Genomic DNA, 72,089 nt, shown 5'->3' with positions numbered 1-72,089 from the left:
GTCAAGATCAGTGAATCTTTCTTCACCAATGGATGCCCCACAGCTGCTGGACCCCATGACCCTCCCCAATGCCCAGGCCATACAAGCATTGAACAGAGTAAGAGCAATAACACACCCCTGATGAATCCTAAAATCAACTGGGAAAAATGCAGAGGTTCTGCCTCAACTCTGCATTGCACTCACAGTACTAGTGTAAGGGCTGGCCATGTGGCCCAGCAACTTCAGTAGGATCTCAGGATGTCCCACAGGGCCGCTCGATCGACTGAGTTGAATAAGCAGTTGCTCAACTAGTCCCCAATGAGGCACATTACCTGTATTGTGAGAGAGCATCAGTTAAGACAGTATGGCCATATGTCACAATTCCCTGAGGGTGATCCGGCTTGCAGGATCCTCACTGTTGATGAGCTGAGCAGCAGGACCAGGCCACTCATGTAACACCTGGCGGCGGCAGATAGGTGGTCATTTCCGGAGGGTGACCTCACTGTAAGGCAGTGTACTTACAAAAATATAAAATAAACATATCAAGACACAATTTAAAATATGTTTTCTCAAAATATACTACAGTAAAATGTATTTTATATACAGTACATGCATGCAGTATATTTTCAATAACATTAGGCTGATTGACAACTCTAAATTGGCCGGGGAACACTTGATTGTGGATTTACGTGTCTAAACCAGCAATGAATTGGCATCCTGTCCAGAGCTGGTTTGTGCCTTATTGTGACTAGGACAGGATAGCATTAAGTGTGTCTGTGAGTGTGCCCTGAGATGAACTGGCATCCTTTTCAGAGTCGCTTTTGTTGCCAGAAAGGGTCCTGAGCTACTTTGCCTCTAGACTGGTTTAAGCAGGCTTTGAAAATGTATAGATAAATATTTTCAGTATACATTTCCTCTCCAAATACCCAAAACACTGGTTGCTACTCTAAACTGGCCCAGTGTGAGTAAGAGAATGTGTGCGAATGTAACCTGCTATTAACTGACATCCAGAGCAAGTTTGTGCCCAGCGCTGCCTTGATAGATTTCCGTCTGCAGTCATGCATTGAATTAACAGAGTTCTAAAAATGGATGATTGGAGTTTGTATTTGCAACAGATTTCCACGCACCTCTTCCATTCACTGTTAGGTTAACTGGTAAGATTAAATGACGTGCCTGTGACTACGACATCTCACTAGGATTGGTTCCTACTTTTTGTTCAGTGCTTCTGGGACAGACTCCAGTCACCTGTGGCTGCCAAATGTCACTTCCGGTTGAGTGAACGCTGGCGAGACTGGTCGCCGCTGCTCGCCGGTAACTAGAATATTGATTTTGTTAAGACTAGTGATTTTGATGGTATTTCTTTTTCCATATTGCTGACATCTCTGCGTGGCTATATATGCTATATGCTATATACTATATGCTGTGTCTGCATTTAGCTTCAGCCTAACCTCCGTTTCGTTTGAAACTTACCGGCTTATTCTCTGCATGTCTGAGCTGCTTGCAGCCTCCTCGCCTACAATGTGGACTGGTAGGATTTTTGCTTGGTTGTTTGTTTGGAGTCTTCTGTCGCATGTTATTCAACCTGCGACTGGCCTCCTCCAGTACCCAGCTGCTGAGCTGCTTCGACTGCGTTTTCTCCAGTCTGTGCCTTTGCTGTCAGTGCTATATTTCGACCCGGACGTCATACTTCTCCCTCGTCGGAGATACATCCATCGTGGGTCCCGCCGAGATTCCGAACGGACGCCTCGAAAGGAATTAACTCTTTTGGTCTGATTTTCGGCACCCTCCACATAACACAGATAGGAACGCTGACCATAGCGTGTTGGCCAGCTTAGCTCGGTCGACTAACACCACTGTCAAATGCGACAGCAACATTGTCAGCTTTGGTCTATTGAACATCCGCTCACTTACGAGCAAGGGACATCTCATTCAGGATCTCCTCATTGACCGTAAGTTTGACTTTCTCTGTTTAACTGAGACTTGGCAGCAACCTCAAGACTTTTCACAACTTAATGAATGCACCCCCCCGGGGTTTGTTTACACTTGTCAACCCCGTGCATCTGGCTGTGGAGGAGGTGTCGCGATAATTTATCGCGAGAAGTGGAAAGTCCTGCCGTTGCCTGCTCCTGCTGTTAGCTCTTTTGAATCGACTGTGTGTCAACTGTCTGGGCCAGTTCCAACCATCATTGCAATTGTCTACCGTCCTCCTAAGTCTAACAACAATTTTTTGAACGATCTTGCTACCTTCCTTACCAATCTATCTGTAATTACTCCAAATATAATTCTGCTGGGGGATTTTAATATACATCTGGACAATATCAATATCCCTCTCACTAGAGACTTTTTATCTTGCCTGGAGAGTTTTGGATACCAGCAGCACACTGATGTTCCTACCCATTGTAAAGGACATATCTTGGACCTGATTTGCTGCTCTGGTGTTGTTCCTTTTGATCTTACAGCAGATGAACTCACTATAACCGACCACTTTCTCCTCTCATTCAACGCTAAACTTACCTTTTCTGTTCCTAAGCTTCCACGCCTCATAGCCTTTCGTAACATTAAGAATATCAACTTGAATTTGCTGTCTTCTAGAATTGATTCGCAAATGGACTTTTATAATTTATCCTCTCCCATAGAACTGGTCTCATATTATGACACTTGTCTTAATGGTATTCTTAATTCTCTGGCTCCGCTAAAACCAGATCTGTTTCTTTTCCTTTTCTGCCCCTGGTTTACGCCTGAACTTCGCTTCTGAAAGCTAAAGGCAGGCAACTTGAAAGGTTGTTTAAAAAAAACAGACTCTTTGTCCACAAAGAGATGTATAAAAATCATCTACTCTACTACAAGGATTGTATAGCTCAAACCAAATCTAATTATTACACTCAGTTAATTACTAGTAATACAGGTAACACCAAGTCTTTGTTTTCTTTACTTAATAATGTTACACAACCTCCAGACTCTTTACCATCTCACCTTCACTCAACTGCCTTCTGTAATTCTCTTATGTCTTTTTTCAATGAGAAAATCCAAAAGATACATCAGCACCTTGGTCCAGATCCTTTCTGTATTTCTTCTGAACTACACTCACCTATTCACTCTTTTTCTTCTTTCCAGCTTCCCACTTCCTCTGAAATCTCAGATCTCATCTGCAAATCCAAGTCATCTACTTGTCAGCTGGACCCCCTGCCTACAGTTTTGGTTAAAGCCTGCCTCCCTCTTTAGTCCCTCTTATTTCTGCCATCATTCACTCTTCTCTTACTACTGGTATTATTCCTCATCTTTCAAAACTGCTGCTATAACCCCAATACTTAAAAAACCTGGTTGTGATCCTACTAATTTCAATAATTTTCCCCCATTTCTAACTTGCCCTTTATCTCCAAAATTCTTGAAAAATAGTAGCTATCCAACTTCACACCCACTTGTCTCACAATAATCTATATGAGAAGTTCCAGTCTGGTTTTCGCCCCCTTCATAGTACAGAAACAGCACTTGTTAAAATTACTAATGACCTCCTTATGGCTGCTGATTCTGGTCTAATCACTATTCTCATCCTTCTTGATCTGAGTGCGGCCTTTGATACTATTTGTCATACCACTCTCCTTAATAGATTATCTTTGATTGGCATTACTCACACTCCACTTGATTGGTTTAGATCTTACCTTTCAGGCCGCACTCAGTTCATACAGCTTAAAACTTTCACATCCCAACCCACCGCTGTTACTTCTGGTGTGCCCCAAGGCTCTGTCCTGGGGCCTCTTCTTTTTATTATTTACCTTCTTCCCCTTGGCAATATTTTTCGCAAATATAACATTAATTTTCACTGTTATGCTGATGACACCCAGCTCTACCTTGCTGGTAAACCCACCTCCTCTTTTCCACCACCCTCACTTATTGATTGCATTTCTGAAATTAAATCCTGGTTCTCTTCAAATTTTCTTAAATTAAACAGTGACAAAACTGAGGTTCTCCTCATTGGTTCAAAATCATCATTATCCAAAACCAATAATCTTTCTTTTATTATTGATAACTCTGTTGTTTCCCCATCATCTCAGGTCAAGAGTCTGGGTGTCATCCTCGACAGTACTCTATCTTTCCAATGTCACATTAATAACATCACCCGGTCTGCTTACTTCCACTTACGTAATATTAATCGCATTCGTCCCTCCCTCACTCATCATACTACTTCTTGTTCATAGTCTTGTCACTTCTCGGCTGGACTACTGCAATTCACTCCTCTTTGGTCTCCCTAATAAATCTCTTCACAAGCTTCAGTTAGTCCAGAATTCTGCAGCACGTATCATCACTGGAATCCCATCTTTTCACCATATTACTCCGGTCTTGCAGCAGCTTCATTGGCTCCCGATCAAGTTTCGTATTGATTTTAAGATTCTGCTACTAACTTTTAAGGCCATCCATAACCTCGCACCTCCATATCTGTCTGACCTTCTACATGTTGCCATTCCATCCCGTAACCTTAGATCCTCTTCCTCCACCCATCTGACCGTTCCTCCCTCCCGTCTAACCACCATGGGGAGTAGAGCTTTCAGCCGTTCTGCTCCCAAGCACTGGAACTCATTACCTGTGGATCTCCGAAATATCAAATCATATTCATCTTTCAAACGTAAACTTAAAACACATTTGTTTAAAATGGCTTTTTCTTCTTCCTCCTAATTATAGTGGTTTTGTTTGGTTTTAATTTTTAGATTTTCTGATGTTTTAAGTTGTTTATAATTGTGTTTTGTATTTATTTATTTATTTATTTGTTTGTTCGGTGTCCTTGAGTTCTCTGAAAGGCGCCTTGTATAAATAAAATGTATTATTATTATTATTACTCCAGTCTTTATGACAGATTTTAAAAAATCATATTGTTCTACATATTAACTATTTTATATGCTTATGAATTTTGTAGTTCACATTCCTTCTTAATGGATTATTGTGTGAGTAAATAAACTAAAAGGTTAAATTTCAAAAGATAAACTTCTGCGGCTCTGAACCAAACTGCGCTGGTTTGATAACGGATGGAATTGTGGAATCTTCCCGGAGTTGCTTTCATTCGAAAAATGCACGTTCCGTCTGAGTATCGTAAATCAACCCGACTTTAGTTAGGTGTGATGCGTAAAGACGCAAGCGGCTACTGGTACTCTGTTAAGCGCAGTAATTACAAGGTAACGAGCCAATTAAACGACTGACAATCGTTCTTTATAAATGAGCCGACAAAAGTGGCACCGAAGAGAGACTTTCAGCACTCTCCATGTTTTGGTGCACTTTAAATCTACACTGAATTTAATAATCACGTTCACGGTGTGTGAGTAATTTGCATTTCGGGGTTAGGACAGTTTTCTGCAAGGTTAATCTTGAACAAAAATGTAAAAAGTTCACCTTTACTTTTCTTAGGCGTTTTCACGGATGTGATACATTTATTAAATACTCAACGCCACTTTTGTATTGCGTTTTACCCAAATTTCAAAACATTATCCTTTGGCTTAATTTCACACCAAGTACCTGTTTGGCGTCGGTACGATTTTGAAGGCAACATCCCCTGACTCCTTGTGGAAAGAAACGGCGCAATTTATCAGAAAGTGGTGCAGATGCACATGCTACTGAAAAGAAGTTCTAAATTTACTAATTTAAGTTGATATGATTATGTAGGTGGTCTTCTGGATATGGAGACTTGTTCTGGTCATGTAACAATATACTTGTAAATGAACTGTATGGCTCCTTCTACACTAAGGGTTTATTTTATTATTTTTTTTGGATTTCAGAATTTCATTGTTTATAGCATCCTGTGCTGTGTGTCTGTCTTGTCTGGAATCTTAAAAGAAGTCGGCATGGAAGGTAGGTGCACTTTTAATGGCTTATTCACCTGCGTTTTTGAAAGCTTTTACTACAGGCACCCATCAGGAGTTCCCAAGTTCAGTCACTGTGGCTGTGGGTTTTCCTTCCAATCAGTTACACACATCTTGCAGTCATCTAAAAGATTTTTAATTGTGCATTCTTAATTATGTGCAACATGTACCCAATTCATAAGCTTGTAATTTTTGCCGTATCTTTAAAAGTTCGCGTTGTCATATGCTATACCTTTTTATCCTGTGGCGTTTCCTCCTTTTTAATTGCATCCAAATGCGAACAATCCGCGATGAACAATAGCGGCAAAGGTGCAAATGACACTGAATACTCCTGGGCGGATCTACCAGCAGGGCGTTCTGGGGGACCGTGACAACAAGGGGCGTTTTCATCAATCACACCCCTAATCCCCCCGCTCAATCGAATGACTTGATTTCGGCAAGCGGAGACTCAGAGATGGAAGTAACGCTTAGCATTTAACGACGTGGTGTCCATGCACTGCATTGTTTAAAGTAGTGTTTCCCCAAACTGCTGGGAACCTCTTGTGGCTGCAGGTTTTTGTTCCAACCAGCATCTGTTAATTGAACTGCTGGGATAATTAAGTGAACTGATATTTCCCAAGTTCTGTATTTAGGGAACAATATAGAAATTAGAAAACTAAGTTTGCTTAAAAATGAAAATGTGCCAAGCAGTTATATAGGAATGTGTTTTTTTTTTCCTTAACAGTATTTTCATCTGGATTTTCATTCTACTTTTTGAGGTGTTCTAATTTAATCCATTATTTACTAATTAGTGGATCTGACTTGCAGCCTTTGATTATTAAGTGTCTGATCTGCTTGTTTTAATTTGTCATTAAGATACAACAAAGGGGGGAAAATGCACAGAGGGCAAAATATAATGAAATCAACAAAAGAGTTAAGCATTTAAATCTATAGCAAAAGCAGATATATTTATAAATGTCGTATAAATGTAAAAATCCTGCTGCTATGCTTTTTTGAATGTCGAATAAAAGAAAAATACCAGCTAATTGAGATCATTGTTGTCACTGATTAGGAATCTGGTTGGAACAAAAACCTGCAGCCACAGGAGGTCCCCAGGACCGAGTTTGGGAAACACTGGTTTAAAGTAAGATCTCTGGGGTCTTAATTGCCCCATTTTAATGCTAAAGGGAGTCTTATACATAATTGTGAGCAACTTAAGAAAACGTTTAAATTCCCAGAATACCAAAATCTCAAATCACTTGCTACACGCCCCTAAAAATTAGCAAACCCACTTGGTAATTTCTGGGCTGACTCAAGTCAGAAACTAGGCCTTTATTTTTTAATAAAGGCACAAGGTGATTATAATGAATACCTGTAGTGGAGGTGGTCAACAGGGATGAGCTTCAGGACTGCGTAGTTAAGTATTTGATTACTAATCTTCCCACAAATTTGATGCTACACTGGCGTAGCGGCTCTATTTTGACACATCCGTGTCTGCCCTGCTCTTCCCTTAATGTCAGTATTTGCATACAATTCAAGGAGCAGACACCACAGAAATAAGATTTTTTTTTTCCCCAAATAAATCGTTTAAGAAAGTTAAGTGTTTAAAACTGACAAAACTGATTTTTGATTTTCTAAATCAAATACTAGATCACTTTTCACAATACAGAAAAGGGGGGTGGCAGAGCCAGCTAAACAAATTGACCCACTGAACTTTTTAGGATGAAAGCCTGTTGCCACAGTGGCACTCCAGGACTGAACAGGGAGTCAGTCTGGGGATCCGGCAGCTTGTCGGGCAAGGCAGAGAAGTCTAGTTAAACTGGGGAATTTTATTTTTAATATATGGCCACTAGGGGCCCCCGTTGCACCGTCTATAGCTCTTAATGTGTGGAAACGACTTGGTGGTCATTGATTTACACGACTTAATACTACTGATTGAATGGTTTCTAAAATGTTCAAAGGAGTTAACTTTAAGATACCTAACCTTATACAAGATTATACCATACATTTAAATGCTGAAGAGCATGGCTCTTCAGTGTAGGGCAGCTGCCTTATTTAATGCAAAAGTATTCGAACCTGGCTATTTACAGAAACGTGTGGTTTTTTTTTTATAAAAACACCCCATATTTAAATGTCAGTTTCACCCAGCTGTCAGGTTTATTTGCACAGAAGTAGTCCCTCCAGAAATTCATATGGAGCTGTCATTTGAGTAGCAGGTGGAGGGGAGAGTAAATGGTTGTGGAAAAACCTATGGCTTGATCTACAGATCTCCAGTTTTTGTATTTTGATCTCAACTTTAATTGACATGTGATTACTTACTGGCGTGCTACTTTAGAATTTTTTTTTTTTTATTAGCTGAAATGCATTTGGAACATGTATATTGGTCAATTTGGAGGTTTTTGTGGTGGCTATGCACTAGAAGTGTTCCAAACTGCTTGTGGTAAACACAGCTTCCATTTTGCTGTAATTCTGGTGACTCCAAAAATGCCACGGCAGTCTCAAGTTTTTATGTATAATGAACTTTAAGGTGGTGACTCATTTCTGTGCAAATCCATTACTATTTTTGGGGCTTTGTTTTCTGGTTACTGTTGACCAGTGATCACTTGTATGCTCTGTTTTATGTGTATGTAGGCATGAAACATTTATTTTGAAAGAATGTTTCACATTTAACCTGTGCAATGTTTTGAGATTCAGTTAGCATCTCCAAATAAAACAATCTAACAAAGATTCTTCTTGCCAAATATCTCAACCGGAGTCACAAGCTCAATTTACTTTGGTTACAGTTCCCTTTTTTGTTTGTTTTCCCTTCTCCAGAAGTGAACAATTCTCAGCATTCAATGGGAAGTGGACAGCAGCATCAGCATCCAGTAAACCACACAAGGCCCTTTTTCTATGTACAACCACCTTCTCAACCTTATTACTTGTATCAATGGCACATGAACAACCCTTTTGGTCACTATGGCTTCCATGGATCAGGTAGAACTCTAATACATGAATTAAACTGAATGATTTGAAGATTATTTGTAGTTAATGTGTCCTCTTATCTTTAGGTTTGCCCTTTGGACGTCCTTACTTGCCCCCTTATTCATACATGCATTATCCAGGATACATACTTCCGCAGGCACCTGTGCAACCAATGGATTACAGAAGAATGTTCCCTCATTTCCCTTCTGCTGGGGGTTATGATTTAAGATTTAGATATCATCAGACTCGCATACGAAGGGAAACTACTACTTCAGAGGTTCAAACAGAGCCCAATGAAGCTGTAGAGAAGCTGAGTGAATGCCTTGGAAAAATGGAGGCTTGTGATATAAGTGTAGAAAAAGAGATGGATTCTGGAGTAGCTTCTCAAGCCCCTGGAGAATTGGGGACACAGTATGAACAACCTAGTCCACAGCCTCAGAGGATTTCAAAATCTGGTAACACTATTTTTAGTGACTTGGCAGGTACAGCTTATGCAGATGCCAATCTCTGCAACCGTAATGCATCACAACGTGATGAGTGGTCTGTTAGTTCTTGTGATGGAGTGTCGCCACTTGATACTTCCTCAGTTCATGAAGATGTCTGTCATAAAGATACCTGTTTAGAAGAGCAAGAGGAGCAATGTGTGCCATCCTCTTCACCCATAATGTGCCAGCCATGTGTGAAAGTGGACTTGTCCAGTAAACCTGAGAAAACTTTGCTGGCTAAGGACACTCCTACAGGGGTTTTCTTTCAAGATCTTGGCCAAGGTAAGGATGGTGTTGAATCTGAGTCATCTCATGACCCTTCTGATAACTGGTTGGTTAATGATGGTATTGCACAAGAGTGCAAAAATGAATACAAACTACCTGCTTTACAGGCCAATGTAGAGAAGACCTCCCAGGATTCAAAATCTCATGAAGACCTTGTACATGATGAAGAGCTGCACTTTAGAATTCTGAAACTTCCTTTTCACACCATCCTAGCAGGTGGGGAGATGGATAAAGAAAATCCTTTATGGTCTGTGGACTCTCTTTCCAATCTTATTACCCCTTCAACTTTGTTATCAACATTTGGGAATGCATACTATGGCTACTATCCACAAGTGGCACAAGAACGCCAAAGTGTCCTCAGTGCATCTCTGGATGAGCTTTCCTCGAGAGATGAGATGTTTTCAACTGATGTAGAAGACATGGATTTAGTGCCTGGCCATATATACACAGGGAAATCACTTGGTCAAGACAATGTAGAGGAGCAAGATCATGTTGACAAGGGCTTTTTGGAAGAGGAATGTCCACTTTGTCCCCGACAAAGAACTTGTGCAACTTGTGGCTGTTGCCTGTCACAGGATGCACATGGTGGGTTAGAAGCGGAGAATGATACAAGTGAGGAGATAACTGATATTGTTGAAGACTGTGAGTCTGACTCTATAAAGAAAGTCAGAGATTCCAGGAAAGTGACCAATCTAAAGAGAACATCCCATTTAAAGCGTTCCATTTCTTCCTGTAGTGCAATTAAGCACTCTTCAAAGCTAAAGCCAAAGAAAAATTTAGATGAAGTTGAAGGCTCAGTATCTCCAGATGAGCAGCATCAAAACTTTCCTGGTCTGGGTAAGGAGTCCTGTGAGGAGCATAAGATCTCATCCAAATCAGAAAAGCATAGAGGCCAAGACCATCATGTTCATCAAAAATGTCAGATGGGTAAGGTGTTCCTATTACTTTTTTTTTAAGCTCTGCTCTGTTATACAACTGCTTTCTGCTCAAAATAACTGGGGGTGACCTTAACAACCCATTTGCAATGATCATGTTCAATTTACTGTGAAACACCAACTACAACGGGCAAGTGAATGTCTACAGAACCCTGGTTGGGGAAGGGGAACAGTAGTCTTGCCTAAAGAGTGAGTGGTTAGATGCATTCAGTGTTGGCTATGCTTTTCTTGTTTAGAAAGACCATGTAAAAATACAGTGATGTCTGACCAGGAAAGTTGGGAAAGCTATGGGGCAAAGCCAAGGAGTAAACCATGGAAAACTTATCCAAAGGCCAGAGACCAAGGTTTGTGCACACTTATCTTGGTGTTCTTGGGTAAATCTACTTTTGGAGACTTTGTTTACCTTTTTCACAACCTTTACAGAACGGCCCCCTAGGAGAAAAATGTCTTGCAAAACAGTTGTGTACCAAAGGCCAAGGAGAAATGAATATGATGAGAATGAGGAGGGTGAGATTCCAAGAATTCAAAGAGGCAGAGGTTAGTATAGCAGGTTTTTTCCTCCCCTGCAAGGAATCTTTGTACACAATTCTATTAAACATTAATTAGGATATTTCTCAAACCAATTACAATTTTTCATTTTGGTCATGTCACTTGTATACTTTGACTATGGTGGTGAACGTATATAAAGTGTCCCCTGCATACCCGATTTACTTTTACTGAACCATTGTTACTACTAAAGGAAATTGTTAACAAGACTCCCCCTTCTCTCCCCTGTAATCGGTTTAGGTTTCTCAAGTGGTTTTGGGTGCTCTGAAGCGGTTGGGGGTGTTTTGTGTTGGTACTAAAAGTTTGACCCGAGTATCAATACCAGCTTTTGGGCATTGGTACTGGTGCCAGAACGGTTCCAAAGCAATAATGGATACCTACAAAATTACACCTTCTGGGCTTCCTCTAGCCTGCCTGGTGTTGTGCACTATGCACCACTTCCCTCTTTAACTTGGTGTGTGCCAAAGTGGTAGGTGGCAATTCCTGTGAAATCTCCATTGCATTGAAGCTTTGGGAATGGAGAGCTGTAACCTGTGAGGTCAAGACTGTTTAAGGATGTGGTTTTTTTTTTTTTACATGGCCACCCACATGAGGATTGGGGAATGGGTTTAAGTGGAAAGCTGACACTTGCTTCCAGTACTGAAAAATCCAATGCTTTTAATATACCATTTTTAACTTTTAGTTTTACCAGGGTATACTGTACAACCCTACTAGCTATGTGCAAATACAGGCCTTTTGCAATGTGGAGCTTAAAGCACTAAATTTTGGATATGGACTCTTAACAAGCAAGTGCACTAAATGTTTGAATTTAATTTGGGATATCCTTTTATTGCTTCCCTTAAGGGACACTCTTGCACCAGAACTGCTGATGTATAGATAAATTGGAGAACTCAAAACTGTAACATGGTCTGAATAATCTTGACAATTGAATCATATAGGATTTAGGTGAAGGAATTTATTATTTTATTTTTTTTAATTGAGCAGTGCATTTTAACTGAAGAGAACATGGGGTGTGCAACAGGCTTATAGTTTGCATTGCCATAGAGCCTAAAACATTGAATGTGATATGTGCTGTAAGGTAAGATGGGAATAAGCAGAGGTTAAACACCCAAACTGGAATATGTGGTGTTTTTTTGTCCCATCATAGACCTGTCCCCCAAAACAAATTGGTGAATTGCTAGGAAGTCCATGCTTTGAGATCATAGGCAAGTCAGTTACCCCTACTGCTAATGTTTTGCACACTAGTGTACAACTAATATACAATGAACAATGTGTGTATCCTAGAACAGATTCATTAATGAAGAATTTGATTAATTGAAGTCTACAGTCAGGTTACAGATCCCAAGTGGCCTGTAGCATTACTATACTGTATATACAGTACTTTATTGCAAATTAAGTTAGTCACATGCTTTTCATTCTGATACAGTAAGAGGGTTCCCCCAAGCACAACTAATTTTAAACCTGGGTTGTATCTTAAGCTTTGACTAAATGTTTCTGCAGAATCAATATTAGAATTTGCAACTGAGCTTTAATGTATGTATATGCAATGTATTTTATATTCTATATTTGACTCAGTAAATCTTACTGTACCTTCTTTGTAGGATCCAGCAAGAGAAGAGGCACAAGATATTGACTTTTGCCACAGCTGCACTTTACCACAAGCACAATTCTGCACATGGAGCACTTGTAACTGGACACATTTTTTGTAAATTTTTATTTTTTAAATGACTGAAGCATCAACTCTGAAGAGCAGTCTAACGCTATTCCACACTGGCAATTCCAGAATCTCTTTTGAGAATGCAGTTTTCTGTAAGCTCGAGGGGTTTCTTGTTTCTGGCCAGCATGATCAGAGTTGCAAACCAGTAAGTTAAACCTGGTTATTTGTGGCTAGTGTATAATCTTTAGTCAACGGTATGCTTCTGGGATACTTGCAGCAAGTGAAGCAGATCAAGTTTTAAGCATATCAAATCAAATAATGGGAAGTAAGAGCTCTTCTGTAGCATGCAATATCTTAAATTACTGCTTTTGATGCTCTTGTAAGTATGGCCACTGGTTTACTGTAAAGTGTTCATAAAGTCTACTCCCAAGATACTGTTTCAACGAACTACTACAGCGGTTGCTTTCTACAAAATACAATGGGTTTGTTATCCTTTGAACTTGGAATATAACTAAGCAATGTCTTATTTCCACTGCTCATTTTTGGTTTTCGTTGTAACCACTTTAATCTGACCCATTTTAGATGTCTTGTTTAATGCAAAAAGTCTGCAGCATTTTCTTGACTCAAATACTGCATCCTGTATAGTGCAAAGAAGCAATGTGTACAATAAACAAACACTGCAATAATGTGTCTGTTAAATTTAAACCGCTTAACATCGGAACTTGGCAAATTTTTGCAAATTGTGCGCACACACACTGTCAAAGTACACTTCTCAAGACCAAGTGCAAAAATGTTAAATGCATTGAATCAGCTGTATGTCTTAACTATAAAGTGGGTTATGATCTACTTATTCTAACAGTTTGCAAGTGATGGGCATTAATGTATTCTAGACATGACCATGTAGTTCAAGCTGAATGACTAGGATGGAATCTGTTGGTACTCTTGTCTAGATTAGACTGTTTTTGGAGTCTTAAGTGTAATAGTGATGAAAGCATTGACTGAGCCTTGGTTTTTCAAATCTGAGCCCTGTTTAATGGCAACCTCTGAACTCTTCTTTGAACAAAACTTGCCTCTGCTACAAAATTTCTGTTCTGTTTCTACACTTGGGTTTTTTTTTTGGGGGCGGGGACCTTGGTCGATTTCAGATTTTATATACTTAGCCTTTTCTATGTTTTAATGCTTCATTGAGGTGTGAAAAGCTGTTGGATCATGAGAAGGATTTTAGTATGGCTTCAGCAGTGTAGCTGACGTGTCAGCCTCCATACAGGAGTGTTCCAAACATTGGATCAGATTACATGACTACAATGTGAAGTGACCTTTTTGTTTAAATCTCATTTGATATCCAATAAATTTATACGCAACCTTGAGTACAACCAATTCTCCAAATGTCTATGAACTTTCCATTTGTGATATAAGCAAGCACCAATTGGAAAAATGTACAATCTTCTTCCTACTCAAAGACTGAATCCTCTAAGCTGGTGTGTGGCAGTTGTTCTCTGCAGTTTATGCATGGTGAGAAGGGAGCTGGTTGCTCTAAACAGACAAATTCCTGCTATGTTCCTCTGCATCCATGGCAAAGACCACTCAAGAAGGTACTTCCCACAGCCTAATATTAGTTTGTAGTGTCTGCTCCTGAACTTTGTTTCTTAATAGTGACTGGCAACTTCCATACACTTGGAGCCATTCTCTTGTCAAGGGCTAATATGCCAGAGCCAGTCCTTTTTACTTTGATTCACTCAACAAGCTTTGCATTAGATTCTAAAGTTCTTTTTCAGTCCTAACAGTTTATTTTGCAAATAACTGCACTACAGGTACAGCAATGTGGCTGAGAACATTTTTGTGTAATCTTCAAATTTTTAAAAGGTTGGCAATATTGATCAATACTAGAACTACCAGTCAAGCATGAACCTTTTTGGCATTTCGTTCTCTGATTAAAATGGTGTCATTCCCCTTTGTGTAGTATGGTAAACTTCAAAAAGTAGTTCTGCATACTTTCATATTTAAACACAGAGTACACTTCATTGTGGCCTAACATAGACCATCCTACTACAGTATATTACAAAAGTGATAATGTGCATTGTGTGTGTAGGTCTCTTCCACCTCAGATATACAGTAGGCAAACTTTTTAACTTGCCTCTATATAAATGATAAATACATCTTCACTTAGCAGTAGGCCTTATCCTAAGCTGTTGTCACAATTCCTATATTTTTCTAGCCTATTGAAGGCACATTGAGTATTAACCAAATCTACGCTTCCTTTGCTTTTTTTCAAGCTTGGTGTGTGTTTTAAGGTGGTCATTGGCTTTCGTAGAATGTGTTTGCTGTACTCCATGTTTTAAATCCTTTATGCTAAAATGGCAGCCTGAAAAATTCATGGCTGGTCTCGGTGCCTCATTTCTTGGGACAAATGCAGCTATTGAGTGAGTAGAGTGTAAGCTCAAAAAGATTATATATAAAAAAAACAAAACATCTCCCTTATCTGTTTCATGCTGTTTTTGTTGTGGGTGGAGGGAGTCTTTTATGATTTTAAAAGTTAATATCTGATTTCTAAGAAAGGTCACATTATTTAGATCCGCTCTTTAAAAATCAAATAAATCTTGGCCTACTAGGGAGATCAGATGCTACTGTAAAGCAGACTATTTAATTCCATTAAAAGAACACTTAATTTTCCTTTTGAATATTTAATTACTCAGTAATGGCATTTTTCAATGTGGTGTTTTTTTTTGTGTTATCTTTCCAGAAATGATTGCTATGCTGCTTACATCACGGGTATCAGACGTGAATATGGTTATGATTTATGGGTTTCTAACATTCCTGTGTAGTTTATTTTCTTGCATTATACACTAAAAATGTATGTCACATGCTCAACTAAATATTTTTGGGTTGGTACAGTAGGTTCTCCAAGATTTATTGGGTTAAAACATGCTGCATCCATGATTTTTGTTTAAAAAGCACATTGGGTTAATGGTTTGTGTGTTCCTCCATCTCCACCATGTTCTATCGCAGCCCAGTCTAGATGGTTTAGTACAAAGTTTTATTGTCCATTTATTTTATTTCGCTTTGGACTTTAATGACCGCTTTAAGACTGATTGGCAACTTAATGCCTGTGAGCTTGTGTGTCTCCTATGATGGACTGGTAACCAATTTAACGATTTCGATCATACACCTGGGGCCTCATGTATACGCACAGAAATGTTGTGTAAGAACGTTTCCATGTTCAAATCACGATGTATAAAACCTAAACTTGGCTTAAAGCCACGCACATTTTCACGGTAGCTCATACCCTGTCGTGCACAAGTTCTCCGCTCGGTTTTGTAGACTGGTGGCACCCAGCGTCAAAGCAGTACGACTGTTCCTGTGTGGTTTATCTTTCTTTTTCAGATCCACATCCCTGCCACGGCTTTATAAATACACTGAAATTAACCGCTTGTTGTTTTAGGTTAATGCATCTGATTGTAATTAACCTGTAACAATATAATGGTTCACAGAATGTTCAAACTATTCTAAATACCATAGCTGCTTTAGCGTTGTTACTCTCACTGCACCTTCTTTCAGCTGCTTCCGTTAGGGGTTTCCACAGCGGATCATCTTTTTCCAAATTACTCTCGCTGCACCACTCGAAGAAGCTGAGCAGAAAGAGAATTATCAGTATACAGCATCAAGCACATGCTGCTTCAGCCATGCTTCCTATTTGAACTGCTTCTCACACAGCAAATGCTTCAAAACTTTGCTTCTGAACCGCGAGATCCATAGAGGAAGTTTCATCCCAAGAGCTCTAAACGCACTCTCAGTCCATCAACTGCTCCTTGTTGTACTGTTTGTACTTATTAGTACAATCCCCTCACTGTACTGTAGACTTGCAATACAGTTATAATATTGCACAACCTGAGCCACTTTATAAAGTGCATATTTACATATGATGACTATCATTTTTAAAATGCAGCAAAATGTTATACAGATAATACTAACTTTATTTAAATCTATATTAATAATTAAAGGACATGGTTTCGCTACGCTAGCAAGGATCTGGCGCTTCGTTCACAAATTGTTCTGCCTCGCACTATATGCTTCACTGGGACTGGCGTGAAGGATAGAATAATTAAACATATACTACAAAGATCTTTGAATGTTCTTTAAAAGTTTTGAAGAATCGGCATTAGCTAACAGATGGCTTAACGTCCATTACAGAGCTGATTGTGTGGCGATTAGGTATTTAAAGAAAGAAAAGAGAACAGGAATTGGGGGGTTAGTACATTTGAAAGAGACAGTACTGCTGCAATAAATTATTTAATCAAAGGTCGCGCACCATGTTCCCGTATTTAATAACATGCTTTAACTCCTATCATCATGAAAATGATATCACGTATACATCTCAGTATTTTAGTTATTCAGAGAGCTGTAATATCACGAATGTAATGAATTGTGTGTCCTGTCGGAGGAAGAGAAAGCCGGTTTAAGAAGCATGTAGTGATTCACACACACAAATGCTTTGTTTTTTGTTTGATCTATGTGCTTTAACGTGCTACTTTAGTTACGATGAGATTTGAGAAACTAGTAAATTAAACAATTTTAAGATGAAATTTATGATCTACTTTAATGACAAAATATATTATGTGATTAAAGTGGAAATTTCGAGATGAAAGTTGACATTTCATGCTTTTTCCACACTGTGTGCTTTTTTTTTTTTTCTCTTTGTACCCTAATAAGCTTTCATATGACACTCGGATGGTGGGCTACCGTCACGGCAACTTTGATATGTGACTACTTTTTTATTTCGGGCACTGTGTGACTTTGTGAACTTGAGCTTTTGAGTTTCTTTGATATGCTATATCACTCGATCAGCTTCCTTGTTTATATCACTGTTTAAACCAACAAATAGAACAATTTCAGCGAATACCAAGTGAAGGCAAGGAAAAACGTACTATTTTTCCTCATGGTTTTGCCATTGTCTTTTCACAGAACGCTGAGCTTAAGGGCTATTAATTTTGATTTACATATTCAAAGAGGCGTAATTCTGGGAGGAGCTGGGGCGGGACAGCAGGCGCGTGCACGTCCGTTTCTTTTCACGCTGATCGGGATTGATGTAGCGGAAGAACGTGGAAGTTTGCGTATGCACAGATTCCGGCATTTGGATTTTTCTGTGCATACGCACATTCCCGCTTTTGTGCTTACGCTATGTTATAGTGTGAGTTCTATGCATGCCGTTATTCATGAGGCCCCTGGTGTTCGAGCTGGTGCTGTGTTTATACTTCTCCATTCCACTGTTTTTACTTAGTTTGAAAAATACTGAATTATTGAAATTGCACAGTCCATTGTAGGCATACAAAAACATACACTGAATGTGGTTGCATCATGCATTATTTCTCATGAAAATTTAAACCACTGTCTTTCAAAACTACAACCATGATAGAGGTCTTCTGAATTTAACCTTTGCTAAGAGCAGCAACATTTCTGATCAGTATTGGCAAGTATGGTTTGGAAAATAATTTTTGAGTGGCACAAGACAGAAGAACCACTTTTTCTCAATGCGTTTTTAAGAGGTGTTTTGATCTTGGAGTTTTAGTAGCCCTATTAAATTTGTTTTATAAATTCTATACTGCATGATACTGCCTTCGTCTGCTAGCTGCTATTTATCCTTTTGTAACTGTGGATATGCTTGATTTGCAAAGCTCCTATTGATACTTACTATTTAAAGTCTGTCAGTTACAGCATATTTCCCAACACATTCTTGTACCTTTTCATATATACATTTTATTTTCTTAGTTTGTATTTGGACTGCTGTGTATATAGTTAACTGGTTTGCAGTCTGTCTTGCTCTGTTAAGAGCTGTGTGAGAGGGTATGGTGTAAACCGTGCTGTAAGAAATTAAGAATGAAAGATTGAGTAATGTGAAGAAGACCCCTCCACCAGGATCAATGAACAGTGACAAAATGCTACTCCGATGGGTGTCGAAATCCAAACTCTTGCCTGTGTTTTATGGCAGAACAAACATAGAAGATTCTGTCTCTAAATGTTTAAATATTGCAGTACAGCAATAAATGTTGCTGTCTTGCCTAGAATGACTTCTCAGCTGTGATGGGATTGAGAACTGGAGCAAAAATTTACAAAAGTTTTGTCTTTGTTCTTCAGCGGTTTAGCAGAGTCATTGGGTCACCTTACCTGAGCTTTTAATTTGTTTTGCAGACATGCTCTTTTTGACATATTTGCTGAATAGTGTGTGTGTGTATGTATGTATGTATGTATGTATGTGTATGTGTATATATATATTGTAAGATATGGCCGGCCTTGTACCCCGGCTAATACCCCCAAGCCCAGGTGGAGCCCTCCTTGCAGCATGGAGGTCCCCAGAAGACCAGCAGGGCATTATGGACCATATAGTTTTTATGCACCGCCCTGCTGGATGCCATGGGGCCACGAGAGGGAGCTGCAGGGAGGACCGAAGAGTTCTTCATGCCCTATGACCCGGAAGTTTGTCATAGGAAGAGCGACGGCTTCGGGTGAGAAAAACATTATTTACCCTGACCCGGAAGGAATAAGGACTTGTGGACTGTTGGGAAGGAACACCTCCGGGTCAGGGAATATAAAAGGACTGTGGGAGCTCCCAGACGAGGAGCTGAGTTGGGAGGCAGGGTGGCTAAGCGTCTGGGAGTGGAGGATTGTGATTGAGTATTGTTTATTATTGGTTATTGAAGAATAGTGGAGTGGTGGTGCTTTGTGCACAATTATTATTATAATAAATAATTATTGGATTTTTATCTGGTGTCTGACGTGTGGTCTGAGGGTACAAGGGTGCGAGAAAACCCTAATCTGTCACAATATATATATATATATATATATATATATATATAATATAAAAGGAAGCATGATTTTTTTCTTTTTTTCAAAGTTTTAGTCAATCATGAGCAGATTTTAGGAAAACCTAACTAAAGGTTAGCACGAAAATCCCTTTACATGACCAAAAACTTTTAGTTAAAGAAACAAGAAGGAATAAAATGGTATATAGATGATTTAATTCACTTGACTGATTTTTTTTTTTTTTCCATGATATGATAAAAATAGAAACTACCACTTTCAGCTGCTGTCGCCTCTCTAGAACTTTGTTTTATTATGGGCCTTTATCCAGAAATTCATCCACCCAATAGACTGCTTCCCTTAAACAAGTCACCAAGTCCCAAACTCGGCAGATAAGAAATTTACCCCTGCTTCCTGATTTTATTGTTTAACCTTAGAGTCTTGTCAGGGTGATTTATATTTTGGAGCTTGATTCTACAAGCCATTATATGTGCAGAGTTAAACAAGCACAAATGATATTTTTTTCCTGCAAAGCTCCAGTCTTTAATGTTTTTCATTGTGCTTTTGAGGTGTTTATTTATTTTGGTGGGTAGATAGGTTATTGATATAAAAAAGAGCCATTTTTCAGATAGTATGTGCCGACAGTAAATTATATTATGCAGCTACGCCCAATAGCGCTGTGCAAAAGTAGTTCTCAGAAATCCATCTTTCATTTTTTCTGTCCTTGTCTATATACATACTTGAATTATAAAGGGAAAGTAATGTAATTTTCCCTTATACTTTTTGTAGAAATTTAGACTTACAAAATATTCACAATTCTGGCCTTTTCTTAGCCTATGCCTTTCTGTTACAAGTCATCCATAAGGTCGTGCGTAGAATTCGCACTATAACATGACGTAAGCACAAAAGCCGAAATATGCTTACACACAAGATTCCAGATGCAGGAGTCTGTGGGTTCACAACTTCCACGTTCTTCCGCTACATAAATCCCGGTCAGCGTGAAAAGTAACGCTCGTGCACACGCCTGCTGTCCCACCCCAATTCCCTCCCAGAATTATGTCTCTTTGAATATGCAAATCAATATAAATAGCCCTTAAGTTCAGCGTTCTGTGAAAAGACAATGGGAAAGCATGGGGGAAAATATAAGAATTTCAGCGAATACCAAGTGGAAGCAAGGAAAAACATACTATATGTTATAAACAACACAAGGAAGTCGATCAAGTGACAAGAGTGTCAGAGAAACTCGAACGCTCAAGTTCACAAAGTCTTACAGTGCCCGAAATAAAGTTGTCCGATATCAAAGTCGCCGTGAAAAGGCGAGTCGTAGGCCACCGTCTGAGTGTCATATGAAAGCTTATTAGGGTACAGGGGAAAAAAAGGCACACGGGGGAAGCACGAAATGTAAACTTTAATTTTGAAATTTCCATTTTAATCACATGGTCTATTTTATCATTAAAGTAGATCATCAAACTTCATCTTAAAATTGTTTAATTTATTAGTTTCTCAAATCCCATTGTAATTAAAGTAGCACGCTAAATGCTTTGTTATATATTTGATCTATGTGTGTGATCATACGTACTTTTTAAACCAGCTTTCTCTTCCTCCGACAGGACACAGAATCTATTACATTCGTGATATTACAGCTCTCTGAATAATTAAAATACTAAGATGTACTGTAGACGTGATATAATTTTCATGATGATAGTTAAAACATGTTATTAAACATGGGAACATAGTGGCATAGTGATTGTCCCTGTCTTAAGCAAGATACTTGTGGCACCTTGCGCAACCTTCGATGAAATACTTTATTTCAGCGGTACTGTCTCTTTCAAATGTACTAACCTCCAATCCCTGTCCTTACTTTTCTTTCTCCAAATACCCAATTGCCACACAATCAGCTCTGTAATAGACATTAAGCCATCTGTAAGCTTAGTACGCCGATTCTTCAAAACTTTTAAGGAACGTTGAAATATCTTCGTAGTACGTGTTTAATTATTCTATCCATCCAGTGTCACGCCAGCCCCAGCAAGAATACAGCGCGAGGCAGGAACAATCTGCGAACACAGTGACACTGTGTCCTCACATGTTTGTTTATTAACAATATAGATTATTTAAATGAAGTTAGTTTTATCTGTATAATACACATTTTGCTGCATTTCATCTTAAAAATGATATCGTCATCATGTAAATACGCGCTTTATAAAATGGCTCAGGTTGTGCATTGTTATAACTGTAGTGCAAGTTTACAGTGAAGTGATTTTACTTATAAGTACAAACAGTTCTACAAGGAGCACTTGATTGAGTGCGTTTATAGTTCTTGGGATGAAACTGTTTCTGAACCGCAACGTCCGTACAGGAAAGGCTTTGCCATGTGCAAGCAGTTCAATAGAGAGCATGGCTGAGGCAGCGTGTGCTTGATGCTGTATCCTGATAATTCTCTTTCTCAGCTTCTTTAGGTCTTTGATTCCCCACCCAGATACAGTGCTATAAATACTCTGAGTGGTGCAGTGAGAGTAATATGGAAAAAGATGATCCGCTGTGGCAACCCCTAACGGGAGCAGCTGTAAGAAGAAAAAGAAGGTGCAGTGCGAGTAACAATGCTAAAGCAGCTATGGTATTTGGAATAGTTTGACCATGGTGTGGACCATTATATTGTTGCAGGTTTATTACACTCAGATGCCTTAAATTAATAAACAATGTGCGGTTAATTTCAGTGTATTTATAAAGCCACGTCCGGGATATGGATCTGAAAAAGAAAGATAAACCACACAGGAACAGTAGCACTGCCTTGATGCTGGGTGCTACCAGTCTGCAAAACCAAGCAGAAAACTTGTGTACAACAGGGTATGAGCTACCGTGGGACTGTGCTTAGCTTTACACCAAGTTTAGGTTTTATACATCGCGATTTGAACGTGGAAACGTTCATATGCAACATTCCTGTGTGTACGCACCGTTTATACATGAGGCCCCTGGAGTCTCGTTGGCACTCTTAAAAATATTGATTTCTTAATTTCACTTTATGGGGTTGGGTGGTTTCTTGTAGAATCTTTTCTTGGCAAAGAACCCATTTCATTCTGAAAAGGGATCTTTATATGACCTTGACTCTTTGGGCTTTAAAAAGGTTCCTAATATGTGAACAAAGCAGAAACCTTTAAATGTCTAGAAGGCTACTTAGCAGGATACCAACCAATTTCAGAAAACATAAACTTACCCTGTGTAACTGAATGTATTACTTTATGCACCAAGAGTCCTTTTACAATATGAACCTATTGATCCTTCCATCCATTTACTTATCCCATTTATTCAGTGCAGGGCAGCAACAGCCTATCCCACCACCAATTGAGTGCAAGGCATGAACAACACTTGGACAAGGCACCAATTCATAGTTGGGTGTAGACACACACACAAACCAACTGGGGCTAACATAACAATGCCATAACCTAACCTTCAGGTCTTTAGACTCTGTGAGGAAACCAGAACTGCAGACGTAAATGGAGAAAATGTCAAAATTAACGCAGGAATCACACTGGATGCAGATCCCAGCCTCCTTTTTTCACATACTCTGAACTGAAGATGTTGGCTGGAGGTGGAAGAACACTTTGAGGAGCCCCTGAACCAACTGGACCTGTCATTTGTAGAGGAGGCAGAGCCAGAAGCTGATGGGAGATCAATGTCTATTTCCCTGAGGGGTCTCTAAGAGAATTAAGCAACTCCACAGTGATAAAGCCCTGGGGGAGGATAAGATCTAACCTGGAATGCTGAAGGATCTCACCATTGGTGGGCTGACATACCTTTTTAGTGTTGTGTGTGGCTTTGGAGTGGCAGATGGGGGTAGTGGTCCCCTTTTTTTATAAAAAGGAGGGATAAGAGAGTGTGCTTTAACTGTCGACTGGGGGATCATTTTCCTCTGCCTCTCTGGAAAAGCTTATGCCAGAGTACTAGAAAGGCGACTCCACCCAATCATGGAACCTCAAATCTAGCAGGTGCACTGTGGATTCCGTCCTGGCCATGGAATAGTGGATTAGCTCTTTATCCTCATGAGGATTCTGGTGGTGGCATGGGAGTACCATCAATTGGTCTATATGTGTTTTGTTGACTTAGAGGTGGTGTGTGACTGTGTTCCTCAATGGATTCTGTGAGGAGTGCTGGGAGAGTAGGGGTTCCAGGACCACTAATAAAGGCTTTTTGGTGTCTGTATAATCACAGTGAGAGCTGTGTGCGCATACTTGGAAAAACATCAGCACAATTTACAGTGGGTGTGGCACTCCAACCGTGCAGTGTTTTGTCTCCAATCCTGTTTGTGATTTTCATGAACCGGATGTCAAGGCGCAGCTGGGGAAGGGGCCTTAGACTCGCATCGCTGCTTTTTGCAGATGACGTGGTCCTGTTGAATTCATCAAGCTGTAAATTCCAACACACATTGGCATTATTTGAATAAGGTGCACTGTCCTTCTCAAGTGGGAAGTGTGTTGCTGCCTCAAGTGGAGGAGTTTAAATATCTCCAGGTGTTGTTCCTGAGTGAGGGGAAAAGGGAAGGTGAGATCAACAGATGGATTTGGGCAGCAAGAGCAGTTATGGTCATGAGCATTGGGTAATTCTGGGTGTGAGCAGCCGAAATGAGCTTCTCTGCAGGGTGGCTGGGCTCTCCCTTAGAGAGAGGGTGAGAAATGAAGACATCCAGGAGAGCCTTGGAACAGAGCTAGTGACCCTTCACATTGAGAGGAGCCAATTGCGGTGGTTTAGGCATCTGATATGGATGTCTCCTAGACGCCTTCTTGTGGAGGTTCAACGGACACAACCAGCTGAAAGGAGACCCTGAGAAAGACCCAGGGCAAACTGGGCAGATTATATCTCCCAGAGGGCCTGGGAATGCCTTCGGATCCCACAGTATGAGTTGACCAATATGGCTGGTGAAAAGGAGTTAAGGGCTTCACTGTTAAGACTGTTGTCCCTATGACCCAGATTTGGAAAAGCAGTGGAAAATGAATGAATGGATGGGTGTTACTATTTATTCATGGTTATTTAAGGAGCCTTTTACAGATAAAGAATATTTCAGAAACCTTCATGTGGGTTGTAATTTGTAGCCAAAAATTGTTTCCCTATGGAATTGCTCTGAAGAACTGCTTTGGCACCTATATTTTTCAGGGTGTGGTGTGTAAATCTTGGATCAGCCCTGGATGAGATGCTACGGTCTTGCAGACAACAATAACACTACTGTAGCTTTAGCAGTTTGTTGAAAAATAAATTCAGGAACGCTCTATATGTTTATATACATAATTATTTTATATCCATTTCTGCTCCTGCTCAATCCAGCAGAAAGAGCTGTGGGGGTGCAAGGGCTTACCCCAACAACATATGTAGGATCCATACCAGGATAGGAAGTCAGTCTGTGTTCTTTTACATTCACTCATATCAAGTCATCTTAGAAGTGACAACTAATCTAACACCTATATGGGCAGTGGAAGATGATAATGACGAGAACATCCATACTTCACAAAGATGGTAGATCTATTCAAAAAAAGGTTAGAGGAACCACGAAGTACATGCAGTAGTCACTGTGCTGCCTTGCTTTCTAATCTCTTTGCTTTAGTTTGAATGTGGGAGTTTGTTCAAGGGAGGGCATGCAAGCCGACTGGAGGAATACTTTTTTTATCGGCATGTCTATGGACTCTGTGAGAAATATAAAGTCTGTGGGGCAGCACACATACTTTTTTCTTATATATCTTATATATGAAAAAATCACAAATATGTAGTGTAATAGAAGAGACAATAAATGTATTGGTAATAGCTGCTGATTCAGTGTACTCTAGCTAGCTCATATGGGTTTATGAGTGGATAGATAATAGGACTGAAAATCACTCTGAGTGCACATTCTTTTCTACACAACTGACCACTCATATGTGTACAACAGTAATTTTTAAGAAGTACTGCCATTTTTTCTTTTAATCCACCACTTTGGCCTAGTGAAAAGGAATAAACTAACTTTTAAACCTACAGCCAAACCATCATGATGAATACTTAATTGAAATATTTAAATTGTCTAATTAGGGTTACAGATCAATCTACTCAATTAGCCATTTAAAGTCAGCTGTGGAGGGTCAGCCTCTGTTTGCCAGAATTCCATTTTACAAGTAAGTGGAGGAGTTTATCTGAAAGTCTGTAAAGAAGTATTCTATAAACTAAGAACATTTGTTGAAGTGTAAAAGTCAATTGTCTTGACTAGTCTCCTTATCTATATAAGAGATGTTTGTCATTTATACTGCTTGTGCTGTTTTTATGTAGTACTTTCCTAAAATACATGTTGAATACAAAATGCTATTTTTAAAGTTGAATGTAGTTGTTGGGCTATTTTAATATAAGTTTGTAAATTGTAGGGATTTCCCTTTCAGAAGAAAACTACAATATAGCTTACTATATGCTTATGTTTTGAAGGACCATGGTCAAAATAATCCTTAAAACAGGTTTGATATCTTTCTAACTGCATGATAATTCATAGGATTAATTAGTATTGTAAAGTAAAAAAATATAACACAGTTTTAAGAGTGGACACTGGTTATGTAAAATGGTGGCTGAACAGGTGAAAGTTAAGGATTTGTTTAGGAGTAAGAATCCATAGGAGGATGTGCTCAAAATGATTAACTACTGGAATGCCAGTAATGACGGTTGCAATTGGAGCTGATTATTTCAAAAGCATACATTATTTTATCTAAGAGAGCTTTTTCTTTCCTTATCACCTGCCTTTTTCAGATAACTTCATTTGCTGAAATTTCCTAATTGCTACAACTTTTTCTTTCATTCCTCTGCATCATCAGACTCTTATGCTTGCTCACTGGGTGCCTTCACACCATTGTATGTGTATCATCCTGTTGTCAGTCTTCATGGCTTCTACAGCTGAGTTCTTTAAAGTTCATTCTGCAAGTGTGAAAACCGTGGCAATTAATGATTATATAAAGTGTAATGTATTTCTTAAGTGAAATTTGGCAGCAACAGAGAGTTTATTTTGCTTAAAGAGAATTTAATTTCAAAGTAGGTTATATTAGAAAAGTTTGCCAGAGTTGTAATGGTAGTGTCCTAGTCGTCCTAACATTGTGTGGGTTTTAGTCTATGACATACATACCCATGTGTATATTTCTTAGGAGCATTTGTTAGACTGTATCCAGGTTATTGAATTTAGCTGAGCCACATTTCATCCTATAGTTTCATGTATTTGACTTAACTGAACATTTTACAACTAAGCGTGCTGATTCTTTGGGTTTTAATAGTGAACCATTGTAATGCTTACATGGATATCTCTGGTGGAAAGTTTTCTCGTGTTATTTTAAACATTTTTTCAATCATTCATTCTCTCATTTAGTTTTATTCCATTGCTGAACTGCAGGAAGGCACAGCCTGCTTAAAAATCATCCATCAGAGCAGCATTTGCCTGCACATCTTTTTGATTTTGTTTAGACTTCCAATTATTCTTCCCATCTTGATTCAGCATTTGTTTCAGGTCTTATTGTAAATCCCGAGGGCAATACTTTCACTATCATTTGATTGTCTTGTACGGTGAACCGTTTAAAAAAATAATAAAAAAAAACACCTCTGGATATAATTGTGGGCCAATTATCTATAGTGAATATTTGAAGTTTTATTTTATACTTTTTGCCTTTGTATGCTGTGTTGTTTTTGCAGCAGTGAAATCTGCTAAATAGAGTTGGCAGGAAAACTGGTCTGAAGTGTATGAATATTTCAGTGAAGAATATCTTCAAATATATGGAGCAGGGTGGTCCAGATCCAATTATGCAGATCCAGATCATCTGGATGACTTTGATTTATGCAGGGACGATTCCAGTTCGGCACGAAGATGATTCTTCATGTCGTCAGTTCGCACACTTCTCGATGGTCCGTGATTTTTCGGGTGATTTTCTATGTAATATACTTAAGTTATAGTGTAATGAAAATTGCATAATTAGATCTGGACCACCCTATAGGTCATCTTGCATATCTGATAAGATGAGTAATGACAATGTACATCCTCCTTTTTTTATTATTGTGTTAAACTAGGGAACATTAGTTTTATTTCCAAACTTTGTCTAGAGTGGTTAGGTTTTTGATATTAGTTTTCGTTTGAATCCACTATTGGAACAGTTCCTTTTCGTGGACCTAAACAAAGGAGCACATATGACATGTAATCTGCTTAAATTTATTATTACTGCATGCATCCTTCATACATTAAATTTGTAGACAGACAAAATACAATTCAAAGTGTACATACACTTTTGGCTTGATACTTTCTATTCCAAACTTGGATTTCAGTTATTTCGGATTATTTCCTTCATTTTACCAATGTTGCTGTAACGTTGTGTCATTTGAGTCTCTTGACTAATTCAAATTATTTTTTTGGTTAGAACTAGTGTTGATCAGTGCAATTTGCCAAAGCATTTTTCACAGTGAATATGCGGTGTTCACAGGAGACCTTGGTCACCAAATACTTTCCTGGAAATTCTAAGGGCAAATATTTTTCCAAGTGCTGCATGATGCTTTGTGCATACGGCTTCTACAGCTCTGTAATGTCATGCTGGCCTTCCAGTCTTTCACACATGCCTACTGTAAGAACATTGTGATATGATCATTGATTGTTGCAACTACAAGGAAAAAAACAAAATGTTATTTTAGCTACTAAGATGTGCTCAAACCATCCAACAAAATTATTTGACAATACTATGTGGTATTTTATCCCATATCTAACTGCACTTCTTCTTTTAGTTGCTCCCATTAGGGGTCTCCACAGCAAATCATTTTGTTGCATATCTTTCTGTCCTCTGCATCTTGCTCTGTTATATTCGTAACCTGCATATCCTCTCTCACCACATCCATAAACCTTCTCTTAGGTTTTCCTCTTGCCTGGCAGCTTTATCCTTAACATCTTTTTCCCAATATACCCAGAATCTCTCCAAACCAATGCAATCTTGCCTCTCTGACTTTGTCTCCTAATCGTCCAACTTGTGCTGACCCTGTAATGTACTCATTTCTAATCCTGTACATCCTCGTCACACCCAGTGCAAATCTTAGCATCTTTAACTCGGCCACCTCCAGCTCTATCTCCTGTTTTTTTGGTCAGTGCCACCGTCTCCAACCCATATAACAAAGCTGGTCTCACTACTGTCCTGAAATTTCTTGAATTCGCTGTTGTTCCAGCCTCTTTGTTTGCTGTATTTGGGTCATCACAGGGGTCGATCTACTATGAAACTAACGAAGCTTAAAATTCAGGGCCCCCTAATGCTGGAGGGACCACAGAAGTTACTTTAGTCCACGTTGCTAAAACATTTTGGGCGTCTACTGTATGGGGGTGAGGGGGTGGGCTGAGGATTAAAACCCCTACCTGTAGTGGATATTTTTTATTTAATTTTTTTTAAAAATGTGGTGGTCTGGCTTGCAATAAAAATTGAAGAAAATAACAGTGGTTACTCCGACCTTGTTGCTAGTTATGAACGGGCTCCCTGAAGTTTTACCTTCAAGGTTCCAAAAATGTAGGTCTGCCACTGGTCATCCGTGAACTTACAAAGGTCCTGAAGAGACAGAGTTTTAGGAACAAATTTCTATCCCACATGCAGTAAAAAAAGCAGTGTTATGAGTAATGCCACCAGTTATATGATACTAATCCATGTGTACTAGCAGCACAGCACTGCATAGTTAATTATGCATGCAAATAAGCCATATACCCAGCAACGCTCTCAAAACAACCTTTAAAGGAACAAACTCCCTCCCCTCATCAGAGAACACAGCACAGGCTGTGAAATAATAAAAAGACTTAACAATATACTATTTACAGTGCATTTCTTCTTGACGGAAAAAAGTGCGAAGCTTCTACACAGATACGCACCCTCTGTGCCTGGAGCCATGACTTTAAACAATGGAATGAGCCAGTCCCATGGTGCCACTTCATTGTGCAATCAATGTATGCCCTAAGATGGGAGCTCTGTAAGTGAAATGATCCATATTTTGTTTACTTATTGCTAATTTGTGGCCATTTTTAGTATTTCTGACATACTCTGACACAGAATTTCAGGGCCTGTATTTCTACCTGATCTTTCTAAACGTTTTCAGCCAATTTTTCATGCCAAGTATAATATGAAGAATACCATGTGTGAGATACTAAATGTTTTTACTAACCATGTTAAGACTTTTGGGGATGTGAAGTTTACTCGTTCTATTTGCTCACAGAGCTATAATTGTATTTTTTTTTTATCTGATACCATTCCCTTTTTAGAATTGGAAACTACAGTATATCATACAGTATATTCAGTTTGCATGCTATTTCCCTGTCCTAACATCAGCATATTGGACTGGATTCGCAAAACATTGTCATTACTGTTCCTTTATAATCTCCTTTAACAGGATTTCATATCTTACCTCTAAAATCCTTAGAGTCCATTTAGTTTTATTCTCCTCATGGCATTCTATCATGTCCACATTGTTGTTCCCATAGTTTCTATCTATTGTACGTTTCATTTTTTCCTTATTTGACTGACTTACACCTCCACAAACTTAATATCACTGTCTTCCGCAGTGTCACCTTTTCTCTATCTTTTACCAAATATAACAGCATGTACTGTACACTTCTTGATATTTTCACCCCCTTTGTTTTATTATGAATTAACTGTGTTCCTGCCACTTTAAACTTGACTGGTGACAGGTCTATGTGGCTTAAAATATGCATCTTAATGTATTTTATGCCTCATGATCTTCTCTTTCATACTTTATACCTGGGGATTTCTGCAGGGGTGCATAACTTTTTCCTATTCATGTTGTTTTGTCTTTAAATGAATTTAATTACAGCATGTTTTAATTTAATTACCATCAAGTGGTGAAACTCTGAAGTATATATATTTTTTTAACCAGCAATTTATCATTGTTAATCAGCAGCAGACTGGATTCTGACAAACAGCTTTCAATAATATTTTAAAATCCTACTAAAGTTTCAGTATATTCTTTGGAATTCAGTGCTTCACTTGATACACTTATAACCTTCATTACCTGAGGTCTATCATAGTATTCAGTAGTGACACTTCTGCTTCTAATCTTCACCTTTCCTATTGAAGATGTCATTTTTAGGCCTGGAGTCTGCTTTCATTTTATGCGCTATTAAAATCTAAATGTCCTATTCTGTCTTTTGTTTGTACCTAAAATTTTAACATTGTTTTAGCTTTTTGTCCTGAAAATGTTTAGATCCTTTTTAATGATATGCACTGAATTAGCTCCCAGTTTAAGCTTTAGTTTTCTAAAAGTTTGGTTGCATGTGAGTTGTTTTAAAGTTAGAAAACTTTGTGAGCAACCTTTCTGTGCCATTTATTTTGTCTCTCTAAGTCATCTTTGATTTGAACTTGGAGTTTAATTACAAAGCCCTGAATCCTGCAGAGGAACATTGTATTCACTGTTACTGTTATCAGAACCTTAAGTGAGATTTAAAATACATTCAAGAACAATAATGACAAAATGAGATTGAGAATGGTGCTAATAATTAATTTGATATGGTTTAAAGCAACAACAGTCTACTGTAACATTAATGCATAATTCTGACAAATTTAAAACTTCTGATAGTCTAATTATTATCATTGTGGATCATGCTACTGCCTCGAGAATCATAGCTTTGATGCTTACATGCCATTGACTGTGAGGAGTTTGCTTGTTGTCTCCACCCGAATTCGTCTTCGTCAGGTTGATTTTGGTGCTTCTAAATGTGCCTGTTGTGACTGTAGGTGTGTGCCTCAGTGAGCTCTGTGATGGAATGGGAACTTGTATGGAATGGTTTGATGCTTTATGATGCTATGATTTTGAATTGGGTTAAGTGAGTTTTAGTTGAATTCAGCACAGGAGAAAGAAAACTACTATAAATTAGAGTAGCACTTGAGTTGAATTAAAAATATTACTCTGACTAAATAATTGGTGCAATGAAACCTACAGCTACCGTGGCCTAAAGTGACCAGGCTTAATGTGTGTCATGTGAAGCCTGCTTGTCCAGGCAACATCATAAACCCCACCTTAGATGTCGATACTAGCTGAAAATAAAAGCCCTCATAAAATGTCATTTTATAATTCACTTTCAAAGAATTTTCCATCTTGACACCAGCAATATACAGTACACAAATATTTTAACTGAATACTTCCTCCTCTGTGGTGTTTACTCAGGTGCTCTTCTACCTGTATTATAATCTAGATGGCAAATCATGGGTAAGCAAATATTTTAAGTTGGTTGGGTCATAGAAGAATCTACGTTTGTGATGAAAAGTCATTTTGCTTTTTATTTTTATTACCCATCCCCTAAAACACAATGGTTTGATTCCTTTTAGTTTATGATTATTCTGTGACTCCGCATGCCCACCATGTATATTTGTTTAATCCCCAAGATGTGATGTTTTTGTTTGGAGCTTTTAAATTCTGTTAATCTGCTTTGGCAGCAAAGTATGGGGTTTTAAAATCTGAGGCTACATAATTCCCTGACTAAAATTTTTATTCCAGTCAGTTTCTGTTTTATGTGGACACCTACTGTAATTAATGACATTCTTATTTACCAGTTTCTACTTTACCCAGAAATTACACTCTGTTAATTTTATAAGAATGTGCTAGGTACTTGTCTTTTTGTTATACAGGGCCAAATTCTTTTTTTTTTTTTTTAACATTTCAAAGATTTAGCTTTTGTTTGGTTAATTTTCTGATTAATGATGCTGTTACTGTAGATACAGGTAGCACATCATTGATCCTCATTGTGCACTTGCTCCAGCAGTAACACTTATCATCCAAATAAGGCTTAAATTATTCTACAACAGCAATACCCTAAACTGTACATACATCATTCCCAGTCTACCATTAGCTCATAGCATCCCTAAAGAAATTCTTTGTCATTTCATATCTGTATCAGCATTGCATCTGTTGTAACCGGCAAAAGGATGAAGGTGAGCATGTTGGGAATAAGCCAGCAGCTAATATGGCTGTAATTACTACAGTCCTTTGAGTACAGGCTCAGTCTTTTATATGATCTTCCTATCCAGTTTAATCAGGTTTTTGAAATCTCCTACATTGGTGTTTACCCATCTTGCAGATTATATCATAGGGCAGTACAGTAAACTGTCCTCTGTGAGTTGATGGAAGATAGTCAGGATCTTGTTATAAAAGACTAGAGCTTTCTGTGGCCATATTGTAAAATACATCCCTCTTTCTTGTCTGCCCAATTTTACACAAAGTTTAAGCCTCCAACAACTCAGCCTCTTTTACCATTATGGTGGTTTTAAGCCATGCAGAAATTCTATCACCATCTCTAATGTTAACATTATAATTTTCAGTTGCTGTTGATTGTTTCTTTACCACATGACAAAGTTTGAAATAAAAGTAAGAAAATTATAGTGACTGAAATATTTTTAAAAATTTCCAAAAATGCAACTTTTAAATATACAGTATGTAAATCGTATGCTGTCATGTATTTTTTTTTTTTTTTGGTCAATGCAGAAAATGTCCCCAGATAAAATTAAGAGTGACTTACTAATTCTGAAACTGGATGGAGAAAACCTATCTCCAGGGTTTGTCCCCATATTAAACAAAACATACTCTTTGGTTTAATCAAATTATAAATATGAATGAATAATAGCTGTGAACAGTATTATTTATAATATTTCCTTTTTTATGCTATGAGATACCATTTTTTTGCATAGTACAGTTGCATGTGTGTGTCTTTGTTTTTTTAAAGCAGGTTAAATGATTTGGTATTTGTGTACTAAATGAACGGTGGCACCAAATTGAAGAGGGGAGGTTGCATAAAGTTTCCCCCTACCCATTCTAGTGTTGGGCTCCATGGCGGAGATCTCACTGCCGTCCGTTTAGTACTCAAGTACCAATGATTTTTTTTTGGGCGGGGGTGATGCAGGGTCTGGCGGCCTAAATTGTACTGGCAGTGTTATGGTTTACATTTTATTAGACAATATTATGTTCTGTGTTTAAATACCAGTAAGCATGGTTTACAATTTATTGGAGTGGATGTGAAACTCATGGAAAAGGTGTGGTTCTCATTTTACATCAAAAACACAATTTAGAAGCATTTGGATTTAGGATTAAGTAGTTGTGTGCATAACTTCATACATTGTGCTTCTTCAAGAAACATGAGTCTGTAGTGCTTAATTGCTTTCTGGAAATTCAATTATCAACTCCAGTGTATGGATTTAAGATCTCGGGTTGTCCTTTGTGGTTTTATAACCGTCTTTTAAAGAAGAGTTGGGCAAGAGTAGCTTATTTCTAGACTGATTTTTACCAAATACCTCACGTTTTTTCTCTGAGTGATGGATTTATTAATCCAAGCCTTTTATACTTTTTCAGGTTGCAGTTGTTATTAATTAAATTTGTGCTTGTTTTCTGGTATATTTGTGCTTTAACACTCTTCTATTGTTAGTTTTGTGGTTGTAATTCAGTGCTGTGTCCACTTCCTGGTGAGGGAAAAAAAGCCATTCTAAGAGAGCATGCTTCGTGTTTGTGTGTGTGTCATTTATTATTTACAGTTTATGCTTTGAATAAAGGTTGCCTCTTATTATTCATTTACTTCAAATATTTTGAGGCTGTTACTTGTATAATACTCAATCCCTGGCTTGAGCTGATAACGCACCTCAGAGTAGAGGAGGTTAGTGATTTGTGTGTTTTCTCCTTACCTCCCTTCCTCCCTCCCCCTGGGTGAATGGGCAGAGACAGTGATGCAGCATATCCCTGTAAAGAACCTTTTGTATGTTTCTTTTCTTTGATGCAGACATGAATACGACTCAGTCAGTGGGGAATGGGCAACATCCTCCAGAGCACCCCAGGCCTTTCTTTTATGTGCAGCCGCCACCGCCGCCGCCTCCTCCTCCCACTCACTTCCCTTATCAGTGGCATATCCAGAATATGTATAATCCTTATGGATTCTTTCCCAGTTCAGGTAAGGAAGTAAACACAAAATGCTTTGCTAAAGAATAAAAAAAAAAAGAATTTTACATTTTTCACCCACAAACTATGAATGTTTAATATATGGTGCATTCTTTATTCCAATATTATAATTTATAAAATGTGTCTTAATTCTGTTTAAAATCATATATTTTACAAATTGTTTATATAAACATATATTTTTAAGACCAGATTCATGTTGAATCATTGTCCCCACATGTTCACTGTTTTGTGCTTTCAGATTCTTGGTTTGGCCAAAATGTTCCAGTTGCTAATGTATTTAGTCAATCTTTATATTTTTTTAAAATGCTAAAGATCTATCCTGTTCCACTTGCATTGTCTCTCTTTAATGTTACTGAAAACTTCCATATTTAAATAAATCATTGGTTAAAGATTCTTTTTGAGCTCATAGAGTCCAGTGTAGTACTACTGCAGTACGTCTTTGTCTTTGGTTTCATTTTTTAATCAATTATTTACTCAGAGGCGTAGCTAGGGTTTTCAGCTCCCAGGGAAAACTGAATTTCGCGTCCCCTCCTGTTTGCCAAAATGCAATGGGGAAGGGAAAGAAAATTTTTAAAAATGTATTTAAAATAATAGTGTTTTAAGAAAAATATTTCATATAAGTCTCCGAATATGATAACGCCGCCTTGTGTTCTTTAAAATCTAAATCCGTCATTTAGTTTTTGTAAGAAAAAATTGTTTTCTGCATTTAAAAATGATTTTAAAGGAAGTATATAGCAAATTATAAAGCAAAATAATTATATATTTATAAAAACTGCATTACTTACAATTTATTCGTACGAAAATATGATGGGGAAACGTCTAGACTTTTGTAGCCATCTACTAGAATACTTCACCACAGCCCAATCAATTTTCTATCAAACCACGTAAACACAAATCACTTGGCACGCAGAAATGTCGTTTGCAACAACTTAGACAATGATACACTAGTGCTTCATGTCAGTCGCGTGACCTGTTTAATAACGTCAAAAATGTTTCTGGGTGGGAGTCAAGCATGTTATAGTAGTGGGGGGGATAAATTATTGTCTGTTGGGTATATAGAACTAATACGTTCTTCGAAATCAGAAAGAGACAAAATACATAGGAAAAAGATATCCTCATACTGATGGAGTGATAGACTGAGTATGCAAATCTTTTTTTATTTACTTTTTAGTGCATTAAAGAATGGAAAACATTTAATTCTAAAATTTCGTAACATCAATTTGGCGCCCCTTGGATGCTGTGCCCGGGAACAGATATCCCCCCTTGCGCCTCCCCCCCATCTACGCCACCGAGCACACTGAAATGTGATGCTTAGTAGCTGCAGTCTTGCAGCATTCAGTGTAATTTGCCTGGATATCTTCTTGTTATTAACTGTCATTATTAGGTTGCAGCTAAAAAAAAAAAAAAATGGAGCAAACTACCCTGAAAAAATACATAGTAGTAATCAAACAACAACATACAATTAGTCATTTATAACTACTGCAGAAACACAAATTTCTGAAAGTTACATAAGTGTAAAAATCACACTACTAATTTTGCACCCAGAAAAGCACAGATTTATTAAAGGGGAAATAGTTCACTGATTGTGAATCTGTTTGGAACAAAAACCTGCAACCATCTGGGGTTACCAGGACTGAGTTTGAGAACCACTGCATTAAGTTAACAAAGCTAGTTTACCCAAGCAAATATAAAGCAAAATGTCTGCCACCTCCCCGTAAACTCAGTTAAAAGAAAATATAAAATGTTACCACACTTCATGTAGTGAAAAAGACAAGGCAAATGCACTCTGAATGTGAGGCTTCATAGTAGTAGTAGGAGGATTCTTAATGTTTTAAAACCTCCTGAAAAAAGGTTCTCTAAAATGATCAACATACATTTTAGTTAATGGGTAGGCTTTACTCTGTATGCTTTCCTTAATTAACTTCTTTCAATTTCTAATCCCTTCCTAATACAGGTTATGGCTATGGATACCCATTCTTACCTCCTAATCCATACATGGAAATTCCAGGATACATCGTTCCTCAAGCTCAGTTGTATCCAGCTGATTACAGACGACTTCTTACTCCACATATTCCTCCTACCATGGCTTACCATGCCCGTAGATTTCGCTATCAACAAAACACACTACATAGGGAAATGATGAGCTCAGAGGTTCAAACAGAGCCTTGCTCTGTAATGAGAGATTCCGAAAATTCAAGAAGTACTGATACAGAACAGGGTGCAGGATCTGATTCAGGATTAGGAGGAAGAGCAGCTCAAGCTTGTAATTCTGGGACAAATTCACAATGTCCAAGTGCAAGACAAGAGGGACGGGAGGATGAATTAGGCACTTCAAAGACCAGGATGACAACACCCAGAAGCTACCTCTTCCAAAAGGAGGAAGTGCGCATAGAATGTCAAGATATGCCTTCTGCTCTCAAAATCATCCGGTCACGTGAAACCACAGCTGAACCACGTCCAAGCAGACCTGATGACTTAGTTCATTGTGATGTTTGGTCTGTAAGTTCAGCTGAAGGTGTTATACCCTTATATAGTTCCTCAGTTCATGAAGTTGGAGTATTGCATAATTCAATTTGTCCAGAACAAAATGAAGTACAATGCACTCCTACTTTCCCAGACATTTTGCTCCTTGGTACATCACAGTCGGACAGTTTGCCTGGTGTATGTGACCAGCCACGAAGAGCACTGTGTGACAACCCTGAAAAAGACAGCAAAATGATAATGAAGGAGAACACCACCTATGGGAAAGGAATTCAAAGGAATTCTGGAGTAAAAGAAATTTGCTTAGTCAAAAATCTGAAAAATGTTCGATTCAAAATTCTCAGGCTGCCTTTTGAAAGTATTCACACTAGGGAGGGACAGAAGCAAAGTGAATCTGTATGGTCTGTTGAAACTCTAATGCCTTACTATCCAACAGCAGATTGGCTGACTGAAAAAGGGACTGGGTCAGATTCTGAACACTTTTCTAAAAGACTCTCTCTTGAGAAGGTCCCAGAAAACAGAATGAGCTCAACAGTTCCAGATTCTCCCATGCAGTGTAGTAGAAGGAAGTGCTGCAAAATCTTAAAACTGCCCTTTGTGACGCATTTGGAATCGCAAAGAGATGAGTCTCAGTGGTCTGTTGAATCTATTGCTCCCTATGTTCCCTCATCCTGCTGGTTAGCAGATTTCGGAAATATCTATTACTATAGTAAATTACCACTGACAAAAGAAGCATGTTCTATGCCTTTGAGAACTGATCCAAAAGGTGAGCTTCCGGTAGACCAAGATGGTTCAGGATGTCCTATTGCTTCTCATGCTTCAGTAGCTAGTTGTACAAGTAAGAAAAAAAGATGTCTGCACGTAGGAGAGACTGATATAAAAACATGTATGGAAGACAAAGCTTCCTCTCACATTTTACATGAAACTGGGAAAATCTCAACTGAGAAAAATATGAAAAGAAACTGTGCCCAATGTCTGTCAAAGTTATATTTACATAGTTGCCAAAGGGTTAAAGCCATTAAAGATGTAAATATGGGCAAAAAGGTACTCCATAGTGCTCATGCTCTATCGAAGTTGACATGCACTGCCTGCAAAAATGTAGCTGCAAAGGAAGCAAGAAAAAGCATAAGTCCTGTTATGAGCACTGAAGAAGAAGAAGAAATGGATGAAAACAGTGTAGATGAAGAGGACTCAAACAATGAAAAGAGGTCTTGTAGATCTTGTAAGATGAATGGAAGAAAAAGGGAAGCCCAACTAAAAGGACAGTCCGAGCTTTGTACTAAGCTTCCTGCCCAGAAAAAAATGGAGAAAAACTCTTGCAGGGAAACAGGATGCACTGTTTGTCACAAGGTACAAGGTCAAAGCCACCCTGATTTAGTAATGGAATGTTATGAGGAACATGCCAGCAGGCCGGATGCAGGCTCTTATAAAGAGCTATACCAGAAGACTTATCAACAGAAATCTCAGATGCACAAACCACAAGGTAAGGGAAAGCAAACAGAGAAACTTTAAACTATATGATCTATGCACTCCTATTAAAACTTGTTTTCACATAGGCTTTGGTATAATGACACTACCTGATTACATGGTTCATATTCTGGTGATAAAATATAATACATTTTATTTATACAGTGCCTTTCCCATGCTCAAGGCACTTACAGAATATAAGAAAGAACAGCAGGGTATATAGCATTGTACAAACCAAATTAATAAATAAAGAAGATTAAGACAGTAAATTCAGAGAAAGCCTATCAGACAACATAATTGAAGTCTAGCACACACATACAGGTTACATTAGCATCTTGACAGAGAGGTAAACTGAGAGAAGGATAATAAAGTCAAGTAGAGCTAAAGCCTTCCTGAACAGATGAGTTTTGAGTTTTTATATATATTAGTAGGACTCTTGTATATGTATTTTAAACAAGATAGCTGTAAACATTTTTGAGAAAAACTATCCCGCCCTGCTGATATTCTATTTTTGTATATTTGTCACAACGAATGGCTTCAGGTAAAAAGGTCAAAGATAAAGGGAACTAATATAAACATAACACTATTTATAAATTGCTGCTTAATATATTTAAGTAATAGTTATCCAATACCTGTATTGCCCATGTGAAAAGGTAGTTACTCAAATAGCTGACCAAGTTTATTGATAAATGAAATGAGCGGACAGAACACAACAAAACTGCAGCTAGGCCTCTTGAATCTAAATCTTATTATACATTGACTTTCATCATGAGAGTTAAGTTGCCACCACAAGGTTTGTAGAAGAACAATGTCTCTTGATCAAATGAAATTACAGAGGATATAAGGGGAAAAAAACTTGCTAATCAGGAAAGACTTAGAAAACCCTTTCTTATCCTCAGGGATACCCATCAGTACAGTGGAAGCCATGAAAACCATGTAAGGGAATAGTGGGGAAAGTTTGGCCTGCCAAAATTACCGCAAGAACACAGTAACAACTCATTTAGAAAGTCTGAGTGGGTCCTAGAAAGAACTGCAGACCTCTCCAGCCCTGGCAAACACCAAGATAGAAAAAGCAAACTTAGTACAAATAGGATTCATGGGAGTATAAGAAGATAGAAACCTCTGCTATCTAAGAGAAACGTTTGCGCTCGTCTTGTATTTGCAAATAACACCTGGATGGTTCTTTAGCTTTTTGAAATGTTCCATGGACAAGAGGAGTAAAAAGCAGAGCTACTTAGGTGGCACAGCTCCCATGATTTCTGGTGTAACGGTAATACAACATTTGAACATCATACTTGCAATCAAACTTTGGGGTGGTGAGTTGCAAGTATGAGAATGCTATGCTGCCTTGGGACCTGAAAGACTTGCCATTATTAAAGGAGCAATGAAAGCTGCACTTCTCAGAATATTCATATGAGAAATGTACAATCTGTCCGTTACCTAAGGCTGAATCATAATTGGGTTATGAAGCAAGGTTATGGCCCAAAATACAAAAGCAGGTCTGCTGAATGGCTCAGAAGAAACAAAATTGAAGCCACTCCTTTGATATATTGGCTGTGTGCTTAGGGTCGTTGTCCTACTGAAAGATGAACCGTCACCCCAGTCTGAGGTCAAGAGCGCTCTGGAGCAGGTTTTCATCCAGGATGTCTCTGTACATTGCTGCAGTCATCTTTCCCTTTATCCTCACTAGTCTCCCAGTTCCTGCAGCTGAAAAACATCCCCACAGCATGATGCTGCCACCACCATGCTTCACTATAGGGATGGTATTGGCCTGGTGATAAGCGGTGCCTGGTTTCCTCAAAATGTGATGCCTGGCATTCACACCAAAGAGTTCAATCTTTGTCTCATCAGACCAGAGAATTTTGTTTCTCATGGTCTGAGAGTCCTTCTGGTGCCTTTTGGCAAACACCAGGCGGGCTGCCATCTGCCTTTTACTAAGGAGTGGCTTCCGTCTGGCCACTCTACCATACATGCCTGATTGGTGGATTGCTGCAGAGTTGGTTGTCCCTCTGGAAGGTTCTCCTCTCTCCACCAAGGACCTCTGGAGCTCTGACAGAGTGACCATCGGGTTCTTGGTCACCTCCCTGACTAAGGCCCTTCTCCCCTGATCGCTCAGTTTAGATGGCCGGCCAGCTCTAGGAAGAGTCCTGGTGATTTCGAACTTCTTCCACTTACGGATGATGGAGGCCACTGTGCTCATTGGGTCCTTCAAAGCAGCAGAAATTTTTCTGTAACCTTCCCCAGATTTCTGTCTCGAGACAATCCTGTCTCGGAGGTCTACAGACAATTCCTTTGACTTCATGCTTGGTTTGTGCTCTGACATGAACTGTCAACTGTGGGACCTTATATAGACAGGTGTGTGCCTTTTCAAATCATGTCCGATCAACTGAATTTACCACAGGTGGACTTAAATTAAGCTACAGAAACATCTCAAGGATGATCAGGGGAAACGGGGATGCACCTAAGCTCAATTTTGAGCTTCATGGCAAAGGCTGTGAATACTCATGTACATGTGCTTTCTCAATTTTTTTATTTTTAATAAATTTGCAAAAACCTCAAGTAAACTGTTTTCACGTTGTCATTATGGGGTGTTGTGTGTAGAATTCTGAGGAAAAAAATGAATTTAATCCATTTTGGAATAAGGCTGTAACATAACAAAATGTGGAAAAAGTGATGCGCTGTGAATACTTTCTCAATGCACTGTATATAGTAGTAGAAATAAATAATATAAAATGAGTAATACAGCAAAAAGGAAATCATAGAGAATGTAGTCTTTGAAAATGAATGAGGAATGCCAAATTATTGTGAAGTGTATAGCCTGCACCGCACTGCTACTGATCATTTTAGAAATTTTCAGCAGTTTGACTTCACTAGCTTGAAAAACCCCCAGGTAGATAAGTGAAAGGTTGAAATGGCATGTTACTAGTAAATACTTGTGTTCAAACCCCAGTCAAGGCTTAGAACAGAATTTAAGTTGAACACTATTTAGACCTTAATTGTTTTGAAACGGTCCAATAAGGGCTTTTATTGAGCTAGTTTTCTGTATTAACTTTGCTTGTTCTCTGTGTGGAAACTAGGCTTTTCTGTCACTTCCACAAAGACATACATATGCACTAAAGAGTTGTTGGTGCTTGCCTTCTGCACTTATTATTGTGAGTGCTTCTTTTTTTCTCTTAATGACCTTTTATGTTGCCCCAATGAAAGCTGATGTGAGGCTGAACAAGACTTGTAGCATGCTGAGCTAAGTATAGAATGAAACATGCCTTCTGTTAGATACCAAGTAGATAGGCTTTTGTCCCCTTTTCCCTTTTGCTGGACTTATATGGCTCCAATAGATGATTTGATTAAAAAATGTGTATAATTGTTACAACAGCATCAGGACTAAATTGCTAAAGGCTGGTTTAATTCAATATAAAAGCATCTCTCACCTGGGCTTACATTAAAAATGGTGTTAAAACTCTACAAATATCTTCTGTTTGCCACCACCTTCTTCACATTTTCTCCTGGCACACTATAAAAGTTCTTCATAGTCAGTCTCTCACTAGAAAAGCTGTATCGTGCATTGATTGGATGGTGATATTGCATTCTTTTCATCCTTTTGCTAGGAAATGGTAAACCAGAATGATGGGTAAATATTTAAAGCTAATCTTTATTTTTAATTTTACTGAAATTTGTAATTTTCTTAATCCAGTCAGTGTATTTCAGGGAACTAAAGTTAATGGTTATGTTTGAGGGCTTTGTGGTAAGATTATGATTATATTTTCACAATCACTGCAAATTATATGTCGGCTAGCAGATTAAATAGAGAGCTATACAAAATCTGCATGTACTACTTGACAAAGGTGACTTTCTCTCACTTAGAGAAATGTGATATGTAGGGGAAAAAAAAAACCCTGACATTGTATTCTAGTTTTTTGTGGTTCCCTCAGTACTGTCACATGTAAGTGTTGAACAATGCTTCAAGCAGAAACACTTTCTCCCCAGTCTATGAAGTGTTATTACTAACACTCTAACATTAACGAAATCCACATAGAGCTCCTACAGTCCTTACGGTATATTCAACCTACTTAACCCACAGACACATATACACTTTCAGAGATGATCAATCCCACGCTGGTTAATCTCGTCAAGAGCAGGTTGCATTGGGCATGAGGTGGATATTAGAGATGGTGAGATGTAAATCTCTGTTTTGGCAATTGTAGGATGTCAAGGAGGAGATCTGGTCACTTATATTACGTCTGTCTGCAAGACTGTCTTAGAAACATGTAGCCTTGAGTTGCTACATTTTAGAAAATTTAAGATCTGAGCAGAAAAAATATTAACTGAATTATAAAAAGATTAAATCTGTGTCACATGGATGAAGAAGAAAATACATCAAAGTTCAACAATTTACTGAATTGTATTGGGGTTTCTCACTATTTACAATGCCAGCCTGAGAGAGCTTATGGTGACGGAGACAATAAAATTATTATTGTATTGAGACAGTTCGATAAACATAGATATGTTTAATTTAGGCCTGTGAAATTAACTGCCTGTACTGATATAATCAAAAAATTCAATGAAATTGAAGACTAAAGATTATCTTTAAACATTTATTCATGATTTATCTTTACTCTGTACTCTGCAATATATGAAAGTCTACATTATCACCATTCAGTCAAAGAAACAAGCATACGTTTTTCCAGTGATAGACAAACTATGGATTTTCTTAAAGTGCGCCTGGAGCAAATGTGAAAGTGCCTTTAATCTAGTCATAGATGGCAGGGGTCAATAATTTCTGAGTTTTAACATGAGCTTTAATGTTAATCCCATTTGAGAGCTTATAGTGTTGTGGATTTTATTTTTTGTTCACATGAACAAAAATGAACCCAATCTTACAAGGACAGTTAACAAATTGTATCTTTTTAAAACAAATATTTTGCTCAAATGGACAGGATAAATGTAACACTTAAGAAGGAAGGACATCAAAGCATTTGGTTTTCCTAAATTATATCAGTATCAATCACAGTAACATCTGTTTAAATGGAGCAGAAAATCCAAGAGATTCCTCAATCTGTAGTGATCCTTTTATCACATGTTCAGCGATGGGTACCTAGGACTAAATTCGTCTACAGCTTGGGAAAGGAAGACGTACCTATTCCTCAGGCTGCATTGATTACTTTATAACCTGCGAACAGAAGGAGATGCCATGGAACTAGAAATTGCCGAACCAGTTTACAGGTTGGGAGAGGAAGGTTCTTAAAACATCAAAAACTTGGTTTGAGAAATGGACTTACTCAAACATTTTCTTTTATGCTTTTCCATACTGGTATTAATTTTATTTAATAAATACCACAGCTTTAAACTATACTTTGTCTTCATAAATAGATTGATTGAAGTAATAAGGTAACTTTTACAGCACTTGGAGCAGTAGGGAAGTGCCATATGATCCAAGCTGCAAGGTTTAACGGGCTGAGGGCGAAGAGTTCTGTTCAATATTGAACAGTGTGTTATAGTAAGACATTCATTGGTTGTTAAATGGCATTTAGCCAAGGATATTGGGCCTTTATATGTTTGAATATATTCTTGGAGACCAAAAGTAATATTTAGGTCTGAGATGTATCTAACACATCGTACGTTGTCCATGCCTACGATAAGTCTCTTGGAGTACTAGGGAAAGCAGACTGTGCATGTGATATTCATATGGTACATGTGTGGGTTTAAAGTGCTAGGGAGTAATGTGCATCTGTATACGTCTTTCATATGAGTTTGTGGTTAAGGTCTGTGTGTATGCGTATATCTATGTATGTGTGTTAACCTTAAGGTGTGACAGTAGACCAACCTGGTCATGGACCCAATGAGTAGACTTATCCCTGAAAAAAATAGGTAAAGGGTAAGTAGAGGGGAATATCACGATAATACAGAGCTGCTTATACTTTGATTTAAATTAGCTTTTAGCAATGCATTTAATGCCTAAAATGGCAGTCTTTTTGCTGTGTTGATTGTTTAATTTTAGTTTAGCTGCATTTCATATCCTACTCCAGTATAAGGATCATTATTTTTTTGTTTTAGCAAATCTTTTTTTTGTTCCCCAACGTTTGAGACAAGTGGGTGCCCATGATAGGAGAATGTTGGACAAAAAAAAGTGTTTTATTAAGAGAGCAAAAATTTTGAAAGCAGTGATGATTCATTCACACAATATATCTATCTATCTATCTATCTATCTATCTATCTATCTATCTATCTATCTATCTATCTATCTATCTATCTATCTCGCATTTCAAAATACAATCAGTTTGAAATTATTAGATATTACTTTCAGCTATGCAATTTCGGAAACAGTACAATTCAGTTTCATGGTCAACTGACCGACTTCAATGGTAGGACAGACACTGCACAGTTACATGTTATAAACCGCATGACACTGCTCAAACACTGGCAGTTCTAAGAAGGTGGAAATCTCTAAGATGAATATTACAGTGGTGGTCATCCTATAATGATGCACACTAGTGCCATAATAAATTGTTTATGAAAACCATTCACTGACAGATTGCATTGATGCCCATCTCTACTTTTTAGATTAAACCTGACATGCTTTTCTTACACAATAACAAAGTGTGGCAAGCAGTACTGCTAAGTGCTTAATGTTGGCTTGAAGCTCAAAAGATGACATTGTTGGCTCACCCATTGCATTAGACATTCCCCAATCTTTCAACCTCCTTAAACTTTTCAGCATTAGTGAGTGAACAAACACATTACAGATATGGCTTTTATGCAATTAAATGTAACAAGCATTTGCTAATGACTTACAACCTCAGCACTGCCACATGACATAGCTGTCAGTCTTAGAACTTAGTGACTGCTTTGTGTACCACATCATAAAAAACAGGCTTTATTGGGCATGATTGTTAGCCACATAAGCTGGCAAAGCAACTGTTGGATTTATGTGTTTTTTTTCTTTCCCTAATTACACTCATAATTTTTAGCTAGACCACCTAGAAAACGAGGCCAGTATTGGCCAATGAATCAAAGACCTGGAAGAAATTATTATGACGGGATGGATGAGAGTTTTCACAGACCATCGAGGGGCAGAGGTATGTAATACTGAAAATCTTTCTTATAATTTCATTTTCTATTTTTTAAATAAATTGCTACTGTTATAGCTTGTATAGTACATTATTGCAAAATATTTTTTTAATGTTGCCATAGATTTTTTTAATTTATAAAAATCTCTCTAAATGACTAAAAGCAGTGAATTCTAAGTTGGATTACTTAATTCTGCTTCTTTGTTTTTGTTTATGGTAAAATTGATATGAAATTAATCTGGAATCAGTATCATGTATGTTTGGTAGCAGAGGGGAGTCAGCGTCTGCATGCATTATTTTAAAATTCTTTCAGTAATCATTATTAGTGGAAAATACTGGTTAGATTAAATGTGGGTTTGTGTGTGTATAACAAAAATTTAAAAAGTGGATATCAAATGTCCATACAACACTTATTGAAAGTGTACATTTTGTGAAGACTGAAATCAACATGCATCACCATTTCTAAGATGATGAAACCAGCTATATTTAAATGAAGCCAAATGGATTATTTTTTAGAAAGTATCTTTGATGAGGAAGTGCACATCACCTTTAATACTTTGTGGAATCCTCTCTTGCTTTGAAAATAACAGAAGTCTTAGAAACCCACAACCACCTCATCAATTTTAATCCCTTGCTAGTTGCAGAAAAATTCAAGCTCAATCAAAAATGATGAGGCAATGATCAGTGTACAGATTTAAGATTGAGGTCCATTCTGTGATTGGGCTACTCCATTCTTGTAAAGCTGTCCCTTGCTAGAAATGGCTGTGTCCCCTAGATTTCTAGGTGTTGTACTAAACTACCTTGATTTTTAGGACTGTTACTTTTTCTGTCTATCCTTAAAATAACCCTATTAACTACTGAAGAGAAGCAGCTTCATATCACAATTCTGTGGCTAAATGCAGTGCTACCTTTAAGATAAACATTTTTACCCCGAACTCTTCAGACCATAACACATTGGTCTCATAGCTATGAGAAGCTGAAGGCATTGTCTTGTAGAATTTAGACTAACTGTAAAGTTCTTTTGTGTTGCCACTCTGCTTCAGTTTGGCCCCTCTGGAAAGTATGAAGAATGGTTGTTGGTGGTTTCTTCATAAATTCCTTTAAGATTGTTATTGGTCTCTGGGCAGCTCCCCTGATGAGCTGTCTTTGTCCAGTCATCAATTTTGATTCCCTGTTATTTTCATTCTCCTACTGATGACACATTTCTTTCACTTGATGATGGCTCTTAGTGATCTATCTATCTATCTATCTATCTATCTATCTATCTATCTATCTATCTATCTATCATGCCATTGAAATTTTCTTGAGTTAACTTTACTATTTATACATTGAAATAATACAGTACTGTTTCTTTCGTTAACTATGGTTTTAGTGCACTATGAAAGTGAGACGTAAACCCATCTGAAAAGAAAAAAAAACTTTTTAGTACTAATTAAAATAGCTCAATTTTTCTATTTGGTTTGAAATTGGATTGTTTTAGTTAAGCATTGTTACAAGCCCTGTGCATATTTATGCAGCCAGGGCATTTTTTTTTCTTAAGTTATAATTTATTTAATGGCACACTTTAGTTTACGTACAGCAAAAATGCATCTATTACTCATTTACTCCTTTGTGACAAGACCTTAACAAAGGCTTCTTTTGGTCTCCATAATACTTGTATCAATCGACAGGTTATTCATCTCTGTGCAGTGTGTCATATTGACATGATGGTAAAATGACTTGTCATGGGTCTTATATTAAACATGTAATATCTACAGAAATGTGTCTCGGTTAAGCTGCCTCAGACAAGTTTGTTAGTAGGTCCCATTGTAGAACTGAATAAACACTTTACTGATGTTTTGTAAGTTTTCTGAAGAAGTTTCAAGCTTTTGTTATATAACAGTAAATGAGTAATAAATGCTTTTTTGAACTACCTAAAGTTACCAATTTACAAGATTTTAAAAGTATTTGGACATGACCAGCTTTAGGGTTTACTTATATGAAAATGCTGTCTTTCATAAGATGTGATTTTTAGATCTGTGTGGGAGTAATGCATGTCTCTGCTGTGGAAAATGTGTTTGGCAAAATATTTTTTTTTTATAAAATTCATATGCAAATTTCTACACAATTGACCCTTTATAAATCAGTTTTCTTGTAAGTGCATGTACATAAATGTTCCACAGACTCCACCTGGTTGCCACCCTGAAACAACCATATACGGACTATGCAATTTAACCTCTTGTATAATGAGCAGATTTATCTGATAGGAGAGACAATGGCATCAAGAGAAGACTGTCAAAAAGCAAAACCATGAAGACTGTGAAGTAAAACTTCTTGCCTCTAAAATAGAAGCACCTTTATTTGATGGCCTAAGCACAAGTACAGTATATTGAATGGTAATGTGTCACTGCTGCCCTGATTACCAAGAACTCTTCCAGCAGTACCACTGAATGGCCTCTGTTATTTGAGATGCCAAATGTGGCTGCTGTAGATGAATCCAGTAAAAAGCTTAATTTATTCTCCTGAGTGAAATAACCATGCTCTAATGCATTTTATATATTTGTCAGCCTTTTAATGAGAAACCTTCACATTCAAAGATGGTTACAGCTGCTGGTGAAGAAGCCACTCGGGAGGACTATCGTGTAGCCAGTCGTAGCAAAGTCTCGAGTGCCACTCCAATGGCTTCTTCACATGTTGGTGCATCCAGCATTGTCCATATTCTTGCAGATGTAGTAGTGCAAACACAAAGAACCATGATCTCAGTCATTCAAGCTAGGATCTCAGGGAATTTGGTGGTTTTAGGTATTAGAGTATTGTAGTGACCTTTGGAACCACTCAGAACACCAGGCAAACTTTTTTTGGATGCCGGAGCACCTTACGTTATTAATGTAATGTAGTCCCTCCTGTGGTTTCCCACTCATCAACCCGATGATAAGGTCCCGTGCACAGCATCCAAATGAGAAAATCAAAAGCACCTACAGCCTCGATCACTCTTCTAAGGAGTGCTGTTTTCCTCTCCATCTCTCACTATTCTGTCTCTATCTTCCTCAATTCCCTGCACTCCTCAGCTACTTGTTCTTTTTCTTCCCCCTCTGCTGTGCTGCCTTTGACAGGATTCCGCTCAGATGCTTTTCTGTTCCTGCTGTGGGTACACAGGTTGCGGAAGCCCAGTCAATGTTACTCTACTAAGAGAAATATCTGATTCACTAAAAGATCTTGTTAGAAAATATACCTGGATACCTGTTTGTTCAATTCACAAACGACTCATCACAACCTAACACTGTCTCACAGCAGGAAGGACAGCCACCTCAATTAGTACTACTGTATATTATACCATTATATATTATCCCACCTCAGATGCATCTGTTGATACAAAGAATGCAAATTCTGAATACTCATGTTGAGGCCATCAGGGAGATACCAATGTCCCAGTTCAGTGAATGGGCCAATGTGCTGTAAAAATGATGATGTACTTTGGATGAGATGTAAAATAGAGGTCCCAACTCTTTGTAGTCATAAAAGATGCCTGGGCATCTTTCAAAAAGAGTAGGGTGTGCCCCGATGTCATGTCTAAATTGTCCATGACGGCCTCACCCATTCTGGTCCCCAGATCATTCCCTGTCTATAATTGGTTAGTCTCTCAGCCTGTCACCACCTAATTGCTAATGTGCACAAAAGAGCTGCTGGTGCATCATCCAGGTGGGTGTTGTACATTGGTGGTGATTGAAGTGGCTCCCCACTTTTGATGTAAACTGCTTTGAGTAGTGTGCAAAAAACACCAAATAAATGTAAATTGTGGTGGTTATTAGGTGGGAAGGGAGGTAGGTTAACTCGCTTACATATCAATGAGGTCAGGGTTTGGAAGAGTATTATGTTGTGCAACAATAATTTTGCTCCATAGTACATACAAGCACGTTGCTGCAGACCTTCATTGGCTGATAAAACCCCAACGGATACATCTAGACACGGTTACATCCAAGCAGCGCTAGACCATGTTATGTCAAACCATTAGGCCACGAAGAGGTTGTTGGTCAGGAGAGATGCAGCTTTCTATATGCAGGGAGTGGCTCGTACCTGTATTTTTGCTTAATGCAATTATCGAAAACAAGTGACTGCAATGGTATGAAGTCCTGACAAGTGACAACAGATAGCTGATATAAACTGATAAAAAAATTGCACATCATTAACCCTCTTAAAATGCAACTGCAATACTCCAAATGTCACATTCATTGCTTTTCTGGGTTAACATTTTTTCTCATCAACGCACATTATAACATTGGTATGAATTATTATATTTGTGAGCTGTCATTTATCAAAACACATATAACATAGTTGTCTGGAAATGCGCACAGCATAGACATCTTACTCAAAGCCACTGATCCTTAAAGGGATTGTAATGCCGCTGGCCATGGGATTTATCACAAAACTGTAGCAATTGGTAAAATTATTTGCCTTTAATTTTATATATTTATAAAAATATGTTTTTAGAAATATATTTATGCAGCATTCACACAAAACAAAACACACTTTAGATCCATACAAGTAAGCAACACAACAAACGCCATGGGGGGGAAAAAAAAAAACTTTTATGCCCGCTATGTTGCAATATTGTTTTCTATTGTGAAAAGTGACCAATCAGGGAGAGAGACATTGAAATGAGCAGAATCCAATCAAGCAAAGGTTGCCTAATAAGCACAAACAAATCAGAGCGTGAGTAGAGTGTGAATTTTTGAAAAACACCCATCCACGCCACAATGCTAAGGCTGAACAATAAATATACTGCTCTGGAGAACACTTTCAGAAACTAGTTTATTTCTGAGTTGAAATTGCTGGGGGAGTGTGGATGAAAGCAGAAAACAGACTGCATTTTTAAACAAACATAGTATTGCAGATGGGCTCTGAAGCACTTAATGACAATTTTTTCCACAAATCTAACCAGTTAACCATCAGTAAAATTATCAATTAAAGTGAACATCACTGTAGTCTTAGCTAAATGATGCTTCATGTGCTTTCTGCTTCTGTTTGACCTCAAGATGGATCACCCCCAGAAATAAGTTTGCCTTCTAATGAAGTATCAGCATGCCATTCACAGTAAGATGTGACACTAAAGAAAAGACTCTGGTTAGAATAGTGGTTGTGTGATGGCATTTTTACATGACTGAAAGGTCATTGTGCATTTCAAATATACTTTTCTGTGGTGGGCCAGGGTTATATGCTCTTCTTTACTTATGTATGAAGTATGAATGTTTAATATAGTGTTACGCAAAATGTTTTATATGTTCTCACTGAATGGTTGAACTGACATCTCTGCAATTATTAGGATGTCTATATTGTTATAGAAAGATTCCGGTTATGAAGAGGAATTGAATTTCAAATTTTTTTTAATTGGAAAAGGACTTGTGCCTAAATTGCACCAAGCACTAGCAGAATTCCTGGTCCATCTGCATTGATTAGATGACTGTAGGCAATCTATTAGTCTAACTAATGTGCTATCCATTGTTGTTTTGTTTTTTACAAAACTTCAGCATACCCATTAATAAAACATGATCATAAGTGTTTAAATCTGTGCTGTTTGCTTACATTCCTGTACTGCATAGCTGCTTTACTAATTTAGCTTTTATAATTACTACCATTATTTTGCTAGCAAAAAAAACTTGCCAGTTATTCCCAAGAGTTTTATGATCATTTTTTTGTGTTTTTTTTTAAAACAAAGTGCTACCTAGTCTTGATTGATAATGAACTGTTTTGGTTTGAAACAACATCTACAAAATTGTAGTCATTTGTGAATGTGAAACCTATCATGAAATTAGTGAGACTATCATTATAGTAAAAATGTTATGTTAGTCTTTCTGTCTATTCATCCATCCATCCTCTTCCGCTTATCCAAGGTCGTATCGCGGGGGCAGCAGCTTGAGCAGAGAGGCCCAGACTTTCCTCTCCCCAGCCACTTCTTCTAGCTCTTCCCTGAGAATTCCAAGATGTTCCCAGGCCAGCCAGGAGACGCAGTCCCTCCAGCATGTCCTAGGTCTTCCCTGGGGCCTCCTCCCGGTTGGACGTGCCTGGAACACCTCACCAGGGAGGCGTCCAGGAGGCATCCTGATCAGATGCCCAAGCCACCTCATCTGATTCCTCTCGATGTGGAGGAGCAGTGGCTCTACTCTGAGCCCCTCCCGGATGACTGAGCTTCTCACTATATCTTTAAGGGAAAGCCCAGAAACCCTGCGGAGGAAACTCATTTCAGCCGCTTGTATTTGCAATCTCATTCTTTCGGTTACTACCCATAGCTTATGACAATAGGTGAGGGTAGGAACGTAGATCGACTGGTAAATTGAGAGCTTTGCCTTACGGTTCAGCTTTTTCACCACGACAGACCGATGCAGAGCCCGCATCACTGCAGATGCCGCACCGATCCGCCTGTCGATCTCGCGCTCCATTCTTTCCTCACTTGTGAACAAGACCCCAAGATACTTGAACTCCTCCACTTGGGGCAGAATGTCTCTCCCAACCCTGAGAGGGCACTCCACCCTTTTCCGGCTGAGGACCATGGTCTTGGATTTGGAGGTGCCGATTCCCATCCCAGCCGCTTCTCACTTGGCTGCAAACCGATTCAGAGAGAGCTGAAGATCACTGCCTGATGAAGCAAACAGGACAACATCATCTGCAAAAAAGCAGTGACCCAATCCTAAGTCCACCAAACCGGACACCCTCCACACCCTGGCTGCTCTTAGAAATTCTGTCCATAAACGTTATGAACAGAATTGGTGACAAAGGGCAGACCTGGCGGAGTCCAACTCACACTGGAAACAGGCTCAACTTACTGCCGGCAATGCAGACTAAGCTCTGACACCGGTTGTACAGGGACCGAACAGCTCTTATCAGGGGGTCTGGTACCCCATACTCCCGTAGTACCCCCCACAGGATTCCCCGAGGGACACGGTCAAACACCTTTTCCAAGTCCACAAAACACATATAGACTGGTTGGGCAAACTCCCATGCACCCTCCAGGATTCTGTTAAGGGTGTAGAGCTGGTCCACTGTTCCACGACCAGGACGAAAACCACATTGTTCCTCCTGAATCCAAGGTTCGACTATCTGATTAACCCTCCTCTCCAGAACCCCCGAATAGACTTTTCCAGGGAGGCTAAGGAGTGTGATCCCTCTGTAGTTGGAACACACCCTCCAGTCCCCATTTTTAAAGAGGGAGACCACCCCCCCGGTCTGCCAATTCAGAGGCGCTGTCCCCGATATCCATGCGATATTGCAGAGACCAAGACAATCCTACAACATCCAGAGCCTTGAGGGTACTCCGGGCGTATCAACATCCATCCCTAGGGCCCTGCCAACAGGAGTTTTTTGACCACCTTGGTGACCTCTGCCCCAGAGATGGAGGAGCCCACCTCCGAGTCCCCAGGCTCTGCTTCCTGATTGGAAGGCATGTTAGTGGGATTGAGGAGGGCTTTGAAGTACTCTCCCCACTGACCCACAACGTCCCAAGTCGAGGTCAGCAGCGCACCATCCCTACCATATACGGTGTTGACACTGCACTGCTTCCCCTCCTGAGACGCTGGACGGTGGACCAGAATCTCCTCACAGCCGTCCGAAAGTCGTTCTCCATGGCCTCCCCAAACTCCTCCCATGCCCGGGTTTTTGCCTCAGCAACCACCGAAGCCACATTCCGCTTGGCCTGTTGGTACCTATTAGCTGCCTCCAGAGTCCAACTGGACAAAAGGGTCTTGTAGGACTCCTTCAGCTTGATGGCATCCCTAACCGCCGGTGTCCACCAACGGATTTGGGGATTGCCACCACGACAGGCACTGACCACCTTCTGGCCACAACTCCGGTCAGCTGCCTCAACAATAGAGGCACGGAGCATGGCACATTCGGACTCAATGTCCCCCACCTCCCTTGGGACATGGTCAAAGTTCTGCCGGAGGTGGGAGTTGAAGCTACTTCTGACACGGGACTCTACCAGACGTTCCCAGCAGACCCTCACAACATGTTTGGGACTACCAGGCCTGACTGGCATCCTCCCCCACCATTGAAGCCAACTTACCACCAGGTGGTGATCAGTTGACAGCTCCGCCCCTCTCTTCACCCTAGTGTCCAAGACATGTGGCCACAAGTCCAACAAAATGACCACAAACAACATTCCACTGAACAGTGTCATCTCCAGGCAGGGGAGTAGCTTCAGTGACAGACCGCTGTCACTGTCCTGCTCCACTGACAGACTGAGGAGATCGTTCCTCCCCCACACTATGTGACTCTTCAATTCCACCTGGGGGAGTAAATGCTAACATTACTTAAAGTTATTGTCTGCTTTTTTTTTATTTTTATTTTTTTTTCATTTTTTCATTTTTATTACTATTTAATTTAATATTGTTTCTTTGTATCAGTATACTGCTGCTGGATTATGTGAATTTCCCCTTGGGATTAATAAAGTATCTATCTATCTATCTATAAACTGAGGCCTAGGCTGTCCTGGTGCCAAGTACATATATGAACACCCCTATGCTTGAACATGGTGTTCGTTATGGACAGTCCATGATGAGCACAGCAGTCCAATAACAAAACACCACTCGGGTTCAGATCGGGGGGGGCAATTCCACCCAATCACGCCCTTCCAGGTATCACTGTCATTGCCCATGTGAGCATTGAAGTCTCTCAGCAGTACGAGGGAGTCCCCAGAAAGTATGCCTTCTAGCACCCCCTCCAGGGACTCCAAAAAGGGTGGGTACTCCAAACTGCTGTTCGGTGCATATGCACAAACAACAGTTAGGAAAAGGCGGAGGGAGGCAACCCTCTCGTCCACCGGGGTAAACCCCAATGTACAGACTCCAAGTTGGGGGGGGCAATAAGTATGCCCACACCCGCTCGGTGCCTCTCACTGGTGGAAACTCCAGAGTGATAGTGTCATCAGCCCCTGTCAAGGAGATTGGTTCCAAAGTCCAAGCTGTGCGTTGAGGTGAGCCCGACTGTATCTAGCCGGAACCTCGCGCACTAGCTCAGGCCTTCCCCTTCAGAGAGGTGACATTCCATGTCCCAAGAGCTAGCTTCTGTAGCCGAGTATCGGACCGCCAAGGTCCCTGCCTTCGGCCACCACCCAACTCACACTGCACCCGACCTCCTTGGCCCCTCCTACAGGTGGTAAGCCCATGGGAAGGGGGACCCACATTGCCTCTTCAGGCTGTGCCCGGCTGAGCCCCATGGGTGCAGGCCTGGCCACCAGGCACTCACCTTTGAGCCCCACCTCCGGGCCTGGCTCCAGAGGAGGGCCCCGGTGACCCGCGTCCAGGCGAGGGAAAACGGCGTCCAAATTTTTTATTCATCAAAGAAGGTCTATTGACCTTCTTTCTGTCATGGTAGCATTCTTAAAAATTATCGTCTCTGAGATCTGTCAGTACATCAGTTATGGCTTTATGGATGTTTCCATTATGATCAGTAACCTCTTTGACCACTGTCATAATTGTCATCCGCCTTCAATTTTTCCCATTCCTGTTATGTTTAGCATGTCATGAACTATAATCTCCGAAATGATTGTATCTCGATTTTCTATATACTTACTAGCCTGTGTCTGACGTCTATTTTAATTGTTTTATGTTGTTACCCATATTCAACTTTTAATGCCGTTGAAACCTTACACAAACATTTTATTACTCCTAAACTAGTGAGAGGGGTATAATTTGGGGGCTTCTCAGTGCATTGCTAACTGTCCAGTTTTTGGTTTTTTTGTTTTTTTGGCATTTCAAATGTTCTTTTCTCAGTTGTCCTCAAGGCATAAAGGTTATCAGTGCCTTCAAGTGTGAGTAGTCTTATGTCTGTCTTCATCTATTTAGATTTTTTGCGATACTGCTTATTAATTGTATAAACATCTGTAGCTTTTAATTAGTTCTTTAAAGTTTTAGCAATATTCCTTAACGGCTCCATATGTTATCCCAATCTACTGTTCCGCATCTTCTGAAAGTGTGCCTTTCATTAATTAAAGTTCATGATCTTGCATTTAAAAAGACCATGATGATGATTTAAATGATTTGCACTCGTTAAAGAGGTTTACTAAATGTATTAAATCATATAAAATCCTGACTGGTTTCCCCCAACCTTTTGCCACTTTGGTCTTCCTTAGTGTAATATTAATCAGATCTGTAAGTTATTTTACCCTTGTGTGTTATTCTCCTAATTTTATATTTTAATAACTGAAATTGGCTGTTTCTCATTCCCTTTAAACTAGCCCATTTAATATCATACAGAAATGTATTTTTTTTTACTGATAGACACGCTAGGAGGTCTGTAATACAACTTCAATGACTTGCTTCTATAATCCCTGATTAGTATTTTAGCACCAACCGTGTCTCATGAAGAAACAACTTTTAAATTCTCGCATATGTGTTTGACTATATATCTGTCATTTTGTTTTAGCTGTTTTTTGTCTTAATAGCATATGTTTGTATTATGTTTAATTTAAAAAGTTTCTTTTAAAAGAATATCCTATTTGTGTTGATTTGTACAACAGCAGCATTTAGCTTTATTTTTCCTTTTTTTTTCCCTCAGACACCTTGCTACCTCCCGAGTTGTCAAATTTAAACACCTTAAACTAACCTGTACATGTGCCATCCCAGTTTCACTGCTCTTCCAATTATTATTATTATTTTTTTAATTTTATTGCAATCCATACAAAGCAATCAAGTTTTTAGAAAAAGAAAAATTGAGTTAAGAACAGATCGATCCCTGCCCCTGAGAGAGAGAGCAAGCCAAACGGCGTAAAATTTAAGGCTTGTAAACATACCTAAATTAATAAATTCTCTGTGCTTTATGAACTTATTTTAAAATATTACTGATTAGATCCTGCCATGTTTTGAAAAAGTCTGTACGATCCTCTAACTGAGTATTTGATTTTTCCAATTTCAAATAATATAACACATCAGTTTCCCACTGACTTAAAAGAGGAGAGTTTGGGTTCTTCCAGTTTATCAGAATCCGTCTGCGTGCCAAAAGTGTAGTGAATGCGATCACAATTTGTTTGTCTTTCTCCACTTTAAGCCCCTCTGGAAGAACCCCAAACACAGCTGTTAAAGGTTAGGAAGGATTGTGAGTCCAAGGCTGTCTGAAAGGTAATTTAAAAAGTTTTTTCCAGAATAATGTTAATTTGGTGCAGGCCCAGAACATGTGACCTAGCGAGGCTGGGACTTGGTTGCAACTTTGCAGGTTGGATCATGCCCTGGAAACATTTTGGAGAGATTTAGTTGAGACAGATGTGCTCGATATATAATTTTGAGTTGTATAATTGTATGCTTTGCGCATATGGAGCTCGAGTGAATTCTCTGCATTGCTACTTTCCACTCCTTTTCTGATATATTAATTGAGAGATCTTTTTGCCAGTGTCCTCTTGGATCTTTGAAAGGAGGGATTGTAAAATGATTTTATATATTGTAGAGATGGAGTCTAAGTCCTTGAGATTGAGCAATATTTTTCCAGCATGGATGAGGGTGCAAGATGAGGAAAATCTGGAAGGTTCTGTTTAACAAAGTTCCTGATTTGAAGATAGTGAAAGAAATGTGTAGCTGGAATGTTAAATTTGGAATGTAATTGTTCATAGGATGCAAAGACGTTGTCTATATACAGATCTCTAAGCAAGTTAATTCCAAATTTTTCCAGATATTAAAACTGCATATGTTTGTGAAGGTTGAAAGAGGTGGTTCTCTTGCAGAGGTGCCACAGATAGAAGCTTCTCCGTCTTAAAATGCTTTCTACATTGGTTCCAGATTCTAAGTGAGTGGAGCACAATTGGGTTATTAGTGTATTGCCGATAACGTGTGTTTATTGGAGCACAGAGCAAGGAATACAAAGAAGTACTGCAGGATTTTACTTCTATTGGTCCAAGCCTGTGTATGTTCTTCTATTTGTGTCCAGGTTCTTATCGCCTGTATATTTGCTGCCCAGTAATAAAACTGGAAGTTAGGTAGAGCCATGCCGCCTTTTGTCTTTGTAGGGTCGCTCTTTTGATGCGTGGATGTTTTGAATTCCAAATAAATGAGGTTATTGTTGAATCTAATTGCTTAAAGAATGATTTATTAATGTATATTGGATGTTTTGAAATAAAAAGGAGCTTAGGAAGAATATTCATCTTAACAGTGTTAATTCTTCCAGCTAGTGTGAGATGAAGGGTTGACCATCTATGCAAGTCTTGTTTAATTTTTTCCATGCAGACGTGAAATTTTGTTGATAAAGAGCTTTATGTTTACTTGTGATGTTTACCCTAGGTATTTAAACTGTTCTGCAATGATAAAAGGTAGGGTGTCTAATCTAATATTATATGCTTGAGAATTCACTGGAAAGAGTACACTTTTATTCAGATTAATTCTGAGACCAGAGATCTTTTGAAATTCTGTGAGTGCTGCTAAGACTGCAGGCACAGAATTTTCTGGGTCCATATATACAGTACCATGTCATCTGCATATAATGAGATTTTCTGTTCCAGTCCTTCTCTGCTAATCCCCTTTATCTGATCAGTATTTCGACAATGTATTGCCAGTGGTTCAATGGCAATGCAAACAGCAGCGGTGACAAGGGCATCCTTGTCTAGTGCCACGTTCTAGTTTAAAGTAGTCTGAGCAAATGTTGTTGATGCAAACTGAAGCTTCTGGGTTAGTATACAGTAATTTAATCCATGCACAAATGTTCGGGCCAAACCCAAACTTCTCCAATGTAGTAAAAAGGTATTTCCATTCAATCATGTCGAATGCTTTTTCTGCATCCAATGATGATAATATTTCTGGGGTGTTTGATTTAGTTGGTGAGTATATTACATTAAACAGGCGTCAAGATTTGAAGATAAGTGTCGGCCCCTAATAAATCCAGTTTGGTCTTGTGATATTACAGGGAGCACTTTCTCCATCCTTTTAGCTATGATTTTAGAGAGTATTTTAACGTCGTTATTCAGAAGTGAGATTGGTCTGTATGATGCACATTATAATAAGTTCTTATTTTGTTTTGGAAAAACAGTCATTAGTGCTTGGCGAAAGGTTTGAGGAAGAGATTGGTTATCTCTGGCTTCTGTAAATGTTGCTAATAGGAGGGAGCTAGCTGAGCGGAGAATTTCTTGTAAAATTCTGCAGGGTAGCCATCAGGGCCTGCTGCTTTCCACCTTGGAGTGACTTTATAGCATCTAGTAATTCTGATAATGCCAGAGGTTTATCAAGTTCCTCCACACTAAAAGCGTCTATTTGTGGTATCTGTAATGTATCCAGAAATGCATTAGATTGTGTATTGTCTTCTTTAAACTCAGTAGTATATAGGGATTTATAGTAGTCTCTGAAAGTGTACATTATATTTTTGTGTTCGACGATTTTATCTCCGTTCGTGTTGGTGATTACTTCTTGCTTGTGAATTTGTTGTTTGGATTGTTAGCTTTCTCTCCATGTTCATAATAATGATGTCTGGATTTGTAGATTAGTTGTTCAGTTTCTTTAGTTGTCAAGAGGTTTAATTCTGAATGTAGAGCCTGCCTCCTCCTATGTAGAGTCTCGCTTGGTAGTCTGGCATGTTCTTCATCTATTTTAGTAATTTCGCTTTTTATCTCTGCTACTTTCTTGGCTTCGGATTTATTTCTGTGGGAAAGATATGAGATAATCTGTCCTCTTAAGAAGGCCTTAAGAGTTTCCCAGAGTATTCCTGCAGAGATCTCGGGGATGTATTTGTCTCTAGAAAGAATTTGATTTGTTTGGATATAAATTCAGTACAATTCTCGTCAGCTAATAGAAGCAGGTTGAGGCCATCTGCGGGTGAGTGTATGGGGCTTAGTAATTTCAGCTCCAAGATCATAGGTGCATGGTCCGAAATAACAATAGCATCGTATTTACAAGATTTAATCTTAGGCAAGAAGTTATTGTCTATAAAGAAGTAATCAATCCTTGAGTAGCAATGATGTACTGGTGAGTAGAAAGAATATGTTCTTGAATTTGGGTTTAAAAACCTCCAGGGATCTGATAAGTTGTGATCAGTTATAAACTTTGTAATTATCTTTGCGGTGTTAGATGCCGTTCCCCCTGTGGAGGAAGTCCTATCTAAAAGTGGATTTAGAACACAATTAAAGTCCCCAGCCATTATAACTTTATGAGTGTTCAGATTGGGAATGGATGCAAATAAATTTTGTATAAATTCCTTATCATCAACATTAGGTGCATAAACATTTATCAAAATCATTTTACAGTTAGATAAGTCTCCCATGACCATTACATATCTCCCTTCAGGATCCAATACTACATCTGATGCTACAAATGGTACTGTTCTATGTATGAGAATTCCCACACCTCTAGTTTTCTTTGTAAAACTAGAATGGAACATTTGGCCAGTCCAGTCTTTTGCAGCCGAACTGATCCTTGCTTAGTAAGTGGGTTTCCTGTAAAAATACTATTTTAGCATTTAGACCTGTTAGGTGAGAAAGTACTTTCTTTCTCTTTAATTCGTGATTCAGGCCTTTAACATTCCAGCTTACGGTTAACTGTCCCATCATGGAGACACTGATTCTGAGTTTTTGATGTCATTTTATAGTCTTAGCTGGAAGTAAGATCGCTTCGGCCTTAATTTCCTATTTCCCCTAGAGTTATTGCCATGCAGCTTATTATTACGTCCATCCATCCATCCATTCTCTTCCGCTTATCCGAGGTCGGGTCGCGGGGGCAGCAGCTTAAGCAGAGAGGCCCAGACTTCCCTCTCCCCGCCACTTCTTCCAGCTCTTCCGGAGAATCCCATGCTTCCCAGGCCAGCCGGGAGACATAGTCCCTCCAGCGTGTCCTGGGTCTTCCCGGGCCTCCTCCCGTTGGACGTGCCGAACACCTCACCAGGGAGGCGTCCAGGAGGCATCCTGATCAGATGCCCGAGCCACCTCATCTGACTCCTCTCGATGCGGAGGAGCAGCGGCTCTACTCTGAGCCCCTCCCGGATGACTGAGCTTCTCACCCTATCTTTAAGGGAAAGCCCAGACACCCTGCGGAGGAAACTCATTTCAGCCGCTTGTATTCGCGATCTTGTTCTTTCGGTCACTACCCATAGCTCATGACCATAGGTGAGGGTAGGAGCGTAGATCGACTGGTAAATTGAGAGCTTTGCCTTACGGCTCAGCTCCTTTTCACCACGACAGACCGATGCAGAGCCCGCATCACTGCGGATGCCGCACCGATCCGCCTGTCGATCTCACGCCCATTCTTCCCTCACTCGTGAACAAGACCCCGAGATACTTGAACTCCTCCACTTGGGGCAGGATCTCTCCCCAACCCTGAGAGGGCACTCCACCCTTTTCCGGCTGAGGACCATGCTCGGATTTGGAGGTGCTGATTCTCATCCCAGCCGCTTCACACTCAGCTGCTAACCGATCCAGAGAGAGCTGAAGATCACGGCCTGATGAAGCAAACAGGACAACATCATCTGCAAAAGCAGTGACCCAATCCTGAGTCCACCAAACCGGACCCTTCAACACCCTGGTTGCGCTTAGAAATTCTGTCCATAAAAGTTATGAACAGAATCGGTGACAAAGGGCAGCCCTGGCGGAGTCCAACTCTCACTGGAAACGGGCTCGACTTACTGCCGCAATGCGGACCAAGCTCTGACACCGTTGTACAGAGACCAACAGCTCTTATCAGGGGTCCGTACCCCATACTCCCGAGCACCCCCACAGGATTCCCGAGGGACACGGTCGAATGCCTTTCCAAGTCCACAAAACACATGTAGACCGGTCGGGCAAACTCCCATGCACCCTCCAGGACTCTGCTAAGGGTGAAGAGCTGGTCCACTGTTCCGCGACCAGGACTAAAACCACACTGTTCCTCCTGAATCCGAGGTTCACTATCCGACGGACCCTCCTCTCCAGAACCCCGAATAGACTTTTCCAGGGAGGCTGAGGAGTGTGATCCCTCTATAGTTGGAACACACCCTCCGTCCCCTTTTAAAGAGGGGACCACCACCCCGGTCTGCCAATCCAGAGGCACTGTCCCGATGTCCATGCGATGTTGCAGAGACGTGTCAACCAAGACAGTCCTACAACATCCAGAGCCTTAAGGAACTCCGGGCGATCTCATCCACCCCGGGCCCTGCCACCAAGGAGTTTTTGACCACCTCGGTGACTTCAGTCCCAGAGATGGGAGAGCCCACCTCAGAGTCCCCAGGCTCTGCTTCCTCATTGGAAGGCATGTTAGTGGGATTGAGGAGGTCTTCAAGTACTCCTCCCACCGACCCACAACGCCCGAAGTCGAGGTCAGCAGCGCACCATCTCCACCATATACGGTGTTGACACTGCACTGCTTCCCCCTCCTGAGACGCCGGATGGTGGGCCAGAATCTCCTCGGCCGTCCAAAGTCGCTCTCCATGGCCTCTCAAACTCCTCCCATGCCCGAGTTTTGCCTCAGCAACAACCGCAGCCGCGTTCTGCTTGGCCTTCCGGTACCTATCAGCTGTCTCCAGAGACCCACAGGACAAAAAAGTCCTATAGGACTCCTTCTTCAGCTTGACGGCATCCTCACCGCGGTGTCCACCAACGGGTTCGGGATTGCCGCCACGACAGGCACCACCACCTTGCGCCACAGCTCCGTCAGCCGCCTCAACAATAGAGGCACGGAACATGGCCCATTCGACTCAATGTCCCCACCTCCCTCGGGGCGGGTTGAAGTTCTGCCGGAGGTGGGAGTTGAAGCTACTTCTGACAGGGGACTCTGCCAGCCGCTCCCAGCAGACCCTCACAACACGCTTGGGCCTACCAGGTCTGACCGCATCTTCCCCACCATCGGCCAACTCACCACCAGGTGGTGATCAGTTGACAGCTCCCCCCTCTCTTCACCCGAGTGTCCAAGACATATGGCCGCAAGTCCGACACACGACCACAAAGTCGATCATCGACCTGAGGCCTAGGGTGTCCTGGTGCCAAGTACACATATGAACACCCTTATGCTTGAACATGGTGTTCGTTATGGACAATCCATGACGAGCACAGAAGTCCAATAACAAAACACCGCCGGTTCAGATCGGGGCCATTCCTCCCAATCACGCCCTTCCAGGTCTCACTGTCATTGCCCACGTGAGCATTGAAGTCTCCCAGCAAAACGAGGGAATCCCCAGAAGGTATGCCCTCTAGCAACCCTCCAGAGACTCCAAAAGGGTGGATACTCCAAACTGCTGTTCGGCATACGCACAAACAACAGTCAGGACCCTTCCCCACCCGGCGGAGGGAGGCCACCCTCGCCCACCGGGTAAACCCCAATGCACAGGCTCCAGTCGGGGCAATAAGTATGCCCACACCTGCTCGGCGCCTCTCACCGGGGGCAACTCCAGAGTGGTAGAGAGTCCAGCCCCTCTCAAGAGATTGGTTCCAGAGTCCAAGCTGTGCGTGAGGTGAGTCCGACTATATCTAGCCGAACCTCTCGACCTCGCGCACTAGCTCAGGCTCCTTCCCCTTCGGAGAGGTGACATTCCACGCCCCAAGAGCCAGTTTCTGTAGCCGAGGATCAGACCGCCAAGGTCCCCGCCTTCGGCCACCACCCAACTCACACTGCACCCAACCTCCTTGGCCCCTCCCATAGGTGGTGAGCCCATGGGGAGGAGGACCCACGTTACCTGTTCGGGCTGTGCCCGGCCGAGCCCCATGGGTGCAGGCCCGCCACCAGGCGCCGCCATCGAGCCCCACCTCCAGGCCTGGCTCCAGAGGGGGCCCGTGACCCGCGTCCGGCAAGGGAAAACGCGTCCAAAGGTTTACTCATCATTGGAGGTTTGTTGAACCGCTCTTTGTCTCATCCCTCACCTAGGACCAGTTTGCCTTGGTGGTTCTACCAGGCATAAAGCCCCGGACAACATAGCTCCTAGGATCATTGGGACACGCAAACCCCTCCACCACGATAAGGTGACGGTTCAAGGAGGAGTTATTATTACGTTGGTAGTTATAATTATAAAGATTAATAGGATAGATTAGGTATAGATCAAGCCTGCTCTCTTTAACCCCCCACCCTCCCTTTTTGCCTCACCAAGTGAGGCTAAAACCCACTTCACACAGTCCCAGTCCTCTGACATACCCAGAGACAGAGCACGTCCAAAGCAAAACAAGCCCCAATGCAGCGGCGCTTTAGGGTTAAAAGATAGAGATATCTATTACCAATATAGCCTTTAACAAAGAAAAGAAAAAAAAAAAAGAATTTTACACTTAAAATATATATATAGTCTTCAGCAATTTTAGTGCATTAAGATGATACACCCAGATAATAAACCCGGGTGATGGTGTTTAAAATGTGTCCAGAATAAGCATAACAAGTCTTAATGCAGCAATAACAATGACAATAAACCAAGGGTATGATATTGAACAGTCTCATTTAGGGTAGAGATGAAATAATTAGAGAAAAAAGAAAAAGTAATTAAGCACAATAAAACATAAACAGATAGCGCCCTAGTAATACTAAGTAATAATAAGAATATATGCTGATAAAAACCTGTATTTTAAAACGAATAGATCAGACAGTAGATTATTAACCTTGCTTTATCATTAACCGCCATGACTCACTATTATGTTTCAGAATAGTCCTGGGATCAGCTTTCTTAGTTCATTTTCTGCTTCTTCCTTGCTAGCAAAGACATCGAATTTACCCTGCCATTCCACTTTAAGTTTTGCTGGATACAAGAGGCTGTATTTGATGCTGGCTTGCCGTAACCGCTGTTTAATTTTGTAGAAGGCTGCGCGTTTAGTAGCTGTTGCTGGAGAGAAGTCAGGGAAGATACGAATGTGGTTATTTTCATATATAATATCTTCCTTGTTTCTGAGGAGTGCCATCACCTCTAGCTTAAATGATAATCGTTCAAAACGAACTATAAAAGATCTGGGTCTAACGGTGTTTGATCCACGTATGCAGTAAGCCGCTGCTATCTCAGATTCTGCTTTAAAGTCGTCCCTGATTATTTTAGAAAAAAGTTCAGCTTCGAATTTCACAGGGTTTGAACTTTCTCGATTCTCAGGCAGACCTTCAATTCTGACATTATACCTTCTACTTCCATCTTCCAAAGCAGCCAGTCTGTCTCCGAAGTTTTTTGTATTCGGAGCTGACATTTTCTGCTTTTTCTTCAGCACTGGTAGCTAGATTTTCGGCTAATTCAATCCTAGTCGTGAATGTCTCCTTGAGATCCTCCAATTGATCAGTAAGCGTTTCAATTTTACCCAGCACCAGTCACATCTCCACTTGCATTTCTTGTCGCAGTCTTTCCATTGCCTGTTGCAGCATCAGCCGTTTCGTTTGCTTGTTGCCATTCCTGCAGCTCTTTGCTTGTTGCCATTCCTGTTTCAATTCCTGTTTCAGTCTCTCGTGTGCCTTTGCCCTTGCTTTCTCATTTGCATTCTCGGTTTTCTTTATATCTTGTATGAGCTCAGCGAGCATCACCTCCAGTTTAGACATTTCAATTGTGCTTTCTTGTACCGTAGGTGAAGCGTCAGGCTCTAATGTAGCCGGTGTCCCCACTGTTCCCGGCTCGCGTGGAGTAATTGAGATCGCGGACTGTAAGGCCTTTTCCAGTTTCAGGTGTTCTTCTCCGATCAGCGAGCTATCAAGATCTGCACTCACGATCGTACATTCGCTCCCCTTTTCACTCTCAGCCGGTGACAATGTAGCGGACCTTGGTCCCGAAGAGTCTGTACTTTCGCCCAGCTGATCCAGGTCTCTCTCTGAAAGGCTGTATCTTGAGCTAGGGCTTGCTGATCTTAGCTTGGGTGCAACTTTAGTTTTCGATTCTTTCGGACCCCCTTTCTTGCTGGCCATGTTTATATATGCTTACATATATACTATAGCAGTCTCCTTGGGTTGAACAGATACAGGATATCTCAGGATAATAAGCAAATAATATAAAAAATAACACCGCTGCTAGCGGAGCTCAACTTCAGACGTCCATCTCTCGCATCGGACGAGACCAACCCACTGCTCTTCCAATTCTAACATAGGGCGTTGCATGAGAAAGCAGCTCTGTCTCAGAGTCGGGTCATTGAGAGGAGTGGCTACATTTTTTGCACAACTCCCTGTACAACCAAGTGCTTCAGTCTTATTAGTTCTAGATGGTGCCTACAAGCCACTTACTGTAAATTTGTGAAGAACAATAGTTACGTCTTGTCTTTAAACTTCTAATTTATTTGTTTGGTTTATTACACAAGCATTACCTGTGACAAGATCACCTTGTCTGTTCTAAGTTGATGTTTAAATGTTGTTTATAGAACAATCTTGTTACACTTTTATTTCAGTGTTAGCAATGACAATAGAAACCACTCAAGCACTGGTTGGATGTGTTCCTGTCCCCCATTATGCCTGTGCTTTGACAAAGACTTGTTCTTCACGGATGACTTTAGAGCACCCTGGTTGAATTCCTCAGCACATCTTACCAAACTATATTAAAGTTCCCATCTCCTCCTTATGCGGCAGGAGGAAACTGAACATTACCAACTTTGGGACTGTCGCTGTTGAATCATGAGGTCCTGAGTTATCCTGGAAATTTTTTGTAAATGCACACACTGCTTGCTATCGATTTATAGGGGGAAAAAATAACTTCTTACTAAGCAATATAAAGTGAGAATATATTGAGTGCTCTAGCAGAGACTCTCATCTTTGTGGTATATTTACTTTTCGGAAGGTCCTGGTTTCGTGTTTGTCCACTGTGCAGTTACCCAAACTGTTATAAATGCACAGTTTCTTTGTAAATGAATGAAGCCAATTTTAAAAAAAGAGATACATATAAGCGCTGAAGTGTATCTCTATTTTTTTCTTTTCTGTGGCCCTAATATGCTTCCGTAAATGTGTGTGTGTGTGTGTATATATATATATATTTATATATATATATATATATATATAAATACATTCTTTTCGTGATTTGAAACGGAAATTACGTATGATCACGCAAAACAGAAATTACGTGTGACCACAGAACATATAATACAGGAACTAATCACTTTGTTTGTGAACGCCATTTTTATATCGTCTTTACGAATTATTTGTGTGAGAGGTTTTTTTACTGATATTGAAAAGAAATAAATACAAACACAACAATCTATCCCATATAATTGCACCCCTTGTCGCCCTCTCCCAGCCCTCCTATCTGGACTCCAGCGCTGAGCTGTCTGCCACCAGGCATGTTCTGACAGAAAGGTTTTATTCGTCCATGTCACTGTCGTGGAAACTGCCACATTGTAACTTTTTTTTAATTGTCAGTACTTGATAGTAGAAGAGATGAGGAAAACAGTTTTGCATCTTTCTACTTTTTAACTGCGCTGATCTGTAAACAATGTGAAGACAAGATCGCCTTCAGCGGTTTCAGGCAGCGTCCTCTCTTCTCACACTGTTTGTGACACTTCAAGTGCCCCGTCAGCTCCTGGGAGAGTGAAAATCTTTGCGAATGAGAGTAATTGGCGCCATTGAAGCAAGACTTTCTTTGTAAATTGCGCTGCACGAATACTTACTGTCCCTTAAAGTGAGTTCGGGTCACTAAAACCCCGCAACATTCAAGGTTGCTTTTGTGATGAATTCTTTTAACATCATGTAGGATTTACATCTAAGAAGATGTACCGACCTCTTCATTTAAAGTATTGAACTTGGGAATTGTTTGGACCTTCTGCCCGTTAAGCACGGAATGGCAGCGTCCACATTTCTCAGAATAATTTTTCTCTTAAATCACAGGCACATAGTGCAACGTTGTCAGGCAGAAGTTTGGAGGATCACATACAAAGTGTTATTTCTATACCACACCGGCCGTGTAGCGCCTTTCACAAGGGATCTCCTACCGAGAGATGATCCAAATACATTTAAGCTGCTGTTAGTACTACTTACCTGTTGTGTTATAGCGCCTTTAAAATGTACTTTACCCTATAGTACTCCAGTAGAGCTAAATGTACTTCTTAAATGTTAATGTTTTACTGTTTAATAATTTATATACTACATTTTATTTTTTCCCCCTTGCTCTCAGTGAGCGAAGCCACAGGGTAATCAGCCAGTCTATATATACAGTGGGATGCAAAAGTTTGGGCAACCTTGTTAATAGTCATTATTTTCCTGTATAAATCGTTGGTTGTTACGATTATTTATTATTTATTTATTAGTTATTTGGGCATAACAAGGGGCGTTATGCATGGAGGAAAAAGAACACAGCATTCCAAGAAAAACACCTGCTACCTACAGTAAAATATGGTGGTGCTTCCATCATGCTGTGGGGCTGTGTGGCCAGTGCAGGGACTGGGAATCTTGTCAAAGTTGAGGGACGCATGGATTCCACTACCAATGTCCAGGAATCAGTTACAAAGCTGAAGCTGCGCCGGGGCTGGATCTTTCAACAAGACAACGACCCGAAACACTGCTCAAAATACACTAAGGCATTCATGCAGAGGAACAAGTACAACGTTCTGGAATGGCCGTCTCAGTCCCCAGACCTGAATATAATTAAAAATCTGTGGTGTGAGTTGAAGAGAGCTGTCCATGCTCGGAAGCCATCAAACCTGAATGAACTAGAGATGTTTTGTAAAGAGGAATGGTCCAAAATACCTTCAACCACAATCCAGACTCTCATTGGAACCTACAGGAAGCGTTTAGAGGCTGTAATTTCTGCAAAAGGCGGATCTACTAAATATTGATTTCATTTCTTTTTTGTGGTGCCCAAATTTATGCACCTGCCTGATTTTGTTTGAACAATTATTGCACACTTTCTGTAAATCCAATAAACTTCATTTCACTTCTCAAATATCACTGTGTGTGTCTCCTACATGATATATTTAACTGACATTTTTATCGTAACAACCAACGATTTATACAGGAAAATAATGACTATTAACAAGATTGCCCAAACTTTTGCATCCCACTGTGTATGTGTGTGTGTATATATATATATATATATATATATATATATATATATATATATATATATATATATATACACACACACATACATACACAGTGCATCCGGAAAGTATTCACAGCGCATCATTTTTATCACATTTTATGTTACAGCCTTATTCCAAAATGGATTAAATTCATTTTTTTCCTCAGAATTCTACACACAACACCCTATAATGACAACGTAAGAAAAGTTTACTTGAGGTTTTTGCAAATTTATTAAAAATAAACTGAGAAATCACATGTACATAAGTATTCACAGCCTTTGCTCAATACTTTGTCGATGCACCTTTGGTAGCAATTACAGCCTCAAGTCTTTTTGAATATGATGCCACAAGCTTGGCACACCTATCCTTGGTCAGTTTCGCCCATTCCTCTTTGCAGCACCTCTCAAGCTCCATCAGGTTGGATGGGAAGCGTCGGTGCACAACCATTTTAAGATCTCTCCAGAGATGTTCAATTGGATTCAAGTCTGGGCTCTGGCTGGGCCACTCAAGGATATTCACAGAGTTGTCCTGAAGCCACTCCTTTGATATCTTGGTTGTGTGTTTAGGGTCGTTGTCCTACTGAAAGATGAACCGTCACCCCAGTCTGAGGTCAAGAGCGCTCTGGAGCAGGTTTTCATCCAGTATGTCTCTGTACATTGCTGCAGTCATTTTTCCCTTTATCCTGACTTGTCTCCCAGTTCCTGCTGCTGAAAAACATCCCCACAGCATGATGCTGCCACCACCATGCTTCACTGTAGGGATGGTATTGGCCTGTTGATCCAAACGTGACGCCTGGCATTCGCACAAAAGAGTTCAATCTTTGTCTCATCAGACCAGAGAATTTTGTTTCTCATGTTCTGAGAGTCCTTCTGGTGCCTTTTGGCAAACTCCAGTCAGGCTGCCATGTAGCCTTTGACTAAGGAGTGGCTTCCATCTGGCCACTCTACCATACAGGCCTGATTGGTGGATTGCTGCAGAGATGGTTGTCCTTCTGGAAGGTTCTCCTCTCTCAACAGAGGACCTCTGGAGCTCTGACAGAGTGACCATCGGGTTCTTGGTCACCTCCGTGACTAAGGTCCTTCTGCCCCGATCTCTCAGTTTAGATGGCCGGTCAGCTCTAGGAAGAGTCCTGGTGGTTTCGAACTTCTTCCACTTACAGATGATGGAGGCCACTGTGCTCATTGGGACCTTCAAAGCAGCAGAAATGTGCTCTGACATTAACTGTCAACTGTGGGACCTTATATAGACGGGTGTGTGCCTTTCCAAATCATGTCCAATCAACTGAATTTACCACAGGTAGACTCCAATGAAGCTGCAGAAACATCTCAAGGATGATCAGGGGAAACAGGATGCACCTGAGCTCAATTTTGAGCTTCATGGCAAAGGCTGTGAATACTTATGTACATGTGATTTCTTAAATTTTTTATTTTTAATAAATTTGCAAAAAACTCAAGTAAACTTTTTTCACATTGTCATTATGGGGTGTTGTGTGTAGAATTGTGAGGGAAAAAAATGAATTTAATTCATTTTGGAATAAGGCTGTAACATAATAAAATGTGGAAAAAGTGATAGTGATGTGCTGTGAATACTTTCCGGATGCACTGTGTGTGTGTGTGTGTGTATATATATATATATATATATATATACACACTAGTTATGTGCTACCAACCACGCTAGCATGTTAAAGTTGTCTGTGAAGGGCTCCCTGTTTAAACGCGGCTGCCAGTCGTAAACTGGGCCCTTTGTCGCACAGCATTATGATTTTTTATAAGGGAAACAAAATTACAAAAGAAAACCCTTGGATATTGATTCGATAGGAACGGCCTACTCGGAATCACTGTCCGAATAGTAATTATGTGGTGGTGTAGGAGCATTTCTGCTTCTGTCCGTTCACAGTCCGTCTTGTTTTCATGACGCTATTGTTTCCTCGCACAATCTCTTCTCAACCTTTCTCCAATCTCGCAGGTTGCTTTTTTTCATTCATATGCTACGTTGGCACGTACCTTTTATCTTTGGCAATCTCATTCTCTAACCAGGCCTCAGGAGCTAACCAACGTGATACTGTCCACCACCCCTTTCGTTATTCCGGCACATTGTTGACATCCGTGAGTAACAACAATGTACTAAACTGGAAGGTGGTCTACGCATGCATGGAATTCGTGGACAAACAAAGATCAAGATCTAAATGAAGATCTCTTTAGTTAATTTAAAGCACAACAATTTGTTTAGTTTGAATGTCTGTGTTTTGAGGTGTGACTGGCGTACTACAGTCTTCAGTAGTATAAGCCTGGAGGAGATTCTTAATGCTATGCCTATGTTTTAGCTGTCTCTCTACTGCCATCTAGTGCTGCTTCTTCTAATTCATTCGCGGACAAACAAAGATCAAGATCTAAATGAAGATTATATATAGAGATTTTGCCAGTTGATACCATGTAAAGAAGGGTGTTCTTTATAAACTGTGTTTGATGGTATGTGTTTGCTAATTTACATTAAAATATTACAGCGGTATTTCTTTTCTTTTAGGTAAGAGAAGAGGGACAAGATATTGAAGGACATTCACTGCTGCAAAAAACACCAGATTTACTTCACCCATCACAAAATAAACACCATTTTGAGAAAATTGTCTGGGATATAAGCACAGTCAATCTTATAGAATAGAATATTCAAATTTGTGTGTAATTTATGTAAATGACAGAGCCATGGCATGAATTTATGACTTTAGACAAAATTGGCTTATTGCCTTTAAAGCTTATCAGACTGTGTGCAGTTTCTGACCGTCTGTTACCTAGGGTCAGTCTCCTTGTATATATCCTGTGTGATTTTGCAGAGGAGATGGTAACAATTGTGTTTTATGTCTTGTAAGCATATTTAAATGACACAACTCGTTGTATGTAGCATCAGTCTAAATTCTGAGTCTGCTTTGTCACACTTGGAGCACTACGTGTCGTGTACTACACTTCAGTTGAAGAATAAATTTGTTTTGCAAAAAGAAAAAAAAGAGAAATTTGTACTTGAATGAATTAAATGTGATTGTGTTTTAGTATTTTTAATAGGACAGATTTGAAATCTTGCACAGATTTTTCCACATGTGAAGTTGTTTGTATAAATGCCAGCCATCACCATAACCAAATATTTCAATGCTTTTCTAAGGCACTGTGTGAAGTGGTGAACTGATAAATGAAGTTAATGTTCTCTATTCCGGTTTTGTGTAAGGATCTGAACTTTTAAAGGCAAATGACTTTCAGCTTGTTTTCTATATGATGATTCCTCCTGATTGTCAGACTGGATTTAATTCTTAAAAATGAACAATTTTTAGCACTTTGGAAATACTTTATTTTTGTGTGAAGCATTTCATGCAGTTGTTAAATAAATGTATAAAATGAATGATGATTCAAGTGTTTTTCCCCATCTGCAGCTTTTTTTTTCTCGTCAGACTTTAGGTGTCATTTGCTGACCAGTAACTAGTTATGGAGAAAAAAAGAATTAAATAACAGTTTAGTGTAACACAGAGTTTGATTTGCACACCTCTTTGAATTCCTGCCTGGGGTACCATTGATGTGTTCAAGCATCCTGTCTTGGGGTGCCAGGCTCTGGCTTCTGCCCATGCTCTAAAGAAATGTTTTTAGGTTGATTGAAAACTGATGTAGACGTGGGGGTGTGTATGAACATCATGGCGATCGCTAATGGCAATGTGTGGGAATGTGGAAATGCTGAAAGTGAATGGGTAAAAAATGCTCTTGACAAAGAGCTCTATACATAAACTCTAAGACTGAAGTCTCAGATTTGCTGCCTCATTGTATCTTTATTTGCTCTCTAGTGTGTC

At 39.7% G+C, this 72,089-nt stretch overlaps 2 protein-coding genes across 2 annotated transcripts; both read left to right on the top strand.

Annotated features, from left to right (window-relative positions):
- Positions 1-5,208: 5,208 nt before the first annotated feature.
- buc (bucky ball) lies at positions 5,209-12,714 on the top strand. Its single transcript, XM_039753163.1, has 7 exons — positions 5,209-5,280; positions 5,742-5,814; positions 8,619-8,780; positions 8,855-10,465; positions 10,710-10,817; positions 10,897-11,010; positions 12,621-12,714. Exons 2-7 carry the CDS (start codon positions 5,808-5,810, stop codon positions 12,650-12,652), a joined length of 2,034 nt encoding a protein of 677 aa, XP_039609097.1. The 5' UTR covers positions 5,209-5,280; positions 5,742-5,807; the 3' UTR covers positions 12,653-12,714.
- Positions 12,715-25,541: 12,827 nt separating this feature from the next.
- LOC120529399 (bucky ball-like) lies at positions 25,542-71,580 on the top strand. The gene is made up of 5 exons (XM_039753162.1): positions 25,542-25,599; positions 34,236-34,403; positions 36,366-38,375; positions 45,325-45,432; positions 70,790-71,580. The coding sequence occupies exons 2-5, from the start codon at positions 34,238-34,240 to the stop codon at positions 70,813-70,815; spliced, it is 2,310 nt and encodes a 769-aa protein (XP_039609096.1). The 5' UTR covers positions 25,542-25,599; positions 34,236-34,237; the 3' UTR covers positions 70,816-71,580.
- Positions 71,581-72,089: the final 509 nt, after the last annotated feature.

Source organism: Polypterus senegalus, chromosome 5 (assembly GCF_016835505.1).
Source record: "Polypterus senegalus isolate Bchr_013 chromosome 5, ASM1683550v1, whole genome shotgun sequence".
Lineage (NCBI taxonomy): Eukaryota > Metazoa > Chordata > Cladistia > Polypteriformes > Polypteridae > Polypterus > Polypterus senegalus.
This window is presented reverse-complemented; position numbering and strand designations above follow the sequence as displayed.

Coding starts and splice junctions, on each gene's coding strand:
- buc (XM_039753163.1), top strand. Junction 10,818..10,896: donor TCCAAAGGCCAGAGACCAAG/GTTTGTGCACAC, acceptor CAACCTTTACAG/AACGGCCCCCTAGGAGAAAA. Junction 11,011..12,620: donor AAGAATTCAAAGAGGCAGAG/GTTAGTATAGCA, acceptor CCTTCTTTGTAG/GATCCAGCAAGAGAAGAGGC.
- LOC120529399 (XM_039753162.1), top strand. CDS start 34,238: ATGAATACGACTCAGTCAGTGGGGAATGGGCAACATCCTCCAGAGCAC. Junction 34,404..36,365: donor TGGATTCTTTCCCAGTTCAG/GTAAGGAAGTAA, acceptor TTCCTAATACAG/GTTATGGCTATGGATACCCA. Junction 38,376..45,324: donor TCAGATGCACAAACCACAAG/GTAAGGGAAAGC, acceptor CATAATTTTTAG/CTAGACCACCTAGAAAACGA.